General features: G+C 39.3%; 1 long non-coding RNA gene across 4 annotated transcripts; it reads left to right on the top strand.

Annotated features, from left to right (window-relative positions):
* The first annotated feature begins 25,275 nt into the window (after positions 1 to 25,275).
* LOC119878565 lies at positions 25,276 to 53,207 on the top strand. 4 transcript variants are annotated; one of them, XR_005387003.1, is made up of 5 exons: positions 25,276 to 25,343; positions 25,463 to 25,551; positions 30,849 to 30,990; positions 34,388 to 34,594; positions 53,100 to 53,207. It is a non-coding gene; the product is annotated as an uncharacterized LOC119878565 (long non-coding RNA). The 4 variants fall into 4 exon arrangements; XR_005387001.1 differs by lacking the exon at positions 53,100 to 53,207 and adding an exon at positions 45,846 to 47,390; XR_005387002.1 differs by lacking the exon at positions 53,100 to 53,207 and adding an exon at positions 45,851 to 47,390.
* Positions 53,208 to 72,089: the final 18,882 nt, after the last annotated feature.

Below are 72,089 nucleotides of genomic sequence, written 5' to 3' on the forward strand. Positions count from 1 at the left end.
GTTCAGATTAGGCTTTCTTATCTGTCTGATTTAAGAACAATAACTTAACTCTCTGACCCTTAGTTTCCTTAACTGTACACATGGTCAATAATAACATATTTTTTTAAAGATTTTATTTATTCATGAGAGACCACAGAGAGAGAGAGAGAGAGAGAGAGAGAGAGGCAGAGACATAGGAAGAAGGTAAACAGGCTCCCTGCAGGGAGCTTGATGCTGGACTCGATCCCAGGACCTGGAATCATGACCTGAGCCAAAGGCAAATGTTCAACCACAGGGCAGGTGTCCCAATGTAGTTCTCTTTTTAAAAAGCCTTAGAGGAGAGCAGGGCACTGTGAGATCAGAGCTCCAGAGAGAGTAATGATATGGTTAGAGCAGATGAGAGAGGAGATTCCCGGGAGCCAGGCACATACATGTGGATTACATATTAGATATTAGCTTTCAGGGCTGAACGAGGATTTATTTAACATGATCCAAAATAAGCTGAGTCATCAAAAGTGGGACTAAGAAACAACCTGGGGCACCATAGCAGGACTCTTGGTAGGCTCTTTACAACTCATGTCAGCTTCAGAACTTTTGGTACTGCATTAGGCATGGATCTCGGCTGCATGGCCATTGTCTCTAGATAATACGGTCAGGACTCGGGGTTATTTTAACCTCAGGTTATTTATTCTTCATGTTTCATGTTGCTTTGATGATACAGTCTCTGGAATTCTAAAGGAGAGGGAAAATTCTCAAAAAAATGTTCTGGAGGAAAGAGCGTAAGGGACATAATCTCCTCAGAGTACATAAGATGTGACCACCTAGTTACCTCCTGGGTTTGGACTCCCTATCCTCTGGCTGTTTGGCTATTCCATCTGGTTTCAGGGGCCCATGCTCCTCATGCCCACACAAAGGATAGAATGGAGATATAGAGATAAAGAAAGAATTCAAAATGTGCCCAGCTTGCAATCCTGAGTATCTATTTTTACCATTTTAACCCTTCTTTTGAAGTCGGGCTCCCTTGAATGCACTCTCCTTGGAGGCTCTACAGAAATGACTGGGGCCAGGGGAAAGGAGTGCTTGCTAATCAGAGGGCCTCATTGCAGGTTGCTCTGGAACACGTGGGGCCTTCCTAGTGCCAGAGGGCACCCTAGTTTCCCTCTTGAACATGACTTTTCCCAGACATAGACAGAGCCACATTAGGGTGCTCTTTGGCCAAGGGTGTCATGAGGCTTTAGGCCTTCTTCACTTGGTCCAGAGGGATTCGACCCTCACCCTCATGGAAAATTCACCTTCCCTCAGGCTATCCTCATACTCTTTCCTCATAGAAACAGGAGACTCTCGTCTCCTTCTCCTCATGCACAGACAGAGCCTGTGCTATATCTGGTCCTACACCTGTGACTGGTATCTCAACCTCATCACTCCTTCCTAGTTCTGCTGCTTATGTCTCTAAAATAAACAGGTCTTCTCAAAAAGAGGAAACTATAGTGATAGAAAACAGATCAGTAGTTGCCAGGGGCTAGGAGTGTGTGTGTTTGGGAGGGGAAGGAGAGAAGGATGTGACTCTAAGAGATATTGTAATGGAATCTTTTGGTGATGGAACTATTTTGTATCATGATTGTGGTAGTAATTGAATGCATCTATAAATGTTTTAATAGAACTGTACAACTTCATCTTCCTCCAAAAAACATCAGATTTATTATATAGTTCTTTTTTTAAATATGAAGTGCTAAATGCTAACTAGACTTATTGTGCTATTTACATTATATACAAATATTGACTCATTACATTGTACAACTGAAACTGATGTTTTATGTCAGTTATACCCCAATAAAAAAAGAGTTAAATCCGTAAAAAAAAAAATAAATAAAATAAAATAAAATAAAATAAAATAAAATAAAATAAAATAAAATAAAATAAACAGGTCTTGATCACAAACACACACACACAGAGTTTAGGTGCATTGTTCAGTTTTTATCAAGAAAAAAATGTTCCATGATGTTAGAGCATTTCAATGCAAGATCAATTATTGGGGTTATTTTGGCATTATTAACTATGCTAGTAAAAGCTGTTTTGTTGTAGTGGTGGTAATCCTTTTAAAAGGCATTTGTACCAATTCACATTGTGGAGGTTCCTCAAAGAGTTAAAACTAGATCTGCCCTATGACCCAGCAATTGCACTGCTGGGGATTTACCCCAAAGATTCAGATGCAGTGAAACTCTGGGACACCTGCACCCCGATGTTTCTAGCAGCAATGTCCACAATAGCCAAACTGTGGAAGGAGCCTCAGTGTCCATCGAAAGATGAATGGATAAAGAAGATGCGGTTTATGTATACAGTGGAATATTCCTCAGCCATTAGAAATGACAAATACTCACCATTTGCTTCAACGTGGATGGAACTGGAGGGTATTATGCTGAGTGAAGTAAGTCAATCAGAGAAGGACAAACATTATATGGTCTCATTCATTCGGAGAATATAAAAAAATAGTGAAAGGAAATAAAGGGGAAAGGAGAAAAAATGAGTGGGAAATATCAGAAAGGGAGACAGAACATGAAAGACTTCTAACTCTGGGAAACGAAGTAGGGGTGGTAGAAGGGGAAGTGGGCAGGGGGTGGGGGTGACTGGGTAACGGGCACTGAGGTGGGCACTTGACTGGATGAGCACTGGGTGTTATTCTGTATGTTGGCAAATTGAACACCAATAAAAAATAAATTTATGAATAAGAAAATAAAATAAAAAGTATACACAAAAATAAAAAGTATACGTTTAAAAGTAAAAAATAAATAATTAATAAAAAAGGCATTGTGAGTGGCTCAGTATAAGCCCTGTGCATGTCTGAGTATTCCTTAGGGCTAGCTGCCATCTAATAATGGTTATGCAGGGGTGGGCAGACCTACCCTCTTACACTTAAAATCCTCCTTTGTTTTGCTACCCCAATATAAATAAATAATTTTGTGAATAGATAATTGCTCTTTTACTATGAGATAATTTTGCCTACAGAATGCCTTCCAGAAAATCATTTTACAAAGCAATTTTTTAATCTATTGAAACTAACCTTTTACAATAAAGAACTACTGTTTAGACATTTTTTTTTGTAGTTTGTTTTATCTAAGAATCTTGCCCAATTTTATTATTTCACAGGAAAGAAGAAAGAGATAAAAGTAAGTTTAACACTTCCTGGCTACTGGTAGATGATTTCTATTCAAATGGTACTTCTTATTCACAAGAGTACTAAATTTCAGAAAGACAGTTATGATATGAACATATGCCTGAGCTACTATACATAATTATAAAAGCAGATTTTGTAAATTCGAGTCTCATCGGTAGGAGTGAACATTTCATCAGAACTAAGTAAAATTTCCCTTGGTGAGTCATACTTCTTCACTCTTAGCCCACATGTTATGGTTAGATTTGACCTTACTATTGTGGGAATAGATACTGAATAGTATGACCTATTTCTCAAAGTGTGGACTATGAATCACATCAAAAGCATCACTGGACAAGCTATTAGAAGCTATTAGAAATGCAGCATCCTGGGCCCTGCCTCAGACCTCCTGAATCAGAATCTGTCTTTGGAAATATTTCCCAGATGAATTCTATAAACATGAATCACTGTAGTCCAGGTCTAAATCAGTGATTCTTAAGTCTGGGTAGACATTGAAATGACAAGGGAGCTTCAAAGCATTTAATGCCTGATTCCCACTCACAGATGTACAGGCTTAATTAGCCTAAGGTGGGCTTCAACATAAGTATTTTTTAAAATCTCTGCAGGTGATTCTAAGGTACAGACACTAATTTTCAACCATGGGAGAGCTTATCTCCCTACCTGTAGTGGTTACTTCAGATGTAAGAATTCGATCTAATTCAACCAATGAGAGTCTCACCTTGGACATTTGTCAGATTCTGAAGTAAAGACAAGCTCTCCCTTTCTACTTGAAGGTGAAGTTAAAAATATATAAAATTGGCACTTGGTGGAATGAGCACCAGGTGTTATATTCATTTGATGAGTCACTAAATTCTACCTCTGAAACTAATAAAAAAAAAGAAACTAGAAAAAAAGGATAAATTAAACCCAAAGAATTCAGAAGAAAGCAAATAACAAAGATTATACCAAAAAAAAAATCATTGAAATGGAAACAGAAAAAATCAAGAAAAAGCAATACAAATATAGACATATATATTCACAAATATATATATATATATATATAGTATTCAGAGCAGATACATACACAGGCAAAGATCATAGCTGCCTGGTAGCAAAGTCAACACATGGAGGAAAACATTGCTGAGCAGAGGGGCTGGAGTGAAGTGGGTCCTGGTGATAGTTTCAAGTCCTGCTGTAGGTCATTCCTGAAGTATTTAAGCTTTGCCTTTATAGTCATGTCAGCTGGTAAATTCCTTTTCAGCTTATAATCATTTGGTTGGTTTTTCTGTTTCGTGCATCATACAGTGTTTTAGTTAATAAACTGAGATTCAGGACTCTCTTGCTAGACTTGATCTTTATAGTAAAATACATTAATCCATTATAAAGTTATAGAATTTTAAAGCTTGAGGGATCCCTGGGTGGCGTAGCAGTTTAGCGCCTGCCTTTGGCCCAGGGCGCGATCCTGGAGACCCAGGATCGAATCCCACGTCGGGCTCCTGGTGCATGGAGCCTGCTTCTCCCTCTGCCTGTGTCTCTGCCCCTCTCTCTCTCACTGTGTGCCTATCATAAGTAAATAAAAATTTAAAAAAAAAAGAATTTTAAAGCTTGAAAGGAAACTCTTGAGTGCTGAATCAGTACACATACTTTATAATTGAGAAGAAAAGGTTCAGGACAAGTGAGAAATGAGGCTGGCCAGTAGGAGCTGGATGCAGAACAGCAAGGGAAGAACCCGATGCCTTCGGGAGACTTGCACTTTCCTGTGTGCAATACTCTCTCTACCTCGCTGACAGTTGTCCTTCCCATTCATTGCTTGGACTTTTTACATATTCATATTCTGAAAATCTAATTATCATTTACTAAACTGTGCTCTAAAAATGACCAGCAACCTGGCAGATGAATACACAACCGAAGGATTCTTTGACAAGTCAATTTGGAAAGTACTTTTTAATAATTTCTACCTCCCCTGAGAGCATCTCAATTCACTTAAGTTTCTAATAAATGCTTCTGTAAAGGAAAACTGCTTGAATCCTCCTTCTCCCTAAAAATACTTATTAATGTAACAACTTCCTGAACTGAAGTTTTAGAACATAATTGGTGAGTAGTAATATGGCCCTAGAAGAGTCTGAGTTCATAAGAGAAATGCCTAGGTTCATTTTCTCCCAAAATAAACCCTAACAAAAAGATTTGGATAAGATGACTTATTTAGAAGGTAATCTCAGAGGGCACTTGAGTGGGTCAGTCATTGAGATGTCCAGATTTTGAATTTGTCTCATGTCACGATCTCAGGGTCTTGATACAGAGCCCTTGTATCAGGTTCCATGTTCAGCGAGGAGCCTGCTTGGGATTCTGTCTCTCCCTCCCTCTCTGCCCCACCCCCTTCTCTCTCCCACACTCTCTCTAAAATAAATAAACAAAATATTAAAAAAAAAACAAAACAAAAACATTGGTGATCTCAGGGAGAACAGAAGTGAAGGAGTAGATGGAGAGATGGGAGAAAAAAACCCCAAAGATCTGTCCCCATTTGATGGGGTTCAGAATTCTGATATGATAAATAGGTAACAAAATGCTGCTTCCAGAGAAGTCCTCAGTGGTTCAGGTTTAGAGATGATCATATAGCTGGACAACTGCATGGATGAGAAGATTTGTCTTCCCCTCCTATTCACAGTAATCCTGGGACATAGTTTTCAGGCCTCTCCCCTCCTGTCTCAACAACAGTGAAGTCATCTCTGGACTTGAAATTCTCCTGAGCTTCCTAATCAGAGAATTTCAAGGCAAAAGAAGAAGAGTGGTTTTTATCTCCCTCTGATATGGTCAAATTTCATTTGTATTGATGGCTTGGACACCAGTATCCTGGATCTCAGCAGAAGATAGAAATCTGAAATTGGGACTCTGAAGTCACCAGGATGATTTTAAATTCAAATAAGCTTCGTAGACAAAAATGAGACATGCTGGTGGTACAGCCATCAAGAGAAATGAAGACTGACAGTTTAATTTCTCAAAATACTATAAGCAAAATGATGACAGCTCCATTGGCTGGCATGGAGCAGGGCAGGTGGTTGCCTCCATTGAGTATAATAGCCTATGGCAGAGAAATATAATATTAAAACATATCTATAAAATTCTACATGGAGAAACTGGGAGGGAATCTTCTGGGTAAGGATTTCAGGTTATATTTTGCCTCTTACTCTGGTCCCAGACTTCTACAGCCAGCCAAAATGTGTTGATTTATTTACTACTGCCTAAAGCCATAAAATGACCCTTTCTGTTTATCAAAATTTATCAAAATGCCCCCGTGTCTTCTGTATATCACTGTTCATACCATCTTTAAGAATGATTGTGTCAAGTGACAGTCGCATATAAAAAGGCTCATATTTCCTCCATTTGGAAGCATCTCAATTTACAATCTATCAAATGCTTTGGGTGCAAGAGACCTCACATTGTTGAAATAGACAGAAGATACATGCCACGTCTAAGTTTTCTTTACAAGGCAAGGATTGATATCTAAGAATTAATTTTATAGGCCAAATTTTCTCAACACGAAAAGCAAGACCAGTTCTGCAGACAGGACACTGGAATCCACATGGTGGGAAAAATGACAATGTAATGAAAGTCAAATATTTTAAGCTTGTATTTAAATAATGTTGAGGAAAATGAGAAGAATGTCAGGTTGTGAATGAAATAATTTGGTGGGGGGAGACAGAATCACCTACAAAATAATAAAAAAATATTTCTTCCTTATTTTATTTTAGGACATCTACTTTAAAGTACATACAACTGTCCTTCACTCCAAATATACTGAATTCTCTGATGATGATAATTACAGCCACATTTTATAAAGTTTTTATATCAGAGGCTGAGCTACAGGGCTTACCTCTGTTAACTTTAATATTTGCACGGCAGTTAAACTATCATACTGCATAAGTAATGATGGTGAAGAGAAATAAAGTCATTTCTAATACAAGAGAAAACATATGTTTATACCATTAACTATGGCATTGGTATGGTTGAAATGAATTTCCAGGCCCAGGAAGGAGCTGCTCTTCCCTAGGGTGCCACATCAGCAACCTGAAACTTAGATTAACTTTTGTGCATCTATAAAGGCTCTGCACTGAGCCTCCCACATATAGGACAGCTATTCAATGATGCAAGAAGCTTTCTTTAAGTTTCTTAGTCTTTCTCACCCCTGTCTCCCTCTCTTCTCTCCCCCTCTCTCTCCCCCATCTTCCTTTCCTTATTTATCTTCTTTTCTCTCTCTCCTCCTCTCCTTCTCTCTCTCTCTCCGTTTTCCTCTCTATATATATGTATCTCTATCTCTTCCCTCTCCCTCTTTTCCACTCTATCTGATCCATTAGTCTCTTCACAGAAAGAGTTTTCCCTAATCACTCCAAAAAAAGAAGCTGAAAGAGGAAAAACAAAATAAAACAAAAACAAACAAAAAACTTTTCCAAAGGATGAATTGTAAAATGGATTTTAAAACTTCTAGTATAAGGAGAATGCTTGCAGTTTTGCCATCTGGAATGGCAGAGCTGTGACAATATGGAAATAGGCTGTGTGTGTGTAGGAGTTGGGGTAAAGATGGGAGGGGCTGTTTTCCATCTGAGCTGCAGTGGGTGAAGTTAGAGATTTGCTTCATTCAGCTTCTTATTCTGGACTTGTTTATTCATTCTTGAGAGCCTAACCTTGGTGGGGCTGAAATCAGGACTTCCCAGGTGATTGCTGCAGCCACAAATTGGAATCTCTGGCTAGTTGAGTCTAGGACATTTGGGAGGAAAAGGGTACTTTTGCAAATGTGAACATCTCAGAAAATTAGAACACTCTTTACCCAACAGACACCTTCTTCATTACATGGAACTTGTGCCTTTGTTTTTGGCTTGAACAGGAAAAGAGAGAACATTAGAGTGGAAGAAAAGGAGTAGAAACACAAAGAAAACAGTTTCATCCTGTGATAACATTGCCTTCTCTGAAGTCTGACTGTAAATTCTAGTTCTGTTCTTTTGTAATCTGAATTTCACTATTTGTCCCTAAAAAATGGGTGATGATGTCCTGAGAAGTCTGGGGACTTATTTCCCTTTTCTTAGGAAAATTGGTTCCTAATTAGAATCTCTTTTCATTTGCATGGGGATGCTGGTGGTCATGTTTGACTCTGACTCTCCATCACCTACCATGATGCTTAGCATGTAGTGGTTTACCCATAAAAGTTTATTAAATCACTAAATGAATGTATTAACCATTTATTTAATGGTTTGTTAGTGTCCCATGCTGTGTAATGAATTACCACAATCAGTGACTTAAATAACACCCATTTAACATCTTCTGATTCTTTGGATTAGGAGTTTAGGGGCAGGTTAGCTGGTTACTCGCTCAGGGCATCACCAAACTGAAATCAAGATGTTGGTCAGGGATTGAATTCTCACCTGAGACTCAGGGTCATTTTCCAGGCTCACAGATTATTGACAAAATTCATTGTATTGTGGCTGTATTCCTGAGATCCCATTTTCTTGCTAGCTATCAGCCAGGAATGGCCCTCAGCTCTGAGAAGATGATCTCAATCTGTCTCATGGCTCCAAAGGCCCTTCACACCAAAGCTATCTGCTTTTTTCCTGGCATCAGGATTATATCTCTGACTTTTTAGTTCCTCTTCAGTCTGCAGTGAAGTGGTATTTTATAACATAACATAATAATTGGGTAACTATCCTGTAATCATTTGCAATGTATAACATAACCTCATCAAGGAAGTAACCCTCTCATTGTATTCACAGTCTCTGCCTCAGAAGGGAAGAGGGCTATACAAAAGATTGGGAAATGTGGCCATCTAAGAATTTTGCCTACCACGAATGGCAAGTATTCATCCTCTCTCATGATGAGGAAATTCATACATGAAAATCATGTGTCTTATTTAAGACATTGTTGAGTTAGCCATCATGGTTAGCCCATTTCCTATACTTTAAAAAAATCTATCTTTGTCATTAGTATGACAGGTAAAAATTATCACTTCACCTTAAGGCATAGGAAATGCAGGCCAAACTTACCAAATTTGCACAGGTGGTTTGGTTTCCCACATAGTCCCATTCTTGGTCAGAAAGAAGGCCCCTTTACTCAAATGGGTCCACTCTTATTATTGCTAAATGTTGGTTATCCCTTGATAGAGAACCAGGGGATAGTGAACCATGTGTTCACATGACACACACACAGGCAAACATGCACAAAATTGGTTTTGCCATCTATAGTTTGCCTGTGTGACCACAAACCCTTGTCACTATTCACTAGACAATGAACAGTCACCAGAACCAAGGTGAGCCAACAAGGTTCATTTGGAAATTGAACATAGTAACTGCACTTTGTAGAAAGGTCACCATATACTCAGGTATGTATCAGCCACCATGAAAAACACACACTTACATAAACATAGTCCTTCCTACAGAGACAGGTGTAAAATACCTTACTTCCTAGGGAGAGATACACAGACCTTCATCAGTAGTAAGCTGTAATTGCCATTCTCAGAACCTTATTCAGTATAGATTTTGATCATAACAAGGAGTTATTGTCCTATTACAGAAAGTAAGGGTCACTGGAAAATAAAACATAAACTGGAAAGAACATTTTCTGTCACAGTAACATAACACTTAGCCCAGACCTCCACAGTTGTGATTTCCTGGAGCTACTGAGGCTAGGCTGTGCCTTTCCTCCAGTTTCTTTTCCCCCTTCTCACTGGTGTGAGGTGGTATCTCATTGTGGTTTTGATTTGTATTTCCCTGATGGCCAATGTTGCAGAGAATTTTCTCATGTGCTTGTTGGCCATGTGTATGTCTTCCTCTGTGAAATTTTTGTTCATGTCTTTTGCCCATTTCATGATTGGATTGTTTCTTTGCTATTGACTTTAATAAATTCTTTATAGATCTTGGATACTAGCCCTTTATCTGATAGGTCATTTGCAAATATGTAGGTTGTCTTTTAGTTTGGTTGACTGTTTCTTTTGCTGTGCAGAAGGTTGTTATCTTGATGAAGTCCCAATAATTCATTTTCACTTTTGGTTCTCTTGCCTTCATGGATGTATCTTGCAAGAAGTTGCTGTGGCCAACTTCAAAACGGTGTTGCCTGTGTTCTCCTCTAGAATTTTAAGGGAATCTTGTCTTCTCAAATTTAGATCTTTCATCCATTTTGAGTTTATCTTTGTGTATGGTGCAAGAGAGTGGTCTAGTTTCATTCTTCTGCATGTGGAAGTCCAATTTTCCCAGCACCATTTATTGAAGAGACTGTCTTTCTTCCAGTGGATAGTCTTCCTGCTTTGTCGAATATTAGTTGACCATAAAGTTGAGGGTCCACTTCTGGATTCTCTATTCTGTTCTATTGATCTATGTGTCTGTTTTTGTGCCAGTACCACACTGTCTTGTTTATCATAGCTTTGTAGTACAACCTGAAATCTGGCATTGTGATGCCCCCAGCTATGGTTTCTTTTTTTAATATTCCCCTGGCTATTCGGGGTGTTTTCTGATTCCACACAAATTTTAAGATGATTCGTTCCAACTCTCTGAAGAAGCCCATGGTATTTTCATGGGGACTGCATTAAATGTATACATTGCCCTGGGTAACATTGACATTTTCACAATATTAATTCTTCCAGTTTATGAGCATGGAATATTTTTCCATCTCATTGTGTCTTCCTCCATTTCTTTGAGAAATGTTCTGTAGTTTTTAGGGTATAGATCCTTTACCTCTTTGGTTAGGTTTATTCCTAGGTATCTTATGCTTTTGGGTGCAATTGTAAATGGGATTGACTCCTTAAGTTCTCTTTCTTCAGTCTCATTGTTAGTGTATAGAAATGCCACTGACTTCTGGGCCTAATTGCTGTATGAGTTCTAGCAATCTTGGGGTAGAGTCTTTTGGGTTTTCTATGTAGAGTATCATGTCATCTGCGAAGAGGGAGAGTTTGACTTTTTCTCTGCCAATTTGAATGTCTTTTGTTTCTTTATGTTGCCTGATTGCTGAGGCTAGGACTTCTAGTACTATGTTAAATAGCAGTGGTGAGAGTGGACACCCCTGTCTTGTTCCTGATCTTAGAGGAAGGGTTCCCAGTGTTTCCACATTGAGAATGATATTTGCTGTGGGCTTTTCGTACATGGCTTTTAAGATGCTGAGGAATGTTCCCTTTATCCCTACACTCTGAAGAGTTTTGATCAGGAATGTATTTTGTCAAATACTTTCTCTGCATCTCATGAGAGGATCATATGGTTCTTGGTTTTTCTCTTGATGATATGATCAATCACATTGATTGCTTTACGAGTGTTGAACCAGCCTTGCATCCCAGGGATAAATCCCACTTGGTCATGGTGAATAATCTTCTTAATGTACTGCTAGATCCTATTGGCTAGTATCTTGTTGAGAATTTTTGCATCCGTGTTCATCAGGGATATGGGCCTATAATTCACCTTTTTGGTGGGGTCTTTGTCTGGTTTCGGAATTTGGGTGATGCTGGCCTCATAGAACGAGATTGGAAGTATTCCATCTCTTTCTATCTTTCTGAACAGCTTTAGTAGAATAGGCATTGTTTCTGCTTTAAACATTTGATAGAATTTCCCTGGGAAGCATTCTGGCCCTGGACTTTTGAGTCTTGGGAGGTTTTTGATGACTGCTTCAATTTCCTCCCTGGTTATTGGCCTGTTCAGGTTTTCTATTTCTTCCTGTTCCAGTTTTGGTAGTTTGTGGTTTTCCAGAAATGCGTCCATTTCTTCTAGATTGCCTAATTTATTGGAATAAAGCTGCTCATAATAAGTCTTTAAGATTGTTTGTATTTCCCTGGTATTGGTAGTGATCTCTCCTTTCTCATTCATGATTTTCTCTCTTCTTTTCAATAAGGCTGGCTAATGGTTTATCTATCTTATTAATTCTTTCAGAGAACCAACTCCTGGTTTTGTTGATCTATTCCACAGTTCTTCAGGTCTCTATTTCATTGAGTTCTGCTCAAATATTTATTAACTCTCTTCTTCTGCTGGGTGTAGGATCTATTTTTTTTTCTCCAGCTCCTTTAGGTGCAAGGTTAGCTTTTGTATTTGAGTTCTTTCCAGTTTTTGGATGGATGCTTGTATTCCGATGTACCTCCCCCTCAGGACGGCTTTTGCTGTATCCCAAAGATTTTGAACAGTTGTATCTTCATTCTCATTAGTTTCCATGAATCATTTTAATTCTTCTCTAATTTCCTGGTTGACCCTTTCATCATTTGCAGGATGGTCCTTAACCTCCATGTGTTTGAAATCCTTCCAAACTTCTTCTTGTGATTTAGTTCTAATTTCAAGACATTATGGTCTGAGAATATGCAGGGGACGATCCCAATCTTTGGGTATCAGTTAAGACCTGATTTGTGACCCAGGATGTGGTCTATTCTGGAGAAAGTTCCATGTGCATTTGAGAAATATGTGTATTCAGTTGCGTTTGGATGTAAAGTTCTGTAAATATCTGTGAAATCCATCTGGTCCAGTGTATCATTTAAAGCTCTTGTTTCTGTGGAGATGTTGTGCTTAGAATATCTGTCGATTGTAGAAAGCGCTACATTCAAGTCACCAATTGTTAAGCGTATTATTATCTAAGTATGTCTTAACTTTGGTTATTAATTGATTGATACACTTGGCAGCTCCCATATTCAGGGCATAAATATTCATGATTGTTAAGTCCTCTTGTTGGATAGTCCTTTAAGTATGATATAGTGTCCCTCTTCATCTCTTACTACAGTCTTTGTGATAAACTTTAATTTATCTGATATAAGGATGGGTACCCCTGCTTTCTTTTGAGGACCATTTGAATGGTAAATGGTTCTCCAACCTTTTATTTTCAGGATGTAGGTGTCCGTATGTCTAAAATGAGTCACCTCTTGTAGACAGCAAATAGATGTGTCTTGCTTTTTTATCCAGTCTTAAACCCTGAGCCTTTTGGTGGGGTCATTAAGCCCATTCATGTTCAGAGTTACTATTGAAAGATATGAATTTAGTGTCATCATGATACCTATTCAGTCCCTGTTTTTGTGGATTGTTTCCTTGGACTTCCTCTTCCTTTTACAGAGTCCCTTTTAACATTTCTTGGAAAGCCGGTTTTGTGGTCACATGTTCTTTCAGTTTCTGCCTATCTTGGAAGCTCTTTATCTCTCCTTCTATTCTGAATGAGAGCCTTGCTGGATAAAGTATTCTGGCTGCAGGTTCTTCTCATTTAGGACCCTGAATTTATCCTGCCAGCCCTTTCTGGCCTGCCAGGTCTGTGGAGAGGTCTGCTGTATCCTAATGCTTCTCCCCATAAAGATTAGGGATTTCTTGTCTCTTGCTGCTTTCAGGATTTTCTCTTTACCTTTGGAATTTGCAAGTTTCACTATTAAATATTGTGGTGTTGAACGTTTTTTATTGATTTTAGCGGGGGGATCTATTTCCTGGGTCTGAATGCCTGTTTCCCTTCCCAAGTTAGGGAAGTTCTCAGCTATGATTTGTTCAAATACAGTTTCTGGACCTCTGTCCCTTTTGGCGTTCTCAGGAACCCCAATTAAATGTAGATTTTTCCTTCTGAGGCTGTCATTTATTTCCCGTAACCTATCCTCATGATCTTTAATTGTTTTTCTCTTTTTTCCTCAGTTTCCCTCCTTGCCATCAACTCATCTTGTATGTCACTCACTCTTTCTTCTACCTCATTAACCCTCATCGTTAGGACCTCCAGTTTGGGTTGCATCTCATTTAATTGATTTTAATTTCGGCCTGATTAGATTTAAATTCTCCAGTCATGAAGTCTCTTGAAACCCTTATGCTTTTTTCTAGAGCCACCAGTAGCTTTATAATTGTGCCTCTGAATTGGCTTTCTGACATTGAATTGTAATCCAAATTCTGTAACTATGTGGGAGAGAGGACTGTTTCTGATTCTTTCTTTTTATGTGAGTTTTTCCTTCTAGCCAGTTTGCTCAGTGCAGAGTGGCCAAAAACAAGTTGTAATGTAAATAGGAGAAAAAGAGAGGAAAAAAAAAAAAAAGAAAAAAAGGGGGGGGGGGGAAGGGGGAACAAAAAGAAAACAAAAAACAAGGGGGAGTATCTTCTGATTCTATACACTGTAAATCCCTCGACTTCCTCTGGAACTTTCCAGTGATGCTTGGTCAATAACTTGCTTTTCCCCCCGTCCTTCTAAGTGGTCTTCTGGGGGAGGGGCTTGCTGTGCTGATTCTCAGGTGTGTGCACCTGGGGGAGCTGCCCAGCCCCTGTCTGGTGCATGGCTCAGTGGGAGGTGTTTATCCTGTGATGCCCTGGCTCGGACCCAGGTACAAGGTGACGCCAGGAGGAACAAAAACAGTGGCGGCCAGCTCTCCAGCCCTAGAGTCAGGTCTCGCAATAACTACCACAGCTCCCAGTCCGCAGGGGCCTGGATGCTCCAGGGACAGGGGGCGACGATCTACACAGCTCCGGGGGCACCGGGGCAGGAGCGTCCTCGCTGTCCTGGGCCCTCCCCGCCTCCACCTGTCCCGGGAGAGTGCAGGGTCCTGGGCTGTGTCCCCCAGTGCCCTGGGCTCCGGGGCCTGTGCTGCTGGAATCGCACTCCTGGGGCATGCAGCCCCCTCCGCCCGGAGCCACCACCCACCACCCGAGCCGCAGCGGAGCTGCTCCGGAGGTCCAGGGCTGCAGCCCTTTAGGGAGCTCGGCCGCGGGGTGTGGCGCGCTCTCCCCGGGGTGCAGGTGCTCCGTTAGTGCCCCTGGGAGCCTGAGGGCATCCCCGCCCCTCCTGGGATCCTGCCCAAGCTCCCTGCCAGGGCCTTTCCCTCGGGGAAGATTGGTGAAGCTCCTGCTTCTCCGGGGCGGGGCTCTCCTGTCCTGGGGGCACTCACCCCGCAGCCTTAGCCTGGCTCCTTGCTGGGACCCCTCCCCCTTGGATGCTTTTTTATTTCTTTATTATTATTATTATTATTTTCATCTTCCTACCTTGATAGAAGCACAAACTCTTCTCACTGTAGCATTCCAGCTGTTCTCTCTAAATCTCAGACTGAATTCATAGGTTTCCAGAATGATTTGAAAGTTATCTAGGTAAGTTGGTGGGGACAGGTGACTTGGGGACCCTACTCTTCTGCCATCTTGCCCCACCCTCCATCTTTTACTCTTAACTAAAGGAAATCTCACAAAGAGAGGCACAAAGTTTTATGTTCCAACCACATTTGCAATAGGGATTGAGAGAAAGGAGCGGTAGACCGTAAAGGTTAAGGTGAGTCTTATGTTGGTCCTGAAAGAATGAGTAGTAATTGAGAAGCCAAAGAGATAAATGATAGTACAGGTAGTGTGAATACTATGGCCAAAGGTAGAGACAGCAATGCACATGTTGCATATGGAGATCATGAACCATTTTGGTTTCCACAGAGGGTTCATAACATATATTTGTGACACACTTAGGAAGGAGTATCAGAAATATTCATTTTATGGAAGATCATCATGTTTGCCTCTTTTATGTAACTTTAAACTGTTAGGTTTGCAATAACAAATCCTCATTTGAAATCAATGGTCAGTTACCTATGCATTTAATTTAACCCCTTTTGCAAAAATATTGTGGCAAACTGAGGAACTCTTCTATGGTTATAAATCATACGTAGTAGACCAGGACTCTACACCAAGCTCCATCACTTATCAGTTATATGATGCTGAGTAAGTTAGTCTTTCTGAGGTTCATTTTTCTCATTTATGTGCTAGGGATAATAATACCTAGTATATAGAATGAAATAAAACTATGCATATACAATGATATTAGGGTCACTAAGATATAAGATGTGACTTCCTTCCTTACTCATTCATTGTACATCTGCACTGTTACCAACTTAGGCCTAATCAAAGGTGATGATGACAGTGATTTTCATGACCGATCAAAGTAAAATATGACCCAAGAGTTTTGTTAAATGCCTTATGTGGCTCATGCCCTTTAATTCTCACAACCTCAAAAAAAAAAAAAAAAACCCTCCAGTACAGAGTTCTTGTTACAAAAAATTTTCTATTGTACTCTGGAATTATTTCCAGCTTGCTATCAATTCTGGGTAAGTGAGTATGTCTCTGGACTCTAAAATCGAGTTGTTCTGTCAGGAAAAGAGTGTCCCTCCAATGTAGGCCATCAGGGTGGGCTAATGAAAATCAAACATCACCTTCAGAACATGTATTTATTCTCAGGGCAAGTCTTGTGTGCATCTTACCAGAGAGCATTCACGAAACACGAGTGAGGATGTTTGTACTTGATGAAAAGAAAGAAAGAAAGAAAGAGAAAGAAAGAAGAAAGAAAGAAAGAAAGAAGAAAGAAAGAAAGAAAGAAGAAAGAAAGAAAGAAAGAAAGAAAAGAAAGAAAGAAAGAAAGAAAGAAGAAAGAAAGAAAGAAAAGAAGAAGAAGAAAGAAGAAAGAAAGAGAAAGGAAGGAAGGAAGGAAGGAAGGAAGGAAGGAAGGAAGGAAGGAAGGAAGGAAGGAAGGAAGAAGGGAAAGGAAAGAAGAGCAAGGAGGGAGGGAGGAAGGAGGGAGGGAGGATAGAGTTGGCCTCAGAGTAGAGATTTATAACAATTAGATTTATCTGTGACTCTTGGGCAAGTCACTTGACCTTTCTGAATTAGACTTCCTTTATTTGTAATAGATATTAAGTTTCATAATGTGCAATATAATGAAATTCATTGGTTTTAAACCATGGTTTCAGTGTCCAGGTCCCACCTCAGATCAATTAAATCTGAATTTCTGGAGAGCAGAGCCCACATATAGATATTCTAACAATATGCAAGTGACTTAAATGTGCAACCTGACTTGAAATCACTTAAATAGATGATATTTAATATATAGTTTATATCTAAAATTCTGGGTACCAGATAGTAGTTACATCCTAGAAACAATGTATCTGGGCAGTATTATTGGAAATTGAAAGGGTAAATGAAAATGGTATTTTCTGAATAGAAGTTAGTTTGGGGAACTATTTGTATGACCGAGTCTAACCTAGTGAAAATAATTTTGAGATACAAGCTGTTCTCTCCATGCTGTTCTCCTTTCTCATTCTGTAGCCTCCTTCAGAAGGCTGGACTCTTAGGATCTTTACAGTTATATCTATTTCCTAAAAAACTCTTCCTTGTGGCTTACTCTTTCCCATTATTCTCTTTTTAAAAATATTATTGTTGCCTGTTCTCCAACTTTTTTGAGGTATGATTGACAAATAATGATACATATTTAGGTTATACAATGTGATTTTTTAAAGTTGTACAATATGAAGATATAATTTACAAATACATTCCAGAATTTGCACCATAATCAAGCTAGTTAACACATTCATCACGTCACACCGTCACCATTTCCTTTGAGTGTGGTGAGAACACTTGAGATCTACTCATGTAACAAATTTCCAGTATATAATATATTATTAACTATAATCACCTTGCAGAACATTAGATCCCCAGAATTTATTCATCTTATAACTGAAAGTTTGTATCCTTTGACCAACATCTCCCCACTTTCCCCACTCTCTTGCCAGTTTTGTAAATAATATATAATAAATAATAAATAAATCTAATAAATAAATAGTATATATAATAATAATAATAATAAAATAGTTTTGCTTGTTTTTTGAACGCTTCTTTTTAAAAATGAAATAGATTTGGGGGACATTTGGGTCACTCAGTCAGTTAAGCATCTGACTTTGGCTCAGGTCACGATCCCAGGGTCCTAGAATTGAGCCCCATGTTGGGACTCTGCTTGTGCCTATCCATTTCCCTCTGCTCCTCCCCTGCTCATGCTCTCTCTTTCTTTCTCTTTCTCTCTCTCTTTCTTTCTCTCTCTCTCAAATAAATAAATAACTAAAATCTTTAAACAAATGAAATAGATTTTTGAGAATCTGGGTTTGGCATCTTTGGTTTTTTTTTTTTTTTTTTTTTTTTTTTTTTATTTATGATAGTCACAGAGAGAGAGAGAGAGAGAGAGAGGCAGAGACACAGGCAGAGGGAGAAGCAGGCTCCATGCACCGGGAGCCCGACGTGGGATTCGATCCCGGGTCTCCAGGATCGCGCCCTGGGCCAAAGGCAGGCGCCAAACCGCTGCACCACCCAGGGATCCCATCTTTGGTTTTTTAATGCATATCTGCATCTGTGATATCCAGGGATTGAATAATAGCATCTGGTTAAAAATAGAGATGAGGTGAGAAGGGGGAGTAGGTATGACTGATAACTTTTAGAATTCCCTCCCATCATTGACAGCACCATGGAATTTTTTCAGTCAGGGTTCATAGTACATTGTTTTAGAATATCTTTTAAAGTTACCATTGTGGATTGTCTGGGTGGCTCAGTCAGTTAAGCATCCAACTCCTGGCTTCAGCTCAGGTGATAATCTTAGGATCCTAGGATCAAGCCCCGTGGCGGACTCCATGCTTAACAGGGAGTCTGCTTGAGGATTCTCTCTCTCCCTCTCCTTCTGCTTCTCTCCTTTCCCACCACACAGTCTCCTCTCTGTCAAATAAATGAATAAATCTTTTATAAATAAAATTAATAAAATAAAACCATTATTGTATCCTGTGTTTCCAGAGTATTTGAAAATCTTCAATGATATTTAAATATTAATATTTCTGAGTCTACACACATTCTGTAGGATTGTAGGGCAGTCACTTTAGGTGCAAGACAATGAGGTTAAGAGAAAATAACAACTTGCCAAAGGTCACCTTGGAAATAAATGGATAGAAACAGAAATTCATATTTCATTCAGATAGTATTCCCCTTAGATAATTCTGTAGAACTGCATCCCATCAATGTTAAAAATCACCCATACCAGTCATTCATTTACACGGTCCTATGAAATGTGTAATACATTCCATATAACACAACTAATGTAGAGCAGACTTAGGACTTTGAAAAAGGACTAGACCGAAAAGCAGAAAATCTTCATTCATTATGCTGAATTGCCATTGCAAAATTACTCCATATCATTACAAAAGGTTTTAAAAATTAAACTCACTGCTGATGCCGCCTTTAAAATCTGGCATTTGTCCATGAGCAGACTTTCTATTAGCTCAGCTCTGGCTCATTAAACATCCTGAATTTGAAGCAAATTGTTTAAGATGCAACATGTGTGAAACTAGTATATTGATTAAGCATGACTCATGACATAATCAAAACACAATCTTATTTTATCTCTCATTGTTCTTTACAATATTTAGGAGCAGATCTTTTTCTGGCCCTGAGTAAAAATCCTCCATGTTATGCTAAGCAAAATAAGTCAATCAGAGAAAAATAATTATCATATGATCTCACTCATATGTGGAATGTAAGAAGCAAAACAGGATCATAGGGCAAGAGAGGAAAAAATAAAACAAGACAAAACCAGGGAGGAAGACAGACCATAAGAGACTCTTAATCACAGGAAACAAACTGAGGGTCGCTGGAGGGGAGGGAGGTCGGAGGATGTGATAAGTAGGTGATGGGCATTAAGGAGGGCACATGATGTAGTGAGCTCTGGGTATTATATGAGACTGATGAATCACTGATCTCTACCTCTGAAACCAATAATACATTATATGTTAATTAATTGAATTTAAATTTTAAAAATCTTCCAGGTTCAGACTTTTATGTTCGCTTTTTAGTAAGAGAAAAACTCACTTTAAGTCCCAAAGCAATCTCTAATCAGAAATCAGAATATCTAATACAAGTCTAACAAAAAATTTAAACTTAAAAAAATAAAAAATAATTTTGAACTTAATTTAGCATTGACTGTTCCCCGGTTGTAGACTATATCAACTCAAAAGCTACTGTGAGAAAGAGACTTCTCAATTTCTCTGCCACTGCAATGGCCACTATTCAATGTTTACAAATATATTCTGTTGGAACAGTAGACCCCCAAATCTACTGAATTGGCTTCAATTAACCTCATTCATCTTTGGATAAGCTCTTTAAAACTTCTCCTGACATGGGATTCCACTATTCCACTTTCCACTATTTGGAAAGATGTCTACTTCTCTTGATGCCCTTTTTCTGGCTGGTGAGCCCAAAGAAATTATAACAAACATTTATAATTAATTCACTTTCCATTAGTTCTTTCTGTTTATGCCTTACAGAGTTGGCTTTGTGAATTTGATACATATTCTTCTTAATTTGGACCAGTATGTTAGAGAACTGTAGAGGTTGGTTGAGGATGATTCTTTTCAAGGCTAATGTATCCAAAGGATACGAAAGTACAGATTCAAAGGGGCACATGCACCCCAGTGTTTATAGCAACATTATCAATAATCACCAAACTATGAAAAGGGCCCAAATCCATCAACTGATGAATGGATAAAGAAGATGTAGTATATAATATATATGTACTGGAGATGAGAAGTACAACATAGGGAAATGTAGTCAATAATACGGTGATAGCATTGTTTGGTGACAGATGGTGACTATATTTATTGTGATGAGCACTGGGTAATGCATAGAATTCTTGAATCAATATGTTATACACCTGAAACTAATACAATATTATATTAATTATACTTCAATTAAAATAAATCTGACACCTGAATGTTCTCACAGGCACTTTCCATAATCTTTTTTTTTTTTTTCTGGTGTATGGGTCACACCTTTCCAGTATCTGTCTCCAGTGTTTGTGTCTCTGTGTGTGTATATTCCTGTGACTGTGACATTTCAAATTATATATTATAGCAATTCTAGGCACTTTCTTTCTCTTCCCGGGGCTTAGTATTATTTTCTTGTGGTTTTGTTGTTGTTGTTGTTGTTTGTTTGTTTGTTTACTGATTCAGTCTGGATTATTTTAGTGAAGCCTATCCTTTCCCCAACCTCAGCACCCCATCACACACCCAGTGTGAAGCCTCTGATTTTGGTCTTCAGGGGACATAGACTTGAATATGTCCACAGTTACCCTAGGGTGACAGTGATTATAGTAGAACTCTGTTTCTTTTCCTGATCACACTCAGCTGTTAGCTCCATTAATTGCTAACTAATTGCTTTGTTGTTTTCAACAATGCCTTAAGACATAAATTCCTTTACAGAGGAATTCAATCAAATTTAGACTCCTTTCAAGGGACAGTTCTTGAGGTCCTTGGCTATTTGTCTGACTCAAGAGGATTCTTTCCAGCTGTCACTGTCCTCATTTCTCTCCACTGAAATGAGGGCAACCTCCCGGGTAGCCTTTATAACCAATGAATCCATAGATCTCCTGTCAGTTACCTTTCACCATAACTTTTACTGCTTTTCGGAGTGTCCTGAGCTTGAGCTTCTCTGTACTTCATTACAATTGAAATCAGTTCCTTGGGGGTCGGAGATGAGATTAGAGCTCTGTTTTTTGGCCTGTCTCTCCCTATGGGCAAAATATCTGACCCACAGGTCTGGTCTTGGAGATGGGGACGATGGTCAGCTTCTTTGTGGGTGAAACTCCACATTGAGTTGTTGAATGTTCAGCTGATGCAAGATGGCAACAGTCCTGGGTCTCCTTAGTTTGCCACTCTCAATGAGGAATGCCCAGTCTTTGAGTATCCTCATAATTCTTCTGTAAATCTACAAGTGTTCTGCAAAATACAGTTTTATTTTTAAATACACTCTTAAAAATTGCCCATCCTCACTAAACTCCTATAAATGAATCTTTCCGACCACCTCTTTAAGTGAATGATCAATCAAAGTGTATTTGGGAGGCTGGGGAAAGCAACATTTATATTGAGGTAAACAAAAACAAAAACAAATCAAGGCATTTGAATCTTTACCAAATTTCTCTGGGAACTATTTAGTGTGAGTATTCATTCTTGTTTTTACATTAGGCAGATAATCAATAATCTAGGACTAGAATATTAAAAACATTATTTCAAAATCAACATTAGTCCTTACCCTTCCAATTTATTCTTTTTCCTTTTTTCCTTTGCTTTGCCCAGTTCCACATTTGTATAGTGACCTACTTGTACTTTGACGTTTTAATCCTGTTTCCCAGCTACGAAATAATTTCCACACATTTATCATGGCTAGAAAGAGGTAGGAAGGCTTTTCGACAAGACTTTAAACAAATGCATCTGCAAATTTTGAAATCATTATGAGAGAAGAGAGATGAGAGAAGAGAAACAGGTTTGCTGGGTTTTAACAAATAGCAAGTGGGGCTCAGGGATGGAGGAGAATAGCAGGTCCTTTTCTCTCCTATGTAAAAACCACAACTGGCAGATACTTTGTTTTACTTTCAGGGTACAGGTCTGTTTTCCAAGGATAAGCCCTTATTCGTGAATAGTAGAGATATTTTTTTGGAAGAATATTCCAGGCTCCTTTAAGGACTGAACTAATCTTATTTAGGGCACTCTCTTGTTCATGGAAACACTGAAATTTAATGGCTGCGCTGGCTGCTTTGTTTGCATCTGCTCATGTTAGATTGGTCTAAAGAGTAACTCAGCAGATTCTTCCAAAACGCATCCTACAGAAGTCAAGTCACAAAGGGTTTAATTATTAATGAGGAACAATTACTCTGTTATCTTTAAGGTGATTCCTTCATGGGTCTAGAAATTTTACTGCTCAATGAAGTTACCACAAGGCAAACAAAATATATATTTAGAAGAATATATACTTCTTTAGTATATAGTGAATTCTTTAGAAGAACTTTTACTCTTATCATTATAGCCATTATATTTCTGGCATTCATTTATTAAACATTGGGTGCCTACATGTGCTTACAGGAGTGTTATTAGTTTTGTAAGGGCTGTGAAGACATCTGAAGGCATTTCACCCTTCTAAAAATAAGAAATAACAAAAAAAATAAAAATAAAAATAAAAATAAAAAAAATAAAAATAAGAAATAACAAACTGTCTATGTGAAAAGTTTTGGAATTTAAGAAATATTTTGCAATTTCCAAAGTCATTTTTCCTTCCTAAAATCTCCATTTGAACTTTATAACAACTGCAGCAGGAGAGGTGGCTTGGAAGATATTATATAATACAGTGGAAGAAGTCTAGGCTCAGAGAAGTCTTAAAGGTCATTTAATCCAATCCTTTCATTATATTTTTTTCATGCCAATTTTCTCTTTCATTTCACTTGAAAATAGTACCAGACTACAAAATGTTGCCAAAATGAAATTCATATATACCTTTTATTCAGTTTCCACAAATACAATCATCTTCTACAACCACAGTACAATTTCAAAATTGGGAAATTAAATCTGATATAATACTGTCAACTGATTTATAGACCTTATTCAAATCTTGTTCATTTATTCAGTCGTGTCCTTTTCCTGGTCTAGGAATCAATCCAGGATCACACACACCATTTGTTTTCTTATCTCCTAAATTTCCTAAAACTGGGAACAGTTTTTCAGTTTCTTTGTCCTTCACAATGTTGACATTTTTAAAAACTGTACTAGTTGTTTTGTAGAATGCTCTTCATTTGCAACCCTTCCATTTTCAAGTTTAGGTAGTCAAGCACGGTGATTCCCTGAGAACTCACAGCAAATTTGTGGCCGACTTAAACACAAATAGAAGGCTGAAAGTTGTGTGGAAGTTCATCCTAAGATTTCAAAAGGCCAGTCTCCTTCCAGAAGGGTAAGGACTGACAAGGAAACAGTGAATTTATACAACAGTTTTAATAGATGCACTCAACACACGCCTCTAGTATATTACTGATTACCTATGAAATCTTGAATTTTGTGCTAAACCATGAGATGTGTAACAGTGAGCAAAAACCAAAATGGTCCCACGCCCACAGTTTGAGCTCCTTTTTTTGTTTCACCCCGGACTTTGTCTTGTTCTGGAAGTTGTGAAAGGATATGTCCACAAAACACTTAGCACATGGCTAGTAGCAAAGTGCTCTTTCAAACGAGTTATGCCAAAAAAAAAAAAAAAAAAAGCAAACAAACAAAAAAACCAAAACAAAACAAAACAAAAAACAAACAAACAAAAAACTGGCTTGAGAATGAAAGTTACAGAAGATCCGGGAAAGGGAGCAAAGCATGGCCACTGCTGGGAGAAACGTCTAAATACACATACCATCATCATCATTGCAGAGGTAGATGATAGATCGATCTTAGATAGATAGAATATATTTCTATTTACCTCTATAAAAGGTCCACAAAAGATAGAACTATGTTCTATCTAAGATGGGTCTATCTGGGATCTTACACAGGACCTCACACCCTTCCCTCGGCTGCCCTTCCGCGTCCCTCCAGAGCCCAGACGCGCGGCTGGCGCTCTAGCTTAGATCAAAGTGCCAATTCACGGAGACTAAGAGGAAGGGGAGGAATCCTTCAGTCCCTTCCTCCCAAAGACGCTGGCAAGAGCCCTGGCTGCAAAGGAGATCCAGGCAGTGGACGGAGGGGAACAAAGCGAGAGGACAGCAGGAGCGGGAGGGTCCCCGGCGCTCACAGCCCCTTCCCGGCAGGCAGCCGAGCCCCGGGGACCCCGGAGAGCCCGGCACTCCCCGCCCCGCGGGGGCTCTGCATGCAGCGGCCCGGGGTCCAGAGACCCGCCGCAGCCCACGTGGCTGCGCCTGGCCCCGCGCGCCCCGCCTCCGCCCGCGCCCCGCGCGCCCCCAACTTGGACCGAGTTGGGTCCTGAGCGCCCGCCCCAGCCGCCCGGCGCTCCAGGCTCCCGAAGGGAAAGCGGGGCGCGGGGCTCCCCGGGGCTGAGCGCCGCTCCTCGGGGCGGGGGGGGGCGGCTCCCCGGGGGCTGAGCGCGGTCCTCGGGGCGGGGGGAGGCTCCCCAGGGGCTGAGCGCGCTCCTCGGGGGCGGGGGGCTCCCTAGGGGCTGAGCGCGGTCCTCGGGGAGGGGGGAAGGCTCCCCGAGGGCCTGAGCGCGGTCCTCGGGGGGGGGCTCCAGGGGGGTCGGGGGCTCCCGAGGGGCTGAGCGCGCTCCTCGGGGCGGGGGGCTCCCCCGGGGCTGAGCGCGCTCCCTCGGGGCGGGAGGGCTCCCCAGGGGGCCGACGGGTCCTCCGCGTCCCCGGGCGCTCGGCGGCGGCCCCCTCCACACCCGCGGGCCCACGGACCCCGCCGGGCTGCTGCACCCCCTCCCATTCGGGGGCGCCTCTGGCGCCGAGCGGGGAACCGGAGGCCCGCAGAAGTGGACCGCCCCGGAGAGACTTTAAGCAGCGGGACCCCGGGGACTCCTCCGCAAGAGAGACACAAAGCTTCGGGGCTGGAGGAGCTGAGCTGAGGATCAGCACGTTGGAGGGGACCGGGAACTCCGCACACAAAGGATCGCTCCACTTGGCTGGCAGCCACGGTGTCACGAGTGGAGAAGGGGCAGGATGGGGGGTGATGAAAGAGGTGAGGGGGTGAGGAGGGTAAGCGCTAAAGTGTGTTGGAGAGGCAGGTGGACAGGGGTGTTTGAAGCTTCTTACTCGGGAACTGCGCGAAGCGAAGCCACTGCCCAACTACTTCCCCAGGAACAGTGTCACCTCCAGAATGCTTCCATCCCTCCGGGACATCTATCTTCTCCAAGCCCCAACCATGAAAGAAACTTCCAAATTAGCAGGTAAATCCTACCCCCTGTCACAATGGTCTGTGGGGTTGAAGAGCAGGTAAAGAGGGGGTTTGTAAGGAAGTATCTGGAATGCGGGGATGAGAGGGTTAACTTGTAGGGCCGCCTGATACTCGGTGGAATGAGTTCCCCTTTCCGGGCTGCAGACTTTGCAGACTTACTGATGGCTTGAGTAAGTCCAAGATGACATATTAGTAAAGTAACTTAACGTGGATGAGAACTGCAGTGGGATGGTCATTGTCTTTTGGGTGTAGTCCCTCTCTCTGGGCACTGGAGATGCAAGTTACAGAGAGAGCCCGTTGCCCGTTCAGCCTTTTGAGGGCGTGTGTGTGCTTTTCCAGTGTGATCCATTCCTAGAAACATCAATACCCCAGTGACAGCAACCCCTTGTTGTCCTCCAGTATTTGACCTCCTCCAGTGAAGAACACAAATAAAGGCTTGACCCTCCCTCATGAGGTGAAGAGATTGCTAGATTACAGGAGGCTGACACGGAGGACAGTAGGTTTGTGGGTGGGGTTTGCTGCCCACAGAGTGGCTTGTAGAGGTGAACATCAGTGATTTGGGCCATGCCAGAGGAAGTTTTAGAATTTGGGGAATATATCTGCAGTTCTTCAGCTGTCAGTTTAAAGTGAACCTGGAAACTCTCTTTGGCAGACTGGTGATGAACAACAGCTTTGGTGGTTATGATTAAAACCATTCAAAAAGTGCATGAAAGTTCTCTAGGCTACCATAAAGCAGACATTGAGAACATTATGAACAAGGGCAGGCAAAAAATAAACATAAATGAGTGGTAGATTCAATCAGGAAATTGAGAGTTTATTCTTTGAAATACGCGCAGATTATTCAGGTTAGCGCCTTCTACCATGACTTCATTTGTAATATTATTGCTAGAAACCTTCCCACCATAGTTATGCTCATACTGAGCTTTTGAAATAGAAATTTTTAGTATTTTAAGGTGAAAATCTGTTCAATAGGAATGAATATAGGTTTAGAATATATTGATGCAAATCACAATAACAAGAGTTAATATTCCTAGCCCTGTCCCTGAGAGCATCCAGAATGCTCTAATATCTACCCTTGAGGATACAGATGCTGGTCCATATGTTGTTCTCACACACATTTACTTAAACCATTGAAGCGGAGGTTATTTCCATGGAGCTCCTGGAGATCTTTGCTCTACTCCCTACTTTAATAATCACATCTTTAATATCATCACTGCTAAATTATTCACTCCATTTAAGTTTGAAATTTTTAGAACTTTTCCACTTCTTCGAATAGTTAGCTCACAATTTCTGACTGTAAAGGGAAGTTTTGGACACATCAAATACGTAGGTGCTGTGAAGCAAAAGGACTTTGGACTAGAAATGCATGCTGTTTTCCAAGCTGTTAAATTATCCCTCAACCTAATCTTGAAAGAGAATGAGAGAGGGGAAGATGCATCCTTGGCAAACCAGATACTTGTTCACTTAAGTAATTACTAAACTGTAGTGTGTGTGTGTGTGTGTGTGTGTGTGTGTGTGTGTGTGCATGCGGGGGGTGTTGCCAGCATGGTCATGTAATTGTGCTTACAAATTATATAGGGACAGCGTGGGTCAAATTTTGGATGGCGACATGCAGTAGGTCTACTAGGGGTTACTTATTGTTGTCAGTAATAAGGGTAGTGACTGATGCTTGAGCACTCAAAGTCTGCTAACTAGTGACCTTTCTCTCTTGCCTGAAGTCCTTTGTTTTTTATTTAACCCTCACACACACCTACCCATAACCTTCTCTTTCGATCTCTGTCCTCAAAAGTAGAGCTAATCAATTTCGTCTATCCAGATATATCTGTTTCAGCATTACGAAGAAAGTAATTATTTTTGTAAATTGGATAGTATAGAAGCAGAGGAAACCTCCCAGATGGAGGCAACTTAATGTAATGAAAAAGACTGGAAATTTGAGTTCTAGCCCTCTTTATTTGTCAAGTACCTTTGGCAAGTTGAGGCAATAATCTGAATTTAGATTTCTTCATCTGTAAAGTGAGGGTCAGTGCTAATCAGAATTAATTGGCAGAATGATAGATCTGATACACATGAAAGGACACTGTTGTGATAAGTTCCCTACATATTTGTGTCACTGTCATTTCCAATACCTTTCTTTCTCTCAGATCAGTAAAGGGAATAGTTCATCAACCCCAAACATGAAGACAAAAATCAGAAATTCATGATTTGCCACCTCAATTTTCTTCCTCAGAATGAAGTGGGGCAGGGGCACTTGGGTGGCTCAGTCAGTTAAATGCCTGCCTTCAGCTCACGTCATGTTCCCAGAATCCTGGGATCTAGCCAGAGTCAAGCTTTCTACTCAGTGGGGAGTCTGCTTCTCCCTCTCCCTCTCCCCCTGTTCTCCCTCTCTTTCTCCCTCTCTCTCAAATAAATAAATAAAATCAGAAGAAAGAAGAAAGAAAGAAAGAAAGAAAGAAAAGAAGAAAGAAAGAAAGAAGAAAGAAAGAAAGAAAGAAAGAAGAAAGAAAAAGAAAGAAAGAAAGAAGAAAGAAAGAAAGAAAAGAAAAGAAAGAAAAGAAGAAAGAAAGAAAAAAACAAAAAAGAAAGAAAGAAAGAAGAAAGAAAGAAAGAAAGAAAAGAAAGAAAGAAAGAAGAAGAAAAGAAAGAAAAAAAAGAAAAGAACGAAAGAAAGAAAGGAGGGAGGGAGGGAGGGAGGGAGAAGAAAGAAAAGAAAAGAAAAAAAGAAAAGAAAAGAAAGAAAAGAAAAAGAGAAGAGGCCCAGGTGTCACACATCTTTTAAAACTGTCTGATCTTTAGTTTAGTTTAGTTAAAACCCATAAAAAGACTAATGATTATGCTAAATTAAAGTGGGGTGATTATAGACGGCCCATATAACATTTCAGGAATTCTGAATGTTTTTTTTTTTTTTTTTTCCTGAATGGTTATGGTTTCATTGACTACTTTCCCTCTTCTTGCCTCCTTCCTGTGCATGTTGCTGATGCTCTTGGGGCAGCCATTTGGGGGCATAACTTTTGCCTTGCACATGACTAAACCTTTCTTTATTGTGTGTGTGTGTGTGTGTGTGTGTGTGTGTGTGTGTGTATAAGAGAGAAAGAATGAGAGAAAGTTCAGAGGAATTTTGAAGATTTTGAGCCATTATTTAAATTCAGGTATTGACATTTGTAGCCCTGTCATACAGGGCAGACTTTCTTGATGGGGACCTTAGCAAGATTTGGACCAAATGAGGGAATGCTGTGGCATTCAGGATCCTAAGTACAGACAATTTGTCAGGAGCAAGAACATATTGCTTCTACACAGCTCATTTTATACATGATCTAACTTCATATGATTATAGTCACTGCCTTGTGGGGTGTGTTGTGTGTATTATTCTTTCCTCCACTGGGTTTCAAAATGCTAACCAGCACTAGCTCATTAGTGCCTATGAAATTCTTGTTAGGTAGATAGTATAAGCATTAATATTGTCTCCTCACATTTTTATGCTGAATGTGATTTAAAATGCTTCAGTTTCTTACTCTCTATTTCTCACTGGCAACATTGCTCATAGACAATCATCTGCATACATATGTCCTTATGATGATATTAATATCGCGTTTATCAAATTGTAGGACTATCTGGTTATTTGACATGCGCATCTTCTCCTTCAGGTATTTTTAAACCTGAGATGTATCAATGCAAACTTGACAATAAAACCAGGCCGGTATTTTTTGTTGTTGTTGTAAAATGTCTTATATTCATCATTTAAAAAAATATCATAATAATCTTGTGAGGATTGAATGATCGCTTCCATTACACCAAACAGAAAACTAAGGTTCAGAAAGAATAAGTCAGATGTTCAGGCTCTTATGAGAGTGTCAGGGACAGAGCACAATTTGTAAACTTTTTTGATCTGCCTCCAGAATCTATGCTTGCCTGATACATTTTAATATAGGACATAGAAATCAGAGCCAGTTGAGATCTGTTTGTAAAATTATTCATCGTGAATGGATTTCAGAGGAGGTTGGGAGAAGGCACATCAGTTATGGATGCTCTATCTCCTTGAGAAAAAGGAATGCTCCTAATACATACCTGTCAGATTTCATTCCTGAGCTGCAGTAGTGATTGCATTGTTCTCACACTCTCCTCTTCATCTTTAGAGAGCCTGAAAATCAACTCTTGAGTGATTCACTGAGCATAAATTGATGGGAAAATTTTAAGACCTAGTCTTACTTTATACATTTATGAGTCAACAAAAAAATCTGATTTTCGTTTGATATCAGCTGTGATCATTTATATACGATTTTCTTCACCTGACCTTTTAAATTTTAATAGAATTAGCTTTCTTTAACAAACTTACAGTTTTCTTTTCCTGATCAGGGTTCTGATCCTAATTATGAAGGCAAATGCATTGGACATGGAAAGTGAGATGCTATAGAGGAGAAAAGCATAAGATGTGAGGCAAGAGGGACCAGTTTGAATCCCCCTACTAGCGATCTTAAAAGTAGGGAGACTACATGCTTTCTGCTTTCTGATGACACATAGTTCTTTCTCTGAAGCTCCACCCAGGTCAGACACAATATGTTAGTGTTTTCAGTTTGAGAGTGTTGCACTCGTAGCTTATAAGTTAAGTTTTGGGGGAACAAAGATGAAACATTGATCTATGTCCTTGACTTTGGAGTAAGCAAGCCTTCTATTTCACATGATTAGGTATTTTCCTATTGTTCACATACATATGTGTTTACATAAATTCCTGAAGTTTGAAACCCACTATTTAAATAAGGTACTGGTATTTGTAGTAAGAAAGATGTAGTAGTTTATTTTATATCACCTTTGTGTTGGCAAACACGCAATCTTTAGCTGAAAAATGCATAATCTAAGAATAGAAATTATACTTCTTTTTGGAATTTGCTGATACCTTCTATCAAAGATAATTAAATATTGACTTTGGGGGTGGGGTGGGAGATGGGTTAAATAAGTGATGGGGATTAAGGAAGGCACTTGTTCTGATGAGCACCAGGTATTGTATAGAAGTGATGAATCACTATATTGTACACTTGAAATCAATATTATACTGTAAGTTAACTAACTGGAATTTAAATAAAAACTTTTTTAAAAGACTCAGGAAGATTCATATCTTTTAAAGAAAAAGGATATGAATAGAATAGAATTAGACATGAAACCATAGATTTGGGCACAAAAATGCGTGGAGTGTTTTCTTATTTATATGAATAATTGCTAACATTTAAGTAGTACTATGTGCCAGGGACAACACTAACAGCTTTATGCAAATAATCTTATTAACTTTTCATTCTACAGATATCGCTGAGAACCTAAGTTGTTCCAGGCACTGATAGAGAGGTGTGAGTAGCATGGTATAAAAAGTCATGAACGAATTCACATGAGGCAGTAGAAGATGCACGTCTTCTCATGGGAGAACTTCTAGAGGACTAAAGATGAGGTGGGAACCTTCTGGTAGGGATGGTTAAGAAGGCTTTTTGACAAGGGTGGTGCTTAATTTGAACAAGGAATAGTAGTAGTGAGAACTTTAAAAGGGGAATTTTGAGGTGGCCACAGTTCATGTTAGGCAAAAGAACTGCAAGAGCACGTTGTAGAGAGGAAATCCCTTAATATATGACATCAGGTTTGAACGATTAAGGATATATTGCATGCCCAATGAGAAATTGAAAATTCATGCCCCCTGAAAACAAAAACAAACAAACAAAAAAACCCCACGCCATCCCTTAAAGATATCATTGCCCTTATTTGCACATTTAAATCTCATCTTGGATGTCATAGCTTCTTTTTATCCTGACTTGTTTTCAAAACAAAGATTGTCTTTTATTTAGTAAACTCTATCAGAGACATCCTGAGCCAGGCTCCCCAAAATGCCACTTTGCCTTATGTCTTTAAATTTATATACAAATACTATGGCTTTTCTTTATGTGTATCTTGATCATTGTCGCATACCTCTTGAAAGTGTGAAGGATGCATCTGTGTCTCCAAAGGCATACTGGCCAGACATCATCCCTGCAGCAGCCAAAAGTGATAGCCTGGAAGAGCTTTGGAGGAGCAATGTGAGGAGGAACCAGACTCCTCAGAATGTGCCAGCCACTGCAGAGTGTAGATTCTGCTTACATCAGATACATGTCTAGGAGAGGAAGAAGTTTCCTTGTTTCTTCTAAGCTCCTTCCAGTTGGTTTGGGAATTAAATTGACATGAGACAGATGAAAAACAAAAACAAACAAACAAACAAAAAAACAAACTAAAGTGCACACAGAGGCACAATAATGAAATTAAGACTTCAAGAAATGACCAGCTCAGGAGGTTTTTACACTTTTTTCGACAAAGAGACAATAAATCTATGAGGAATTGACAGGATGAGAAAATGTAACTTTGGGAGCTACAATTGGTAAGGAATTCTAAACAGAATTTGGGCTGGGAAAATAAAAGAATAAAAAAGTAACAAGGGTTGTTTATATAGTCTCCCTGGCTCAGATTTCTTACAGAGCAAAGATTCTCTTTACCCGTATTACAGGGAAGGAACTTTTCACTTGGGAGATTGATTTCTTGCTTTCTGGAGTCTAAGACAGGTTGAGAGGCAGGGGCGATCAGAGCGTTATTTTTGCAATGGCTGTCTCGTAAGTGACATTTATTTAAAATCATCAATAGGCCAAAGTAGCACATTTGGGGGTAGCCTGCTCTTGGCCCCTATAGATGCAATGGTTAAAAGCTTGGCAAGAAACAAAAGTGAAATCTTACTATTCAAGGTTCATACTGAAAGAACAGGCATTATTCTAAAATTCTGATAGAGATAAAAGGACCTGGATGCTCTTATAGGAAACTCTACGTAGTTTTTACATATACATCAAAGCTGTCTTGTCTCTGCTTCTGCTGAGATCTACTGAATATTTTTCTACTACCTTAGATCAGTAATATGCCTTTTTACTATTCAAAATGCTTCACTTTGAAGAATTTTGTCATGTTTCTTCAGTTTTATTATCATCATAGTCCTAAGAGATAAGAAGGACAGATATGATTACCGACATTTTGTGGGAGATGAAGCTGAGAGATGGCTGGTCTAGCAGTGTGGTTTACATGTAAGGTGTTGGAAGAAGGGGAGACTAAAATTTAGGATGCAGAATTCCACTGATATCTGGACTTGCTCAGGCCTTTTTGCCATGGGCTGGGGACAGAGTTATGTTTTGGCTGAAGCCAGCATTCCTGCACATCAGGGAGTACCATTGGGATTGGGCACAGGGCTCCTGGGGTCCAGGAGAACTGATACAGGTGATATGTGCTGGGCTTCAGAACAAATTGTCTGATTCAGGGTGATTGAGGGGTCATTACTGGCCTTATGAAGTGGCCATTGAGGGAACTATTAAGATTTACTTCAAGTCAGATGTCATTGCCTCATGATAGAAGTGTTATGTTTTATGCTGACAATTATAAATCAGTCATCAATGGCTCCCTTTGCTCTTCTTGTATCTGATTGAGGCTGGGGGTTGGAGACAAGGCAGAGGGGAGTTTGCTGAACACTAGAGTAATGATTCTACTCCACCCTGATACGCTCTATAGTATGATATTTCAGAAGCTGACCTTTAACAACAGTAATAAAAGTCACCATATCTAAAAAAAAAAGTCACCATATCTTTTGAGCAACCCTCTATAAGAATATTTGCAAAATATCATCACTATGTTATTTAATTTAATCCTTACAACAACCCTCTGAAGTAGGAATTATCCCCATTCTAACACTGTGGAAACTGAGTGGAGTATTAATGACTGGGGTCCTTGAGCAGAAATTTACTAGAGGACAAATGGGAGTTCCAGGCAAGGCTTTTGGGGCTTATGCTCAAGCACATGTGAGAAAAACAAAGGAAAGGATCCTTCAGGCTGGCTCTCAGAACAGAAGGTGAGGCATGTTTCTTTTTTTAAAGATTTTATTTATTCAAGAGAGACACACAGAGGGAGGCAGAGATATAGGCAGAGGGAGAAGCAGGCTCCATGCAGGGAGCCCGATGTGGGACTCAATCCCAGGACTCCAGGATCACGACCTGAGCCAAAGGCAGAAGCTTAACCACTGAGCCACCAGGCATCCCAAAATCTGGTCAAGGATTTTTTTTTTTAAATTTATTTATGAGAGGCGCAGAGAGAGGCAGAGACATAGGCAGAGGGAGAAGCAGGCTCCTCACAGGGAGCCCAATTTGAGGCATGTTTCTAAAGAGCCTGAGGTGGCAAAGGAGTGATGTCTAAGTATGTAGGGGTGGGAGATACAGGAAATGAGGCATGCAGGCACAGTGGGTGGAACATGCTTCATCATGCACTGCATGTCTCATGAGCACGTCAAATCTCCACCCTTTGGTGTGATTTTTTTAGTGTTACAGTGAGGAAAAAAGTTAGTGAAAGGTCAGGTCAGCACTGTGGTCCACCTTGGCATAGACTGGTTTGGTTCAGTCTTCACCAGTCTTCCTGGTTGAGTCTCTCTTTTGGTAAATGTGTTTCTTCCACATGTCTGTAAGATCTACTACTCAAGAGGCATAGGGGTCCAGCTACCAAGAAATGCTGAGTTTTGAGGTCAGAGTTGAGGGACCCAAGTCCAGCCCCAGCTCTGCCTCCAGAGAGGTTAAGAAAGCCGCCACAAATTATCTAGCCAAAAGGCGACAGATCAGCAATTTGAGTTTTGCTTTGACTTTGACTCCAAAGCTCTTTCTACTGTCACACTGCCCTTGTGTATTGGGTTCATGCTGAAGTTTCTTAAAGAGGAATTCCTAAGCCAGTTCAAGTGATGGTAGGGGAGCCCTTGGCATGAACAGAAGATTCTAATTGTGCCCCTTTCCATGTTACTCTGTTCTCAGGTTACTGGCCTCTTTTATTCTTTTCATGATGCCCACCCATTCCTGTGAATGACTCCTGTAGCATCACTAAAATGTCATCTCCAGCTTGTTCTCCAGGAAGAATGAACGTGTGGAAGCTGGCATTTGATTTCTTCCTGCTGGCTACTGACCTTAGAGAGACAGCATGGACAGTGTGGATACTCACTCTAACATCAGGCATGCTATCAGGTAATTGTCTGATCATACTGTACTCATGAGCCAAAGGCTTGACGGCTCTAGTCATTTTCTCTAATTAGAATGAGAGAGGAGATGGGAACCCAAACTTATTAGTCATCTGATCCAGGGCTTGCCTGTTTGGAAAGTCAAAGGTCTTTTGCTTATTTCTTCACTTCTTTCTCTCGATTAGAATCAAGGGAAGGGTTTTTGTCACTCAGGTTTGGAAATGCTGCCTCTAATCTCTACCTGACTAGCTCTGGGTAGATAGAGGGATTTTGAACTGAGCAGCCTTGGGTTCTCCAACTGGCAACTGAAACTACATTCAGAGATGGTCCTCTGGCCCCCCACATTTAAAATAACCTGGGGTGTTTTAAGTAAATGTAGCCTCTGGAATTAGTATTTATTCTGTTGATGGGGGCAGAAGAGTGAGCAGGGTTATTGATGTTTTAATAATCCCCTAGGTGATTCTTAGTAACACTAAAGTTTGAAAAATATTTCCCTAGGGAATTCTTCTGTAAGGCTTCAGAGCCCATGAACTTTCTGAGATTGCCTACACATTGCGTGTATATGAGCATTTTTTTTTTTTTTGGAAAAAGTTGAAGTCCACAGCTATCTATAACTTCTCAAAAGAATCTGAATATATTGGGGTACAACCCTCTGAAGCAGGCTGGAGGAGAGGTGATGATGCATGTATAAGATGTCAGAAAGAGGAAATACAATACCTTTCTCTGGAAATAAACACTTTGTAGTTTGTAAAATGGAAATGAGTTTTTGGTACCATCTTTCTTGTTTATCCACATAAATAAGATTTGTGTTCTGAAGATAAAATATGGTGCAATTTTTTAACTCTAATAATAGTGATTAGTAGCAAAGACTCTGGAAACAGACTTCTTGGGTTTGAAATACTGCTTCATCATTAATTAGCTCTGTGACTTCATGAAAATAACTGACTCTATGCCTCTATTTCCTTATATGTAAAAATATTCTTAAAGGGTTCGTACAATCTTAAATGGCTTGGTAGCCCTTAATGCAGTACCTGGCACATAGTAATAAATATTAGCTGCATTAGTAGTAGTAGTAGTAGTAGTAGTAGTAGTAGTAGTTGCTGTTGCTGTCATCACTGAATTAATAACATGTTAAAGTAAGCACATCTAATGCCCCCTTAGCAGATGTGTAATGCATATTATCTTTCTTCTATAATTATACTCTCTTCCTTGTCCATTTTCATGTTTTAGAGGGCTGAGACCCTCATTCATCTTTTAAAAATGTTTTTTTTTTTTTGTCCTTTTTTCTATATATCCCTCACAGCATTTATAAATAAATACTCAGGGGCATCTGGGTGGCTCAGTGGTTGAGCATCTGCCTTTGGCTCAGGTCGTGATCCTAGGGTCCTGGGATCAAGTCCTGCATCAGGATCCCTTCAGGGGTCCTGCTTCTCCCTTTGCCTATGTCTCTGCCTTTCTCTCTATGTCTCTCATGAGACACAGAGAGAGACATGAGTTTACTCTCATGAGTAAATAAGTAAAGTTTTTAAAATAAATAAATATTCTCTCAGAGTAAATACTAAATTCTTGTGTGATTTTTGGGTTTGTTTTTATTTTTTTGGACTTTTCTTGGTCCACAAAAGCAAACAATACCCATGTTCTTGTGCATTAGTGTGATAAAATATTATATACCCATTAAACATATTATATAGATCTGTATTTAATGATTTTAAAATTTTACACAGCAAAGCAATATATAAATATGTATAAATATACATATATTTTTAAAATAGTAAGATTTTAAGTTCCATGAGGGTAAAAATTTTTGTCTGTTGTGTTCTCTGGTGTATTCTAAATATCTAACAGGGCATCTGGTACATAATAGGGGCTCAGTAAACTTTTTTGTAAACGGAAAGAAAGAAAATGTGAAAAGAATTTGGAAAGATAAAACTCAAATATTATCATTGATTGTGACTATCTTAAGTATCATTTAGATTGAGTTTTTTGATGTTTCTTATATGAATATATGCTAATTTTATTACTTAAAAATATTTTAAACCAAACATAAAAAGATCATTAACCTTATAAGCTTCATTATACTTAATTCTAGGCACCTAGATTTCACCAAAAAAACTCAAATCTCTAATTACTAGTGTTGGTAGATATTTTTGATGACAAAGGTGGTAAGGAGATCACTTTGTATTTTTTTTTTTCTGATTGTGTGATAGTCGATGCATCTAGGCCTTTCCTCATCAGTTGTTTTTGTTTTTGTTTTTGTTTTAGAAAAGAGACAGATATGGAGGTTCTTGTACCAACAAGACTGTATACTATATACTAGACATTCTGGTGACCTGTAAGTCCAACAAAGAAAACATATATCTCAATTTAAATCTCAGACATTACTTGATACTCATCTATGTATTTATCTACATGTACATATTCATATTGCACACACACACACACACACACACACACACACACATGCATGCACCCTTAGCCATATGAATACTGTGAGTAAAGCACTCATATTTTACCTGTAACTCCTCACCCAGGAATATGAATAATTAGAAGGTCTTGCATGGCAATGGAAAAGAACCTTGCTGATTGAAGTGCTTAAATGAAAGGCAACCAGACAAAAGGAGAAAGAGAAGACAGAATAGACAGCAATTGAGGTACAGAGAGACAGACAAAGAGAAAAGATCCCAAAGACTATGATAGAACCAGAGTGAGAGGGAGAGAGCAGGAGGAAGGGAGAGAGAGGGAGAGGGAACAGGACTATGTCGAAACATGGAGACCCAGAGATCCAAGGAGAGAATCACAGGCAGAGTGAGAAACTGAGGGAAACCAGTGACAGTGGAGAACTTGTAACTCATCAGAGTTTTCAAAAGTTCTAGAGTGGGACTTGATCTTACATCCACTAGAACCTTTCTTACTAATAAGTTGGGTGTTTTTCATTTTGTTTTATGTTTTTTTTTAAAGTTTTGGTATAATTTCTATTTTTTTCCCCATAGATACCATGTCTTACTACTAAAGGACCTGAAATATATGCCCCGTTGCAGGGCACAAGGGTAACCAGTACACCACCACAGTCCCCGTTTGAAAGAATGTGCTGGTGGTTTCTGATGTTACAAAGAAAGGGTATTTCAATTTTTTTCCCGTTGGCTTGCAATTTTTTTTTAAGATTTTATTTATTTATTCATGAGAGATTCAGAGAAAGAGGCAGAGACACAGGCAGAGGGAGAAGCAGGGAGCTTGATGTGGGATTTGATCCCGGGACTCCGCTATCACACCCTGTGCCAAAGGCAGACACTCAACCATTGAGCCACCCAAGTGTCCCTTGCAATGGGTTTTACTTTTGAAATAGTACTCATCCTTGTGGTTAGATTTCTAGGCAGCCCACAAAAGCTTCAAGTCCTAGCATTAGAGCTTATGTTATAATTTAGATATTGAAAGGGTTAGATAATTTTATAGGCTCATCTGAGCATAAAACTAGAATTAGTAATTTCATTTCTGGTGAAAACTGTGCATTTGAGGAGATATGGGGGTCCCAAAGACTTAAATACCTTTGCTTTATTTTTTGACTCTTCAGACATTCCACAAAGGTAGTTGGTAGCTACCTAACCACATATACCTGTTCTTTGTGGTGGTAGGGGGGAGTGATTTAGGAATTTTTTTCTCTTTGAAGACCAAGTCAATTATTGTGTATTTTTGGTGTCTTTTTTAAAAGATTTTATTTATTTACTCATGAGAGACACACAGAGAAAGAGAGGCAGAGACACAGACAGAGGGAGAAGCAGGCTCCACGCAGGTAACCTGACGTGGGACTCGATCCCGGGACTCCAGGATCACGCCGTGAGCCGAAGGCAGATGCTCAACCACTGAGCTACCCAGGGATCCTCTATTTTTGCAGTCTTTAAAAGCTTCATTTTGGTTAGTGGGACTGCTTAAAGGATATATTCAACTAACAGTCTGTACATTTTATAAGAAACTTTAACAGTCATTAATTTGGGACACGAGCTCATCACTGAGCATAGGGATGGGCAAACTATGTTCCCTGTGACAAATTTGGTTTTCTACTTGCTCTTCAAAGTAAAATTTTATTGGAACACAATCTCGTTCATCTGTTTTTACACATCATCTATAGCTGTTTTTGCACCAGCAGAGTTGAATAGCTCTAACAGTGACCGTAGGTCCTACTGCACCTAAAATACTTCCTATCTGGACCTTTACAAGAAAAGCTTGCTAACCGATGACCTAGATCATGGGGAAGAAACGTTTATCCATCCCTTTCATATTCGTCTATGTTGTTTTGAAATTTTTTTGCCATGTGTATGTATTCCTTTTGTAATAAAACTATTAAAACATCTTGGATGACTGTGCTACCTGCTAAGATGCTTTGCCCCGGAGGTTACATTACATATTGTGGAGGCTGTAGCTGCTATACAGGCATAAAAAAATACAATTTAGAGTGATAAGTACATAGTAATTATAATCAAGATTTGTGCTAAGTCCTGTGAGGACAAAAATGTCTCCGGGAGAGGGAAGTAGTGACTTTATAAGGAGCTGATATTTGAGCTGGCCTTTAAACAAGATTAGGGATTTGCCAACCAGGGACTGTTGGGAGGGAAAAGGTTATGTATAGCCATTTTGCCCTCCCTTTTATGAGAACTAGGTCTACCTTGTGGTTCTTAGTACTTTTAGCGGATGTGATTAGTCGTTCTTCCTTTTTGGTCTCCTCTGTGTCCTTGCCATTTGGGACTCAGTCTAATGGTCCTTAAATACCGTGTGTTTGATTTCCTTCTTCCCTTTGAGCATCATCTCTTTGACTGAACCAAAGAATCTGAGCTCCCAAACAGATTTCTTTCTCATCTCTTTACAGTAGAATTTTACTAGCATGGTTGTGATGAAGCTTCTTTCTCCTTGATATTTGTTATGTGGCTTCTTTTACACAAGAGAGGAATGAGTGACTCTGTCATATTTTGGGCATGGGGCCTGAACCAGAGCAGCTGTTGGGGTGCATTATTCTTGTCATTTTCTGCTAGTGCAGTATTGTTACCCTGGGGAGTGTGATGGTATGCAAGAGGGAATGACATCATAATTATCTATAGTCAAGCTGTTACACATACGGATGTGAGGAGGGCTTGTGTACCTAAAGTAGGTATTCTTACCTCTTGATTTTAACCTTGCCAGCTTTCTCAGAGCTGTTCCTAAAGAAGAAAGTTAACTCTTAATCAGACTTTGTAAAAATTATTTTTTCTCCAGTAATTCTCATCCATCTCTTCTTCACCGTGGATTTTTTTTAAAAGTAAGTATACATTAAAAAGTGTCCACATCATTCCTGCACTGCTTGTAGGATTTTCATAAATGAAAACACCTGTGTAGGGAGCACTACGATCAATAGGAGAGCATTAGCAGCTCCCCGAAGGCCTGACTCATACTCCCTTATAGTCAGTTCTTCCACTAGGATAACCTGTTTTGACTACATAGCATTGATTGGTTTTACTTGGTTTTATACTTCATATGAAGTTTATATAAATGGAATCCAATTCTGTGTCCTTTTTTTATGCCTATCTTTTTTTGTTCAATATTATGTTTTCAAATTTCTCCCATAATATACTTACTTTTCAATTATTTAAACTATATAATTTGATATTAATATGAGTCCTTCTTCTATAAACATTCTTTTCTGTGTTTTTTAGTGAGCATACAGACCCATCTCCAGTTCTGAGGACAGCAAAGTTTAGCTTTAATAGATACTGCCAAATTTTTTTACATAGTAATTGTATCAATTGATACTTCTATCAGCAGTGAAAAAGAGTTTTGGTTACTACACATACACCGACACTTAATATTTTACATCTTTTTAATTTTATATATCCATTGATTATGGAATATTATTTTAATAAGTATTTCCCTGATTACTGTTAAAGTTACTTGTTCATTTGGATATCAGTATCTCTTTTTGCAAATTATTTGTTCAAATCTTTTGAATTCTATTCTGTTTCCTGTCTTTTTCATATTGATGTTTGGGAGTTTTTAGTTTAGTTTTAGTTTTTTGTTATATATCTAATCTTGCTGAGACATGTGTCACATATATGTATATTTTCCTATATGTGATTTTACTCTTTACTATCCTAGTGATATGTCTCTCAATGTACAGAGGTTCTTGATTGTAATTTATTCCTGCATAATAATAGCTGCTCAGAAATTTTGAGGGATTGGTTTAAGAAAACCAGTCTGCGGGATGCCTGGGTGGCTCAGATCTGCCTTCGACTCAGGGTGTGATCTCAGAGTCCCGAGATGAAGTCCCACATTGGGCTCCCTGCATGGAGCCTGCTTCTCCCTATGCCTGTGTCTCTGCCTCTCTCTCTCTCTCTCTCTCTCTGTGTGTCTCTCATGAATAAATAAAATCTTTAAAGGAAACAGTCTGCATCAGTCATCAAAAATGTTTTCCTATATTTTCTTACAAACTATTTAATAATTCATCTGCCACATTTTGATGTGTAATTCATCTTGAATAGATTTTTGAGTATGGTATAATATAAAAGTAAAGATACATACAATCATGATTCTTCTCTACAGCTATGCAGTTGACAAAGGATTACTCATTGATAAGATCATTGTTTACTCATTCTCTGCTGAGTGCCCTTTGCCACAGATTTGCTGACTATATTTGTCAGTGTGTTTCTGGACTCTCCACTCTAATCTATTTGTTGGTTTTTCCTTGTGTTAATGTTATATTATTTTAATTATATGGCTTCATCATAGGTCTGTGTGCCAACCATCTTCACATGTTCAACAATCTTCTATTGTATGCTAAATGGCATAGAAGATAATTGAGGAAATACAAATGGTTCCGGTTCCAAAAGAGAAATTTCCCTTTTCCTCTGTTAGGATCATCAGTAGAGAACAGACCACCTCAGTCTTACCAAGGGCTGACATGGGTTTTGCCTGTGTTTCAGATGTGGTAAGATTCAGTCTTTTTTGGCTAGCCCCTGCTACCATGGTGTGATTCTCCATGACTTTCAATTGAGATTCTGGTATCTCTGGTGTCTTCACCTCCAGAAAACAGCTAGAAATTCAGGGTTTTTGTTTGTTTGTTTGTTTGTTTGTTTGTTTTCACAAATATTTAGCTTAGCATTGGTCTTCTACCCCATCTAATACTCTTCTCTGCCTTTCTTTTTAAATTTATTTTCTAAAATATTTTATTTATTTATTTGACAAAGAGCAAGAGAGATCCAGAAAGCACAAACAGGGGGAATGACAGAGGGAGGAGAAACAGGCTCCCTGCTTCCTGATGCGGGGCTCAATCTCAGGACCCTGGAATCATGACCTGAGTTGAAGGCAGATGCTTAACCGACTGAGCAACCCCAGCACCACCTTTTTTATTGGAGAATGGCTATGGTTTGAAGTCCACCAAACCCTCCACCTTGTCACTAAGCAGAAATGGCTGCTAATTTATGTCAGCTAAGGAATCATAGCTTTCTGCCAACAGTCCATGCTGGGCCTCAGACTTAGCTTTTACTATATTGAGATGTGCCACCAGATGAAATGCGATTTAGATTCTCAGTATCAATTCACCATGCCTCCTAAGGTTTTCATGAGTTCCCCGCATTGGACCTCTGCCTCTTTCTAGTAGGTTGTTTACTAAGCATGGCAAAACTGCAGGTTTGCCTCTTTGTGTTCCTGTACATCCTCAGAATTCAGCAAATATGTTGTGGAGCAAACTAGACATACAAATCTCTTAGAATGGAGGTAAGGAGAACAGTTAGAAGGCTAATCCAGGCAGGAAGTTATGGTGGTCAGAATCAGCAGGTCACTTATAAAGACGAATGGACGTAGGATAAAGTGGAAACATTTGATACAGATTTTAGGCTATATAACCAGTAACCATGGGGAATCTAGGAAGGAAGGTGGGAAATGAAAGAGACAAGGAAGGTAACTCACAGGTTTCCAGATATGGCCACTGAGTGCCTGATGGCAATATGTGTTATGATAGGGGACAAGTTAGGGGTACTGGATTTGGAGTTGCCAGTAAGGAGGAAGAAAGGTTAATCTAGTCTGCTGAGCTCTGCCTCTGTACCTTGCTAGGTGGGGGAAGCCCAGTACCACTGAGGATAACTGTGTGTGTGTGTGTGTGTGTGTGTGTGTGTGTGTGTGTGTATTTATGTATGTGCATGTGCACATATGACTTCACCTGGTCTGACTTGCTCACAAGAGTGCAGTCTCCTCTGGCTCTTTCCGCACTGCAGGATTTTAAGTCAATGGTGACTATACAGAACCTTCCGATATGGGGGATTTTCTGTTGTTCGATTGAGTCTGTGTGCTGAATAAACATATCATGTGGTTACCTACAAAATCCATCCTGGACACCAAATACAAATCACAGGTGTTTTTCTACAAGTCCATTGTGAACAAAATTAAGGACTTGTGCTATGACCTTTCCCTGAGGGAGAAGGTGTGGCTCAGAGACAACCAGCATTATCATAAGGAAAGCAATCCCCAAGGTTAGTGACCCCACTGTGGTTCTTTGTAAACTCATTAACTTTTCATGGTAACACAGAGGTGAGCTGCCACTCTTGAATCTGTATCATCTGACTATCCTTTTGAAGCTTCCTGAATGAGGTATACATTATTTGTTCCAGTGGTCAAGGAAAATATATGAATCTAGGCCTCTGTGACCTTTAAATGAGTTATGTCAAGAGAATTGGTAAATAATCTGACCTCCAGCCATGATTGCTAAGCCAGTTATATCTTGGGTCTACTACCAGTGGAATCAGTTTTGTGCTTTTCCGCCCTTTCTTGAAATATACTAATGTGAATCAGTTCTCATTAAAGACTATAAGATGTCAGAGAGCTTTTTATGTTAAAAAGGTAAATGTTGGGCATCATTCAAAATCTTCTGTCCCGCCCCAATAAACTTTGAGTCAATCCCCTATACTGTTAACAAGCGTTAGTGTATATGATGTCTTATGATGTAAAAGGTTCATTTATTCAATCTGTAATGAATTAGTAAATGCACGAAAAATGAAGACTGCCACTTCATTGCTGATTTTCTCCTCTCACATCTTGCTTCCTCCGAGTTATCCTTTATTTAAGCATCCATCTCGGGAAAGAACCAAAGATTAGGATTGAGTCTTGATGTGGGAGACTAAGAGGGTGCAAAGTCACGTGTAGAGAGCATAGAGAATATGTGACTGATCGTCAGTGATTTGGCCAGTGCTTCGTAACAATGAACTTTAATGCTCCACTCCCCCTGAATGTTATGAACGTGGCTGATGGAAACCTAATTAGGAAAGACGCTAAACCGACTCTGTAGAAAGCATGACTTTTGATTGAATTGGTGAGTTTCTATTAATAGTAATAGACAATTGAAATTACAGGGTTTTTTAAAGTAATGGCAGGGACTTTCTCTTACTGATGATCTTCAACATAATCCCAAGAGGTATTATTTTTGATTTCAGAATGTATGGTGAGGTCATCCCAAGAGTTGGCACCTCTGTATCCCCAGAGTGTCTGCTAGTGAATCTCTTGCCATGCTAGCATGAATAGTTGGCTTCCAGTTCCAGTCCAATTCTTCTGAAAAGACTGCTGTTTTACACTGTCTTGGCATTATAGAATTCCTTGTACTGCTGAATTCAGAACTTTACTTAAACCATCCCCATGAAATTGGTAATTCATTAAGGGTCAAGGGCTGGCTGAGTCATTCCTAATCATATTGGCTATTTGATACATATTAATTCTCTCTCTCTCTCTCTCTCTCTCTCTCTGTTTCTCTCAATCGATTAAATCTCCAGAGGCTCATTTTGATAATATATATATCTGTTCTAATTCCTTGTGGAAAGGCTTCCCTCCACCAATTTCACTTAGTCTGTGGGTTTGGAGTTCCTCAGAGTCTATGAGAAGGTAACATGGAAGCCAAACCTTAGAGAAGCCAACTTGCTTCCTTAAGAAGGACGTTATTTTCATGAAAAGTGACTGCAAACATCAGTAAAATTATATGAGGGAGCGTAAAACATCTCATTACTCTAGAGCCAGCCTTATCCCCTTTATGAGCTCCATTTAATTAATTATTAAAGGCTAGGACATTTCAAAAAATTTTATCAGCCTCTGTTAAGGTCAAAGTGATAAGATTCACATTTAAATGTTTTAGAAGTTGTGTTATTTCAAGAACTCTCTCTTGCATTGGAGGGGGTAAACTGAAATGTGGAGTGGAGGGGTCAGGGCTGAGTCAGGACACCTGCTGCTTCTTTGTCCACTGTTAGCTGGTGACCTCAAATATGGTGCTTAGTTTCCATAGGTAAGGAGGTAAAAATACTGTTTACAAAGTTGGTTGTGAGGGATCTGTAACTTAGGAGAATGGCTGGCCTAGTTAGGGCCTGCCTCGCTGTAGATGTCCACTGAACGTTTGGCTCAACATATATATCAATCTTTTCTTTAAAAAAAAAAAGATTTTATTTATTCATGAGAGACACACAGAGATAGAGAGGCAGAGACACAGGCAATGGGAGAAGCAGACTCCATGCAGAGAGCCTGATGTGGGACTTGATCCTGGGACTCCAGGATCATGCCATGGGCTGAAGGGAGGCGTTCAACCACTGAGCCACCCAGGCATCTCTACACCAATCTTTTCTAAGGCATTTGTTCAGGAAGTTTCATGAAATGCCAGTGGTCGTGACTTGTGAGCACTGGTCCAGGATATTCTTAGGCTAGGGGATGATCATCTGACCTCATCCTGGAATATTAAAGGTTTAGTGCTGATTTGTCCCTCATTTGTGAGTGATTTTTGAATAAGTCACATAACCTTTCCTGAGTATTTCATTCCCTCATTTGAGCTAGGATCGCCGCAGACCAGTGTAATTTTGGCTCTGAGTGAGACTGCTCAAGTTTCAGTCTCATCTCTATTATTTAATAAATAGCAAATTTAGTCCAAAGCCTTGAACAGATTGTAGAAGCTTCTCTGTGCCTCTTTCCTTATCTGTTAAATAAGCACTTCATACAATCTTCAGGAAGCTGATGTGAACCAACACATGGAAAATGTTCTAGAGAGTACCTGTCACATCATACATGCTCAATAAATGTTAATTGATATTTTTTCCTTCCTAGTCCTCACTTGAATGCAATAACCCATCATGGAAATCAGAATGCTGAGTATACTGCTAATACTGTAATAATGCCACGGTAGTTCTCTGAAGAAAAAGAAAACCTGTCTAATGCTCCCAGTTTTATTTTATCTAATTTTTTTTCTCTCCTCCAACCCTGATTTCTCTTTGTGGCAGAGCAGCAACAAAAACAACAATGACAACAACTCTTGTCAGAGACCAAACTGCCAGAAACTAAGGATGAAAAGATCACCCCTCCTCCCTAGTCTTCTTCTGTGTCCCTGGGGTTTCTTTGGCAGGAATGTTTTATATATTACCTCAGGAGACCTGTAGCTGTGAGTAGCAGTTTTTCCTGGAAACAGAGGCAGAAGGTTCCTGCTTCCTTTATGGCAGGCTCATGTTCTCACTCAGGGAATCAAGCATTTCTTCATACAAGTGGAAGTACATGGTCTTTCCTTTCCTGGCTCAGCAGTTCCTACCCCCAGCATCAGGCCAAGTCAAGACAAGTAGGGCTGTGACCTGGAGGAGTCTCCGTGAGCCCCACGAGAGAGTTTGGAGTGTCTCTCAGACAACAAAACTTTGATGGACTTTGACTTCAGCAATGACTCTTCTTCCTGGCAAACTACATGTTGGATGACCAAAGAAGATGCTCTCTGCAGAGTGTAATCCAGTCACCAAAGCCAGAGGTTAAGGGGAAGTTGCCATTTTCCCTTGTTGTTTACCTGTCAAGGGTCTGTTGTCCGAATCTTTCAGTTATTGGTATCCTGGCTTAGTACCTCTGCCCTGGTATTTGAGTGTGTATATCAGCAGTGCTCGTGGCACTGCTTTGAAGTTTGTGGTCCTGCCACTCTAACTGTATGACTTCGGGCCTTCAGTTAATCTAAGTTTCAAATTTCTTCTCTGTATGATGGGAGTAGTTATGCCTGTCCTGCTTGCTTGATCAGATACAACCCCAATTTTGTAAATCTGAGAACTTAGGGTCCCAGATCTGGGTAGGAAGCTTATGTGCTAACCCACACAGCCTTTGTCTGCTTGAAGCAGCCACCCCTCACTGGCATCCTGGATAAATGATCCTCCAGCTTCAAACTGAGCTCTGGCTGGGGATCTGCCCACTCAGGAGCTGATTGTTAGAAAATTCTTCCATGGGCTGAGTTGAAATCTGAACCCTCCAGTAACTTTTACCTGCTGGTTTCTATTTTCTATCTCACCTGGACTCAACGATACACTTTTGTCACAAAAGTATTCTGTATATTGAAGACTACTGCAAAAAGTCCCACCATAGTTTTTTTTTTTTTTTTTTTAATTAGTTATCAAGTCATCTCTTCAGCTCCTTTGCTTTGCCTTAGGGGGTTCTGATCTAGGTTGACCGCATAGAACAGGATATGGTGCAGTGTTCTGAACATTATCAGGGATCCTTGTGGCATCAGTTATAAAACTTTGCCTGGAGTTCTCTGGGGGAAGGTGTTATTAATTATTATTAATGGCAGATGTCACCACCCATAGTGTGAATGCACAAATCCTAGAGCCATAATTGGAAACACATGCTTCTTAACAGGTTTTAAATTATTCTACTTCACTTGTAAAAAAAAAGTATTTACTCTTATACCACCTTGCATTATTTTTCATTCTGAAGAGTAATAGAGATATATGAAATTTTGGTAAAAAAAAAAAAAAAGAAAGAAAGACCTAGAGAAGAATATAAGGAATAAAATTAAAGTAATTTTTAACGCATCTATTTTAAAAAATAAAATTATATTTTTATACCTTATCCTTTGGTTGTGTTTCTACATATATATCTGTTTATGTGTAATTGTTGAAATTATGCAACATATGGTCCTGTGGTTCTATGTTTTGCTCTCTTACTGAATATTATGTTGTCTTTTCCGTGCCATTACCACTTATTTATAAGTGTTATCATTATAATGATTGCATCACAATTTCTTATTGAATGAATACACAATAATTTACTTAATGAATTACATCCTAATCCCTGATTTTCAATCTCCTAGTTTTTAGGAGCTTCAGGGCTGTTACCTCTAGATTCCTGTGTAAGTATTATTCCCAGTAATCCCTTCACCCCATTCTTCTTTTCCTAAATGAGAATTAAAAGACATATAGATCAGATCTTTTTAGAGCTGGAAAGCTGAACACAATGAGTTGTGGGGTGTGTGTGTGTGTGTGTGTGTGTTTGTATGTGTGTCGTCAACTCACAAATTCAAATTTAAAATGCTATTCTGGTGATTTATCTGAATAACAAAGGGTTCAGGTTTGTTTTATTTGCTTATACAAATTGGACTCACCAAGAGCTTGAGTGGTCTCTCCCTTGATCAAGGAAATCGAGGAAATTCAAGGATCAAGAAGTTGTTGTCCTTTGATGTCATGAAGAAAACTCAATGCACTTGAACTCCCAGCTGGAAATCAAAGAAACCCAGATTTTTTTTCCATTACCATAATCTAGGGCTCCCTTGCTTCTTAGAACATAGCCCTGGCAGCACAAAGGCTCCACTCCCATATAATGAGGTCAGTCATCTGGTGTAATTATTAAGGGTCAATACCCCACTTCTCTACAGACATAAACCAGTCATCAAAATGGGGAACTAGAAATCTGTGTCTTTTTTTTTTTTTTTTTTTTAGAAATCTGTGTCTTTTGCAAAAATCTCCAGGTGAATTTTGTTAGGTAAATTTAAGAAATGGATCATGACCCATACAATAAAATATTTCTAGGCCATCAACAGCCTGAGAAACAATTGCCCCACACCTGTATTTCCAAGGAGTATTAATGTATTAGATATGAGACTTTACTTGATGTATTGTTTCATCTTTAGTGACTATCAAAATCATATGATTGGAAAGGAGTAGCTTCATAAACCTGTAGCCAGGCTGATGAAAGGGATTTTCTCCAATATAGAAGTGATCATTTTTGAAAGAAGCATCCTACTTCTCCCCAAGAGCATTGCCACTAATAAAGAACCAGCTGCTCCTTCCATCATGGGCCAATGTCACCCTTGTGGAATGGATAAAAACTGTTATCACCTATGGGGACTGGCTGATTTGAGGCAGTAGCATATGGTTGACTGTTAAATCAAAATAAAACCAAACAGAAACTTGTGGTTGCTTAGCCTCAGTAGAATTCTCAAAAGCCAATACAAATGACTAAGCCCAGATACAGCCTCACTCCATCTGTGTTTTATCTCCAGCCTAGAGGAACAACCTTATTGGGCTTCGTGTGCTGGGATGCTTTCAAAGCACTGTCCAGACATTTCTGAGGGCTCAGGTTTCTGTTTCTGCAGATGAGAAACTACTGATCATGTATCTCATGTGCCTATTAGGAAGTTGAAAAATTATCTCCTGACATGACCCCGTCCAATAGTGAGGGTGTCCATACACCGGGAACAGGTCCTCATAGTGGTAGGCAGTGGTAAAGAGGAGTCAAAGTTCTAGGTTCTTCTCTTTCCCTTGGTATAATCGCCAACAACCAGGAAACCAGATCTTTAAACCTCTAACTTTGTTCTTTGCACAGACAAAATAATTAGATAAGAATTACCTTATGAAAAAGCAAGAAAGGGAGAAAGTATGGGAAGGAAGAGTGGGAGAGAGGTATGACCAGTCTTCTCTACTCTCCACATTTAAAAACATTCAGAAGTGTGAATTGCTTGAAAATAAGAATAGCTTCTCTTTTCTTTGTTGGGCCACCTGCAATAAGCCTGCCTGTTTTTTGTTCCCTCAGTATTGTGGAGTTGTTAAATTTTGTGGATAGGAGCTATAGGACCTTGGCTTCCAGTAGAACAGGAACCACAGCAGAGTGGGGCACCCCGCCCTTGAAGTGTTGTCCTGTACAAGAAATGCAGATGAGCCTTAGGGCCATTTGTATATTTCCTGCATTTCCTGGAGCATTCAGGAAATAAGAGGCAGGTTCCATGAATATGTGCCCACTTCTTACAAGGAGGAGAGAGGCAGAGATGGCTCTAGCCATGCTGGATCTGTGAGACCCTTCACAAAAGCAACTGGTCACTCTGAGTCTGGACATCAGTTCAGCCCAGAATCTTTTAGGTCTTGAAACCCTTTCAGTACAGGGTGTAAGGGCTGAAGAGAAAAGTTTGGTGCCCAGGATCAGGGCCTGAGGGAACACATACATGTTTTATTAAGAGCAGAGCCATGGATCACAACCACTGCAGGTACATACAGCAGACAAACTGGGCCCAACAGGAAGATTCCAGAGGCATTCCACCTGCCCCAACTTGAGAAAATTCAGGCATCTCCTCAAACTGCCTGATTTATTTGATTTTTAAAACTTGTTTTCTTTTCCTTCATTCCGCTTTTTTTTCTGACAATAAAAGCAACAAACACTTGATACAAGCATCTAGTGATGTAAATGATAAAATCTAATGTGGCAATCACCCATTATTAAGTTACCACCTATAGATAACCACCATTAACTAGTATATATTCTTCTAATTTTCTTTCAATGCTTTCAGGAACATATAAAATGATTGTGTGTATATTTATAGAACAATGTTTCAATACACAGACACCCACACAGAAACATCATTTCATATAATGCATATTATGCAATTTGCCTTTTTTTCCCCTGAAAATAGATTTCATTTTTTCCCCTTTGGAGTCATGCAAGTCTACCTCATTCTTTTTTTAAGTAATAGACTTTAATTTTTTTAGAACCGTTGTAGAGTCAAAGAAAAATTGAGCAAAGCCCACATACCCTCTCCTTATCACACATGCAGCCCCCTCATGTTTGACATCCCACAATATCATGTACATTTATTACAATCCATGAACCAATATTAGCACATGATTATCAATCATAGTTTACATTAGGAATCACCCATAATGGTGTACACGTTAGGGAGTTGATAAATGTATAGTGTTGTACTCACTATTACAGAATCAGGAGTAGTTTCTCTGTCCTAATGATCCTCTTTATTCAACCTACACATTCCTTCTTCCCATGAACTCCTGACCACCACCGATTATTTTATCATCTGCATAGTTTTGTCCTTTCTAGAATATCATAAAGTTGGAATCACAGTTTGTAACCTTCTCACAATGACCTCTTTCACTTTGCGATATGCATTTAAGGATTCTCCATGCCTTAATGTGGTTTGGTAGCTCATTTCCTTTTAGAGTTAAATAGTATTCTATTGTATGAATGTAACAGTTTTTCCACCTGTTGAAGGAAATCCAAGTTGCTTCCAAGTTTTGACAATTATGACTAGGTGGCTATAAACATTTGTGTGCAATTTTTTCTGTGGACCTAAGTTTTCAACTCATTTGGGTTGATGCCAATGAATGTTATGGCTGCATTGCATGAAAAGAATATGTTTATTTTTATGAAAAACAACCTGCCATACTGTCTTTCAATGTGGATTGTGCCTTTCATGAGTCATGCCTTTGCTGTTGTATTTAAAAAGTCATTGGCAAACTTAGTCTTTTATATTTTCATTTATTATCTTCCAGGGATTTTGTAGTTTTGTATTTTAAATTTGGATGTATGATCTATTTTGAGTTAATGTTTGTAAAAGGTATATTTGTGTGGGTCTATTTCTAGGCTCTCTATTCTTTTCCATTGATCTCTGTTTATTCCTTTGTCAATACCACACTGCCTTGATTATAGTAGGTTTGTATTAAGTCTTAAAGTCAGGTAGTGCCAATCCTGCAACTTTGTTCTTCTTCAATACTGTGTCAGCTATTCTAGGTCTCTTGCCTCTCCATGTAAGCTTTCAGATCAATTTGTTGATATCCACAAAATAACTTGCTGGGATTTTTGACAGGGATTACATTGAATCTATAGATCAAGTTGAAAAGAAACATCTTAACACTATTGACTTACTACTCATGAGCACGAAATATCTCTCAATGTATTTAGTTTTTCTTTGATTTCTATCAACAGAGTTTTGTAATTTTCTTCATGTAGCTCTTTTGAATGTTTTGTTGGATTTATACCTAAGGATTTTATTTCTGATGCTAATGTTACATCATCTTATTTAATGGCTGCAAAACAGTCTACTAAATGAATGTATTTAAGGACGCTCAGTAAGTCTTCAGTGCATATTTATTTTGGATAACTTTAAAAGTGAACGAACAAAAGCATACCTTTGGCCATTCACCAAAGCAGAGATGGTGATACATTACTTGGTCAAGCTGGAGGTCCAGAAAACAAATGATGCCAGTCTCTATTTATCACCCAGAGCTACAGTTGTCAAATATACCAGCATAGGGCAGCCCCAGTGGTTTAGCGGTTTAGTGGTTTAGCGCTGCCTTCAGCCCAGGATGTGTTCTTGGAGTCCCAGGATCAAGTCCCACACTGGGCTCCCTGCGTGGAGCCTATTGCTCCCTCTGCCTGTGTCTCTGCTTCTCTCTCTCTCTCTCTGTGTCTCTCATGAATAAATAAATAAAATATTAAAAATATATATACCAGCATAAATAGCAAACTAGATTATGCTAATAAGGTGAATCTACTAAAAAATAAGTACCTAAAAACAACTTAGTCTGATAGATAGACAGTTTTTATTCTTGTGTGTTTCCAAGAACCACTGATTCAAAATAGTATAGCTGAACCTTAACACATTTCTAGTGCTCAGGTTACATGAGTAACCAAGCCAGGGAAGCTTAAAGTGATGTTTCATAACTGTAGTCTAAATTGTGATCCATTAGAGATCATTTTGGGATACCTTTGATATGTATGTGCTCACATCTCTGATGTACTCCATAAGATAAGACTATAAAGGGGGTTTCTGTTTGAACATTTAGGGAAAGTTTCAATTTGTTACTTGTTTAAAAATCCCCTTTAAAAATCTGAAAACCTCCTCAGAATTTAGTCCGTTGTTTCTTCGATATCCCAATGCTTTGTCCATCCTACCTGCTCAGGAAATGTGTGTCCTGAATTGTAGCTGATTTGAAATTTAAGCGGACTTTACCTCAAGTGTAAACCCCACTGCTCATTGCCCAGGCTATTAAGCCTGCCATTTCCTACAGCAGCCTACAGAATAAAATTCTATTTAATTGTTCAAGCACAAGGGGTAAAAATATTTAGATGCCCTGCTTCTCTGAGGCTTCTTTCATGGACCTTGCCATCAGTTAGCAGTTAAGTTAGAAAAAAATAAATGTCATGAGATGGCCTGATGGAGATTCAACACCACAATAAAAGTGTAATACACATATCTCAAAAGGATGATTTGAGGATAAGCATGTAATATGAAAGAACTATTCTTCCTCACTTTTATCTAAATGTATTAAAAATATTTGAAGAGAATGGTCATTAAGCTAAAATTACAAAATAAATCCAGAGGAGCAGACCCTATTTCTTTGACTCACTATATTATCCATTACTTAAAGTTTTATCTGTAAGACCAGTAATCAGTATAAGCCTAGCACTCACATTACTGGTTTCCAACAATTATCAATTGTTCTCCTCAGACTGATTCAGAGTGAGAAGTTTCAACAGGCTGGTTTAAAAGGAATTGCAACTGTGATCACCAATCTTGAGCAAGATTTTGACCTTGGTATTCATCAACAATTGGTGAGTTTGGAGTTCATCAGGAGAGATGTAATGGAATTCCACCCCACCCCCAAGGATTCTATATGAGGGCCCTTTTTTTTTTTTTTCTATATGAGGGACTTTGATACACTTTTAAGCAATAGCTCTAGCACTTTTGACTTTGTGGAGGACGGATTGGTTTAAAAGGATGATGTATTTGCAGATTTTTAAGGCCCTACTGTAGTTTCTTTTCTTTTTCTTTTCGTTTTTTTTTTTTTTTTTTAAGATTTTATTTATTCATGAGAGACGCAGAGAGACAGAGGCGGAAAAGCAGGCTCCCTGCAGGGAGCCCGACGTGGGACTCAATCCCGGGGCTCCAGGATCAAGCCCTGGGCTGAAGGTGGCGCTAGACCGCTGAGCCACCCGGGCCACCCCCTATTGTAGTTCTTAATTGCAATGTTAGCTAAAGGGATAGATGTTAGGAATTAACTAATATGCATGGTCTATAAAGCCATAGATATATCAGGTGGATAAGGCTCATGAGTTAGGCAAATCAAGAGATGATAGACTGAAAAGTGATCTCTAACCCTAAAGGGGGCAGCAGATGTCCATCTCCAGGTAAATGCTACACAATGCCAGAGAACTCAGAGGAGGAGCTGAAAATCCTCAAGTTTGTTTTAAGGCTCACTCTGGGATTAGGCAAATAAATAACTTGCTTTGTCCCATAAAATGTTATTCATGCAGAAGTTTGAAAAACTGCTTGCATGAGTCCTTCTCTTCTCTTGGAGTCCCCCTACCGTAAGTATAAGCCTAGGCTTATTTGCCTGAGAGTGAAAGACCAAAGGAGGAACGAAATGTATCCCAAATAACCAGCCTAGACAGCTAACTTCCAAATATGAGGGAGCTCAATCAAGATCAGCAGAAACACTCACGCAGCTGTAGCCAACTGCAGACACAGTGAGTCCAGCTGGGTTTGGTGTAGATCAGCAGAACTGCTCAATCACCCACCCCACAGATTCATGAGAAATAATACATGCTGACTGCTGTATAACATTGAGGTTTTATGGTTGTTGGTTAGACAGCACTAATGTGGTCCTAGATAATTGGTACATCAGACTATGGAAAGTGATCAATAAATATTAACTATATATACTCTCATTTCATTGATTCTAAGGTGCTTTGATAATGATGCCACCTTTTTTTTAATTTAAATTTTTATTAATTCCAGTATAGCTAATATACAGGGTTATATTAGTTTCAGGTGTACAATATAGTGATTCAACAATTTTATACATTACTTAGTGCTCATTATGATAAATGTACTCTTTATTTTTTTTGTATATGTTTTTATTGGAGTTCGACTTGCCAACATGTATAACACCCAGTGCTCATCCCATCAAGTGCCCCCCTCAGTGCCCATCACCCAGTCACCCCAACCCCCTGCCCACCTCCCCTTCCACTACCCCTTGTTCATTTCCCTGAATTAGGAGTCTCTCATGTTCTGTCACCCTCACTGATAATGGTGGCTTCTTGATATTTCCAGAAGCTATCTACAGAAGGTTTTTGTTCCATGGCACCATAACTGTCCCCTACATGACATTGAATATTATATTTCATTGATTCTAAGATGCATCCAGAAATTTGAAGATGTTAAAATGCAAAAATCCTGCTTATTGTAGAAAACTTCACCAAGACTCCTCAGGATAGTGGTGATTTGTGAATATAGATAAAGCCCAGCTCCTCAGATCCAGAGTATCTGTGGGAATAGAGGTTGTCAGCATGATAGAAGAGAGTCAGAACTTCAGTTTAGTAAAGAACAGGGGGACCTGGAGAATGTGTGGCAAATGGTCCCTTCCATTAAAGTTTGTCAATGCTATCTTCTTTCATGTCATAGGTGACCAAACGTTTTTGGTGACTCCTAAATGTTCTCTAAGTTGCCTAAAAATCATAAAAACAAAAACTTCAAAAAAAAAAAAAACAAAAAGAAACTAAAGCATTATTTTACTCTTATAGTTTGAAGGTATAATACATGTCCCCTAGGGTCTCCTTACGCTGAAATAGGATAGTGTTTAATTAAGCTGCCCATAAACAGTATTGGGAAAGCCAGGGAGAGTTTAAATACTATAATTAAAAGCACTCATTGTATGTTTTGTCTTTTATGTTTCTTAAAGGTTTGTAAGCTACCCAGAAACAAATTAATATTTTATTCTGTTACCTCAGTCATTCCTAGTCTTTAATGGAGTGTAGTAAATAGGGTTAACATTGGGCATCTAGTGGATGTTTACAAGTATGACAAGAAAATCAATACTGTCATTTCATTGTTTGTATGATTTTGGACTAAAAACATTCCCCAGGTTAAATCCCACCTCTGGCTCCAAATAATCTTCCCTGCTGGGGAAAAAAAAAATCATGCTCTTAAAACAAAAAGCTTCTCAGAGCACCTTCTCCAGACTCTGAGGGTCACTGGAAAATAGGCATCCCTAGACTGTTTGAAAAAATGACATTGCAGAGATCCTGGCTGCCCTTTTCATGGCAAAATCAGTCAAGAGGAGTCAAGCTGAGTGCTAAGCTGATTCAAGATACCCTTTCTGCCAAAGGATTCTTAATACTCCCTTGTCTGTATATCTAAGAAAGTGCCCTTGGCATTATTCATTATCAAGTTGGGAATTGAGCTACTGAATATCCTCCTTGTCTAGGATACAGCTTTGGTTTCCTGCCCAGAACCATTGTAGTCTCTGGGAGGGTAAAGGTACTGTCAAGGTGGTATGAAGAGGGGTCTAATTCTGGTTATACCATATAGTAGCTGTGAAAAATTACCTAAGTTCTCTGGTTCTGAACTTCAGTTCCCTCCTTTCTTAAAAGGAATGCTGGTGATTAATAATACTGCCTTGTAAGGTATGGTGAAAACTAGAAATGATAAAATATAGCAAGTGCCTGTGTATAGAAGGCTTGTTCTCATTCTCCCATTTCCCGCCACTCCCCCAACCCCAATCCTGAGCCTCACTCTCTGGGCCTGGCTACAGGTGCTACATCTTGATGCCAACTATTCGCATGAAGGTCCAGATTTCTCACTCTCAAATGGTAAAAGTTCATGTTCCTCCCATTTGGCAAGGCACTCTCTTTTTGACTGATTTATCTGAAGTGACCACCAGCCTAAAATACCAGCATTCAACTTACTGTTCAACATAACTTCTCTGCTTCTGAATGTTTGTATTGCTAACCATCCTAGTGTGCAGGGTAGTCATGAGACACAAGGCCTACCCCTTTGTCCTGGGCATACCAGCAATCAGGCAAGGGAGAGCAAGGATGAAGCAGTGCAGCCCATTACTATCCCTGGGAACCTCATACAAAGAGAATTTGGTATAGAAGTTGAGCCACCTTGTCACCTTCATATAACAACAACAACAAAAAAGACACTGCTAGGATGAGGGGCTTTGGGTCATTGGGATCACTATAAGCATTGACATCAAGGTTTCTAGAAAGTTCGTTGTTAAGACAGAACAAAAATGAGCATTTATTGAGCACTTTCTACATGTGCCAGGCTCTCTTCTAATGGCTACATATTTATCATTTTGTTTAATACTCACAGCAGACTGACAATGTGGGCAGTATAATAGCTCTATTGTACTTAAGTGGAAATTGAAGCTTAGAGGAACCAGGCATCTTGCAGAGGCTGTATAGCTCTGAGGGGCAGTGTGATTCCACAGCTCTCTCTGCTTCCCTTCAGCTGAAGCCATCCTCACTTGGGTACTGGGCCATTTTCAGATTCAAACAGATTACTAAGGGGACTGGATGTGTTGGGGAAGTTCTGGGGACTGGGATGAAAGGGACATCCATACTTCTGTTATGATAGGAATTCCATCTGTAGTCACAAGTGGTCAAATTCAGGACCCCATAAAGCTTTCTCAGGGGTCAAGGAATAGCAGTTTCGATGCACTGTGTCAGGTGTCCAATGGCAGGGAAGGGATTAATCTCCTAAGGTCAAATCTTTAGGCATCAGTAAATGAGATGTCTTGTGAGTATAAAGAGAAAGACAGGTCCACATGCCCTTCCCTTCTTGGGACTCCACCCTCTGCTTCCTGTTATATGTAATTAGAAGGCATGTGTATATGAGCCAGATCTGATGCCAATTAGAAGAAATGTTCCCTAGGGTTTAGGGTTCTGGTTGGCTCAGTCCATAGGAGCATGCAATTCTTGATCTTCAGGGTCCCGAGTTTTAAAGGCCCCTTATTGGACATGGAGCCTAACAGAGAAGAAGTGTGGAGACGGAGAAGGAAGTAGAGGCAGAGGCAGAGGCTGGAGAAATAGAGAAAAAAGAGAAGAAGAAGAAGAAGAAGAAGAAGAAGAAGAAGAAGAAGAAGACCAGAAGAAGAAGAAGAAGAAGGAAGAAGAAGAAGAGAGAAAGGAGAATGGAGAAAAGAACAAAAGCAGAAAGAAAGAAAGAAAGAAAGAAAGAAAGAAAGAAAGAAGAAGAAAGAAAGAAAGAAAGAAAGAAGAAAGAACAAAAAACTTCCTCTCAATGCATGTGAGCAATGTTCATTAATTAAGAGGCAATTCTCTTACTAACTGTAAAAATTAAAAAAGGCATCAGGAATAGTATATCTTGAAGCAGAAACACAGCATATTTATTTCTATTCTTGTGCTTATAATCAAAACTGTATAATTTGAAAACTATACACTCTCTAGAGGATTTTTAAGATGCTTCTATTGCCTATCTCAGGAAACGTCATACATAAGCCTTGTATTCTTGGGCTGTGAGGTCACTAATAATTTTCCTGCCATTTGGCAAATGTCAGGAAGTAAAAACTAATTGTCAAACATCTGCTTTATCCCGTGACAAAATGAGGTATGTGAAAGAAAAACATGTTCTTCACTTTTGAAAATTAAAATGTATTAGGGTGTGTGTGGTCATAAGCTTATGCCTCAAAAGCTGTCTTGTTGAAAGCCACAAAGTAAATTTTACTATCTTATCAAAAACAAAAAATAAGTCAAATGAATAAGTAAATATTGAGGCACCTGTGTGGCTCAGTCCATTCAGCATCTGCCTTCAGCTCAGGGGAACCTGCCTTTCATTCTCCTTCTGCCCCTGTGCTCTCTCTCTCTCTCTCCCTCTCTCTCTTTCTCTAATGAATAAAAAAATCTTTAAAAATAAGTAAAACTTTTTGAAGTGGGAGAGAGATTCATTTTTAAAAAAGATTTTATTTATTTATTCATGAAAGAGAGAGAGGGAGAGAAGCAGAGACACAGGCAGAGGGAGAAGCAGGCTCCATGCAGGGAGCCCGATGTGGGACTCGATCCTGGGACTCCAGGATCACACCCTGGGCAGAAGGCAGGCACCAAACAGCTGAGCCACCCAGGCATCCCCCACCCCCCATTTTTTTTAAAGATTTTATTTACTTATTGGGAGAGATTTATTGGAAAAATATCATTAGCCCTGGGAATAGGTAGGGTAGCAGGAACTACAAGTAAGATTCTATTAAAGGGCAGTATGGTTCATGTACCACTGAACTTCAGATATTCCCTTATTGTAAGTACCATTTGATCAAGATTCAGAGTCCTAGAGAAGATAATCCAACTGACTGAGACTAGGTCAACAACCTACATCTAGGCTTTTCCAGGAGATGGAAAGAGAAGTGGCCTCCTTGGCTCTCTCATTAGGAGGAGGTGGCAGAGGAAGGTTGGGCTTTCCTCTGCCACCTCTGACAACATCGATAATTCAACAGAGTAGAGGTGGAATGCTACAGAAACAGAGACAGGAAAGGGTTGAATGCTAGCCAGCAAGTAACAAATTATTATTTTTATATATAGTGCTGTGTGTATGTGTGTATGTGTTTCTTGCCTTATATAACCTACAGGTTTCTAAACACTGTATTTAAAATATCTCTTATTTCAGTTGTAAAAGTTAACCAACTAGTTGTAATAATTTGGATGCTGCATCTTTTCATTGTTAGTAATGCAAATGCAAAACAAGCCTCAAATTGATTTCATTTAAAAGTAGAATTATCCCACAATGGTGTGCTTTAAGGGACAGAAACTGAATTTGTAATCGAGTTCCCTTAAGGAAAGAAATTCTGAATTTTGCCTTCAGGAAGATTCTTTTTTGAATAGATCTTGTTGGAGGGTTCCATCACAGATCCTATTACTTTAGCCAATATCCCTCAAGAACCAAATGTACTGAGATCCCTTTCTTTTCCTTCCTTTGTGTGAGCATGTATATGATTCTTGTAGCAATCATGCATGCTATTTCAGCTCTGACTTATATGATTGATTTTATTCTCCTTTTCCAGGCAATTAAATAAGTCATTTTTGTTAATTGAGTGCATGCTAGGAGGTCCTAGATTTCTTTAGAGTCTGCTTCTGGTGATGACACTTTCCTTAAGGACCACCAGGCCAGGGTACATTTTCCTTTTCTAAAAGTTCACTAGGGCACAAAAATCTCATGCCTATTATCTTTGTCCTTTTCTTTACTTGCATATGGAGCACTTATTCCCTCCTAGTCCAGACTCTCTGGCAATTCTTAAGGGCTTCTGATAAAACTCAATCTGACCTCATACTTGGGGAAAGTGACATTGTTATTTGTTACTTATAATTGTGAATGACAAGTGTGAAAAAAACAAAACAAAAACTTTCTCCTGTTTTTGTCCCTGTCAAAATACATCAATAATTGGTAACTGTGGTTTTGGGGGGCACCGCTGAGAATCTGCCCACAGGAATTGGCCATCAAAGCTAGCTATAACCAAAGCCCAGAGCCTCTAGCTGGCCTATAAATCACAGAGCCAAGAAACGTAAGGGCTTCTAGCCTCATGGAACCCAAGCTTAGGGATTTCAAGCCCGATCAAAAATGTTAGTATGACATACCTTGGGGCTGAATTTGATAAGTTGTCACATTAAAATAAAAAGAAGGGACACCTGGGTAGCTCAGTGGTTGAGCATCTGCCATTGGCTCAGGGAGTGATTCCAGAGTCCTGGGATCGAGTCCCACATCAGGCTCCCTGCATGGAGCCTGCTTCTCCCTCTCCCTCTGCCTATGTCTCTGCCTCTCTCTCTCTCTCTGTTCTCAAATAAATAAATAAATAAAATCTTTTAGAAAATGAAAAGAAAACTAAAAATAAATAAAGCACCAAAACTAAACTTCCACCAGTTAACAAAAGATTTCCAGAAAGAAAGATGATTTTTGTCACCAAAAAGATGAAAGCATATAATCTCAAATGAAATGACAGTCATATTTTGAATACATTTAGCTTTATGAAAAACATACTTTATTTCTTTTTCTTATATTTAAAACATGCATCACTAAACCCTTCAACATTACATTCTAAAATAAAAATAAATCTCCCATATTTAATGGTGAAAGAAGCCAGATACGGAAAAGCTCATACTGTATAGTACGCTGATATAAACAGGCGAAGCTGATCTCTGCTGACGGGAGTCAGGGCAGTGGGCCATCATCAAGAGGGAGATGGGGATGGTCTGGGAGAGTCTGGAGAGAGTGAGGGTGGGCACATTTCTAGGGTGATAGTCATGTTTTGTTTCTTTGTTCAGGTGATGTTACACTTCTCTATTCATCTCGTGAAAATTCAGCAAGCTATACACTGTTTTACATGAACTTTGTCATATGTTATGCTTCAGTTAAAATAAAAAATAAAGGATTTTGTCATCATCTTCCTTTATAGACCAACAGGCATTTGGAAATCACTGATCTGGTTTGGTTTCCCTTTGGCAGATGAAGAAACTGAGGACCTGAAGGAAAACCATCTTGTTTGAAGTCAGGAAACAAACCAGTGTTCCCACTGGGAACAGAGCTTTCTCAACTTAATCCAGCACCCTTGCCATGCTGCAGGGTCCTTCATCCTGAGATAATCATTATAACTTGAAAAGTCTCTACAAGGAAGGGCCAACTTACACTTTTGTGTTCATTCAGGTGCCAAGCACTCAGTAGACACCACATCTGTACATACTAAGTGCGGCCTGGAATGAATGTGGCTGTCACCTGTCTTCAACCAGGGAGCTGGGCACTTCCTGCTAGCTAGCGGACTCTTTCCCACTTGTCCCTCTTTTGGTCATCATATTATCTCTTTAAGAAAATAAATTTATTCTCTTTCCAAGATGACTTCTCTCCTTGAATACCTGAAGCTCTTCAACCATTCTTGTTTTATTTTCTCCTCTTCCATTTGCACTTTTTTCCTTCTTTTTATTGGGTCCTCGCTCTCTGCCTATAGACATGCTCAATATTCCTCTTAGAGAATAAATATGATATACAAAAGCAAAGAAAAATGAACAAAAGTAGGCCCTTTCTTTGTCTCTGATCATGAGTCATCAGACAAATATTGGGTGCCCATCCTGTGTCCACATGCCAGCCCAGCCCACTTTCAGCCTTTCTCTTTGGTTCCTTTTATAACTTCACATTTCTTGAAGAAGATATGTAATAATTATTCCTGTTCCTCCTCTCCAATTTTCTTCTCAGTCCATGACTCTCTGGCTTCCACTTTCACAGGTCTGCAGACACTGTTCTTTTAAAGGATGCCCATGGGGACACTGGGTGACTTAGCAGTTGAGCATCTGCCTTCAGCTCGGGACATGATCTTGGTCTGGGATAGAGTCCCACATTAGGCTCCCTGTGAGGAGGAGCCTGCTTCTCCCTCTGCCTATGTCTCTGTCTCTCTCTGTGTCTCTCAGGAAAAAATAAATAAAATCTTTAAAAATAAATAAATAAAAATAAAGGATGCCCACGGTCTCTTGGTAGGGTGTCCCTGCATCCTAATTTTTCTGGGATAGCTGCAGTATATACCTGTGGTCCTGGAACTCATATTAATGAATCTCTGCTTTTAAATTCATAAAAATCTCACAGATTGGAGAATCATTTATGGTCATTACTACATCTTAGTCACCATATAAATGGCCATTACTGAGTTCTCATTCTCATTGTCAACATTGGGCACATGTGTGCTAAGGTTATGACTATAAGCTTTAACATGGTACCCTGGGTTCAATTTCTAGCAATCATATGTGGTCTTACACAAGTTACTTAACTATTCTGATCCTCAGTTTCTCCATTTATAGAAAGTAAATAGTAGCAACAATGCCTACTTCATAATGTAGTTACATACATTCAACAGGAAAAGTATCTAAAGTATGTTGTGCAGCCTGGGGCAGTTAGCATTCAATACATGGGACTGTATCCTCCTGGTTGAATCTATCCCATGTTCCCAACAGTGGTGTTGCTTTTCTTTTCTTTTCTTTTCTTTCTTTTCTTTTCTTTTCTTTTCTTTTCTTTTCTTGTCTTGTCTTGTCTTGTCTTGTTCTTTTCTTTTCTTTTCTTTTCTTTTCTTTTTTTTGTCTCAGATGATGTTTCTTGGAATCCTTCTGTCTAATCATCTTTACCACTGTGATTTCTATGTTTGACACTCCCTTTGTATCTTTTAGTTAAGCCCCTGGGCTGAGCAGCCTGATTCATGGTTAATCTGAACTCTATCACTTAATAGCTGAGTGTACTTGGATAGGTTGTTTTACCTGTTGTTGCTTTGATTGCTATAATTACAAAATAAGATTTACAACAGTATCTAACTTCATAGCCGCTACCTACTTCAAAGCAGTTATTATAAAGATTAAATGAGCTAAGGCATGTAACAGGCGCATAGCATGATTCATGAAATGGAAGATGTGACCACAAAATGTTAGCCATTATTATTTTCAGTTACCAGATTAGGTATTTGGCCTTGCATTCATTCCTCCCTCTCTCCTGCCCTCATATAGGCCTCTATGCTTAGTCCTGTGCATTCCTCCTCTATGGAATCCTCTCCTCTGTCTACAAACCACTCTTACTCTAGTTCAGACCATTGTTCCTTCTTTCTGACGTACTAGAATAACTTTATAACTTTTTTCCTGCCTACAGTGAATTCAATCTAGTTTTTATGGTAAAGGAGTTGAATTTTCCAGAACCACATTTCTGATCATGCCACTCTTTGGCACTGAGAAATCCTGTGGTTCCTCCTTGTCTCCTGATTAGATTTCAAGTTCTAGCGTGAACACAAGCTCTCCTGCATCTAGATCCCACTCACGTTTCAAACATTATTTCTCCTTTGCACACATTGCTGCATCTAGTGACCCATCTAGATGGACCTGTGTCCTCTTCTTCAAGTCTGACTGCAGTTACCCCATTGAAGGCACTGCTTCCATTTTTCCTCATTTTCAGTACCCTCCCTCTCTAAATGCCCAATTACTACCATTTTTAAAGTTCAATTCAGATGTTATCTTCCCTTTGACTTCCCCAATATGTCCCCTGCTGCTAAAATGGAAGATTTCTCTCTAACCAATGCAACCTTCTGAGATAGTGTCTAACTCCTCCCAAGAGATGTAACATTTTCTGGAATGTGTTCTATCTGAAGATAGTTCCCCCTCCACCACAAAAAACACCACCTGTGAATACTCTCCTTGTCTCCCTGTCCTCTGTCTTTTATCATACAGTTTACATCAGTCTATCCAGGGAAAGAAGGAGAGTTGCTTGATTTCACTAACCTTACTGTATGCAAGTATTGAAACAGTTCTGTGAAGGCCACTATAAAAACCATAAGGGGGTCTACTTCTGCCTTGTAGGTACATAAAGCTGAATGGTGGAGAAAGAGTGCATACTCATGAGAATGACTTAGGGATATTTTTAGAGCAGGATATAAACAGGTGCAGATTAATGAAGTGCCCAGGGAATTGGTAAGTGCTAAAAAGATGTGGGATAGGGAGAGCCTATCTGCTTTGTGGTATAATGGGTGAAGGCACAGCAGAGACAGGAAGTTTGCAGAAGGAATAGAGAGGGAAACAATACTATTGCTGGCAAAGGGAGAGAAGGTTATCCTGGTGTGTAGGAGCAGATGGGCAAGAAGTGGCAATATCTATTTCCTCAATTGCCTGAGGGGCAAGGCTGGCTCTATCCTGAAGAATTTTAGGCCCAAATCAAGTTATTCTCCATCCTTAGTTGAAACATTGAGGAAATCAATCCTTTATCTTTAATGATAAGAACATGCACTTTGCAGTGAAACATGCTGGGGTTACCTCTTCTTTTACTTATCAGGCATGTGATCCCAGGCCCATCACTTCACCTCTCTAAGGCTTCAGTTTGCCCAAAAATCTTTAGCACAGTATGGGGTTTAGAACATGGGATTTGGTGGTAAGTTAAATTCTACTATTCCTGCATTCTGGTTCTGTGATATTGGAAAAGTCTTGTAACTTCTCTGAGCTTCTTCATCTCAATATGTTGGACATGAGAGTGACTGCAATAGTGTACATAAGGGTCTTATATATAAAAAAAGCCAATGCATTTTAGAAAATTATAAAATGGTAAAACTAATGATTACTTGCTGAGAATGTTGTACAGTGAGCCATCATCCAAAGTGCTGGGCATAGAGTAGGCACCCAATAAATGAAAGATTAATACTACTCCAAGACAATATATGCCTGAGATTAACCAGAAAAAATGCATCATCACTGTACTTAATCAATTGTGTAACTTTGTTTGAATGTTTGTCTTCCATGCTTGAATGCAATGCCAAGCATTCAGAGCTTTGACTGTTCTCTACTACTGGATGCCTGGTACTAAATATAATTTCTAATATAAAGTCAGTGTGAACTAATGCCTAGACAAACAAGAGAGATTAGGGAAATAAAGTTTTAGTGGGAATTATGGGACATGCACAGTTTGAAAGATGGTAGATTTCTATGGACTAATGAATTGTGCAAATTATTTTCAGAGTTGTAGAATGAGGCCATTTGCCTTAAATATGAAGAGTATTAAATAAGGTTGTAGATTCTTTTTCCAGTCTATGTTCTTCTGTTTTATTTATTCCTTATTTGCAACAAATTTATGTTCTTGCCCCCATATTCTCTAACTTTGTCCTTTGTGGGTTTTGGGGATTGTTGTTGTAGTTTCCTTGCCCTTTAATTCTTCTATTTTTTTCTTATGGATTTTTATTACTTACTATATATATTGAAAGATCTTTGTGTGAAGAGTCACCTTGGTTTTAAGAAGGTGCCTGCTATTAGAATCTAAGACATGACCTGTCTTCTGGCAATTATTATAATTAATAGAAAACTTTAATTAGATTTGGAGGGGGGGAACATTTCCTTGGGATGAGTTACACAGAAAAAAAAGAGACAGGGGAAAAAAAGTCTAAAGAATGAAGGGAAGGTAAAGATGTTTAGTAATGGCAACTTAATCAGTTTAGTTAAACTTGATCCATTTTCATTTTTGGAAGTGGCTAATAACTTCATTTGCAAATGTTTATTAAGCACCTCCTACATGCAGTGTTGTGAAGTATTACACTAAGAAGGGTGGGAATTAGAAGAACGGGGCACAGCTTCTGATCTCCAGGATCTTCTATCTTAGTTGTGGAGGGAACTATAAATCAGTAAAACATGAGTAAGCCTCTTGACATCTTGATTTTAGTCTGTAGAAGACAGGCCAGGATGTTGGAGTTTGGAAACTAGTCATCTGAGAAATGATGAAAAGATGTCAATTATTGCCTTGGAGAAATGAAGTATGAACAGGAGTTTCAGACACTAAATCGAGGAGTGTCAATTTCATATGGCTCCAAGGGGCAGAATTAAGATTGATTAATTTATTATCTCATTCATTCATGTATTCATTAAATAAATAATTACAGAATATCAACTAAATACTAGCTATTGCTGTAAGTGTCAGAGAGAAAAAAATGCAAAAGAAAATCTGTGCCCTAATGATAGGAATGTCCCCCCTCTCCCAAAGGAAGATATTTGCTTTAGGAGATGGATTTCTTTAGAACTAGAGCTTTTCAGAGATGGGCCTCCTAGGAAGTAGGGTCAAAAATTTCTCACAGAGCTTTCAAATTATTCATACACAGAAAGCATTCAATATATTCATTTACTTATTTAGCAAATACCACTAATTATTGTAACCCATAAACTATGCTAAATTATCAAAATAGACGACACACAAAGGTCCCTGTCTTCACATAGCTTACATTCTAGATGGAAGGAGAGACAAAACAAACATTTGTAAATAAACATGATAGTTTCAGGTGATGATGCATATACAAATAAAAAGCATTCTTTATAATTGTGATGAGGAGAATCTGAATGGGATGTTTTAAATTGGATGGTCAGCTTGCATATGAGTTCCCCACTCCATGATTACCTTCTGCTGAGGAGAGCTGCCTTACCCACGACCATGCTCCCTTCCAGGGACATATGGAAGGAGTCCACATGCAGTGACTCACCAAGGAATCATGTAAAGACCTGGGTACCTTGCTCTAATAAAGGGCAACAATGCAGAGCCTTCTTCAGTCCCAAACTCCCCATGACGTTGACTGAGAATTTCATTGAATAGTCATCACATTTCAACTTCTCCTTCTGTCCTGACCCTGCTTTCTTCACCCCCCACCCCACTCAGTTTCATCCTGAAAACAATCCCCAGTAGGTTTCCTGGATGCAAATTTCTGTTGTAGAGTTGGCTTCCCATGGTCTGCTTTCACATGACTTATGACACATTATTGATAAGGAGTTGACCATGCAAAAATACACTGGGTATACTTAGCCATAATGAAACTGATGGCAATATGGTATCATTATTGATACAATTCCAGGAAGATAGAATATTTTCCTTATTCCCAAACATGATCCCAGCCAGCTGACCCCTCATGGATGTTCTTTTGGACCAACACTGCCTTAACAATCCCTCAGCTTGATTCAACGTCAGGCAAGTTTCTTCTTGATCATAGGCTCCTAATCTACGTTTTCATAGAGTATTTGTTTTAGAAAACTTGGAATTATAAATGATTTCTCTGTCCTTTAAGATGACACTTGCCAGTTTTATGACCCAGGAGTGTCTTTCTCAAGGACAGGAACTGGGTCCCTTTGAAATATAATCATCAAGGAAGGTAAGCATCTTACCTCCCAGTCTTTGTGGATGGGTGGGAGGCTAACTTTGATTAAGCACCAATTAGCAAATAGACATGGTGTAATTTCATTGACCAAACTCTTTCCTAATGCCCTCTAATAGTTTTCCACTAGCCCACCAGTTGCTTAAGAAAAAAAAAAATAGGGGCACCAGGGTGGTTCAGTCGGTTAGATGTCCGCCTTCAGCTCTGATCATGATCCCAGGATCCTGGGATCCAGCCCCATGTCAGGTTCTCTGCTCAGTGGGAAGTCTGCTTCTCCCTCTGCCCCTCCTTGTGCTCATGCTTTCTCTCTCCCTGTATCTCAAATAAATAAATAAAATCTTTTTAAAAATTCCTTGCCTATTGAACTGCTTCTGGTGCAATTTCTTTCTTTAACACTCCTTTCTCTGATGATCATTTTAGCAAGCAAGGAGACTGGCAAAGGAAAAGTGGCTGGCTCTTAGCAGAGCTTAATCCTGCTGGCAGTAAACTCATGTTCTGGATTATTATTTGAATTCCTCCTGGTCAGGTCCACAGGAGACAGCAAGAGTCCCCATAGTTAGACTTCAGTAGGGGCAGCAACAATACATCTGCTGATATCTCAGACCCAACTGGATAATGAAGTGGCAAGGAGCTGGCCTTTGAGAGCCAAGCATGGGCATGAAGCCTGGGCTCTGGCATGGCTGAACAGGAAGTTGAGATTTCAGGCCTCAGAATCTATATTAGCAAGCACCAAAACTGATACCGAGCATCCAAAAATGTGATGAACTTGGCTATTTCTAAAGGCTCTTCCTAATAATTTCACATCAACGTCTCTAAGCATCAACACGGACTTAAGAGAGTTCATCTGTTGTGATTACATGGTGGTCTATTGAGCTTGTCACATTGAAATCTACCTTACAAACTCCTATTGGAATCTGAGTTACCTATTTTTTGCTATTTTGTTTGTTTGTTTGCCAGCTTACTTGCTGTAAGGTTATTTTTCATTAGAATAAATTCCCAGTATTGGGATTACTGGGTCAAAGGGCATATCATTTTTATGGCTTTTGTTACTTGTTCTGATTGTCCTTTTAAAAAATGGAAAAATTTTCATTTGCTGCCAGCAATGAGTGTACCAGTATTCTACAATCTTCTCCAATTCCCTTTTAGTAATTTAAATGTGTTTCTTTTGCTATTTGTTTGATGGGACATGGTAATTATTTTAATATAATTTGAGTATATTTAATTACCGCTTCGTCTTTTTGTTCCCTCTGGACAGCATAACAAAGACTCTTGATATATGTTTCAGGATCTGTCCCTGGGCCAGCCTTCTGTTTTTTTCTTCTCATTGGCTAGGTTTAAAGGATACTTTCTGTGGTTATTTAATTACTGTGGTATGAACAATGGTAAAGGAGAGATCTCAGAAAAACAAGTGGCAAGCATGGAGATGTGTCTAAAGCAGGGCTCATTTCTTGGCTATGTGAGAGAGGATCCCTCTAGTTTTAGGGAGGTGCACATTGGGCCTACTTCCTGTATTCCTTTCCTCCTATCCCAACCAATTAGGAGATGTTTTATTAAAATCAAGTAAGAGCAGCTCAAAAATGTTAGAAGCCCTCTAGAGGTCACTTTAGCGTGAGGCAGCTACCCGGGAATGGAAAAGAATATTTTGATTGGTGGCTCACAGGCTAACTGTATGTGTGAGATATAGTTTCTTTATATTAAACCAAGAAGCAAAAAATATGTATAGAGTTCAACATTTTGCAAAAATATTACACATATTTTGAAACAATTGAAAAAAGACATAAGAGTATAAATTTCTAAATAATGCTGTCATTTTCCAGTTTTGCTTCTGGGATACATTCTGTGTTCAGGTTCTATGTACTTACAGAGATTTTTAAACATTACTTCAAATATTGTTATGAAAAATTATATGCATACAAGAAACAATAGAGAATGATATAATGAATATTTCTTTATCTGTTATTATCCAGCTTTATCAAATTTATCAAACTCCCATATTTCAGATTTTTCCATGTTTGGAATGTATATGCTCTGTAAAGGGCTTCCTTGGTGCTTCCTGCACATGGGGTTGGGTTCCTGTACTAAGTTACTTTTGCATGCCTTGTATCCTCTAATGCAGTTTGTACTATAGTCCCTTAAAGAAGTAGTTTTATACCTAATTATAGATGTGCAAAACTGAATCTCAGAGAGGAAAGGAAAGTAATTTAAGTTTTACAGATAATTCATGATGGACCTAGAATCTGAGGAGAGATCTGTCAGACTCAGAGCCAGCTCTCTTCAGTTTGGGGTGTCTGTGTGTGTGTGTCTGCTTGTGCATGCGCACACATGCACACACATGCATTAAGTACGTGTGTGACTGCATGTGTCTAAGTCCACATGTGATGTTCATACCTAGAATGTGTGCATGTGACTCCATACATATACATGAACAGGAGTCTTAGAACAAGGGAGAGAAGATCTTGTCATTTAAAGGGATGTGGCTCCTGGTAATAAAAGGAATTACCCTTTGAATAGTCTAAGCATTTCTCAACCCAAGTAGAGCAATGCCTATTCTCAGTCTTTTCCAGGGGAGGAATGGCCTCTCATTTCATTTTTTTATAGGAACATATCCCTAGCCGACAGTTTATGAGCAGCTTTCTGTCGTGGGCAGGAGCGTTGGCTCACTATAATTAATTCCTTTCTCACCCCCACACTTGAGAGTGAGAAATGAAAGGGCATTAAAGGGAATGCAGTTACAACCCACAAAGGAACTACATAAAATGTTACCTTTTGGCTCAACACACTGCTCCCTTCATGAGTCCTGTTCCTAAGTCCCCATCTCAGCCCTGAAGACCGGGTTTATTGCTGGCTGAGGCCCAATCGCAGATTCATTGTTAGTCACTCACCAAGATTTGGTAGGGGTATTCATTACAACTTTGCTGAAAGTAAAGATTTTGTGCCAAGGTTTTACCTTATTCCGTATATGTTACATGTAAGATAAATAAAGGTAAAGAACAGAGATAAATTACTGATAGAATTTAAACTTTGTAGTCAGAGAGTTGAGTGTGAGTCTACACTGTTGCCATGTAACAACCTAGGGTATGATTGAGTCACAGAGACTTTCTGGACCTGTTTCTCTATCTGTAGCATAAGGATTACAATATGTATGCCTTAAGGTTTGGGGGAAGGTTAGATGGGTGAAGTGTATATGCTGCCTAACATAGTACCTGGCATATAGTCAGCTCTCAGTGCTAATAAAGATGTAAATGGGAAACAAAGTACTCTTCCCATTTATCTTCCTACGTACAATTTACAAAGCACATTCACGTCATGTCACTTCATTCTCATAACAATCCATTAAGACAAGCATGCATTCTTTTCTCATTTGCACACGTCTCATAAGCTGAATGGATGGCTTGATCCATCCTGTCTCTCCATTGCGACAGATACCACCATGAGAGGAGAACAGTGGCCCGTCTAGCTCTGGAATGTGTTGGATGGCTCTGTGAGGAAAACCCTCAAAACACAGGCTCTGTTCCTATCCTATTGTATAGTACAGATGGTCTTAAAGAGCAAGGATCTTACAGACCAGAATCTTCACACTGACTGCTTCAGTCTATGGTAAATTCCTTGTGTGAAATCTCAATCTTGTTTCATTTAGTAGATGACATAATGTTAGTTCTATGGACATTGGTTTTATTTGGAGAAGCAAAAATACGTTCCCAGAAGAAGACCCATTGAAGTTGAGATGTGATGGATAAGTAGAGGGTTGGCTAGAGGACAGACACCGGGTAGCCTGAGGCACTTTGAAGGTGTGTATTCTCTAGGCAGATGGATCTTAGTTTAACTTTACAGTAAATCTGTGAGTTTCATTCCATCAAAAATAAAAGGCAAGAAAAATATTCACACAACTAATCACTGTGATTATTTTCATAGACATCTGTGATGGGTTGCCAGTGAGGAACTAGTGTCCTTAGTCAGACAGCCTGTGAGCAACTCAGTCCTGACAACAGCATGTGATGAGTGTGGAAGCAGAACTTCTCCAGGTGAATCCTGAGATAATGGTAGCCCAGTCACAGCTGGATCACAACCTTCTAAGAGACCTTGAACCAAAGGGTCCCAGATAAGCCACACCCATATTATAGTCTGAAAGAAACTTTGAGAAAGTTACTCTTGTTTAAATTGCTCAGGTTTGGAGTAATCTGTGACTTACTAGTAGATAATTCATACATTATTCCTTGCTGGGATCAAAACATGTTCAGCCTCATTTTCATATACTTTCTCCTTGAAACCTTTGTCCAAAGCCTTGAGAAAGAGGGTCATAAAATTCATTCTCATAATTGTTATTAGTGAAGACAGACATCAAACCAATCATTAACCACACAGCTAGACACTTTCCACCTTTTCCATAGTCATAAAAGTCTGAATCTGAGGTTGGTTTATATGGAAGGATCCAGTTTATTCAGAAACTATACCTTAATACTGATAATACCTCATGTCAAGATAAGCACCTTGGGGCTTCTCAGGCCTGTGGTGCACTACACCTTAGGATAAACAAGGTAATCAGAAGGTCAGAAGCTAACTTCAGGGAGGGAGTGGAAGCTGCTGTCATATCAATCTTCTCAACACAACCTTTTCTACTACACTAGCTCCAGATGGCCTCCTTGGATGCCACACATTATTTCTCAGTGAGTCAGTTTCCCTGGCTTCCTTTAGGTCAAAGATCCCAAAAGAACAGGAGAGGTAATTTGCAATCTCCTATAAGCCCATGAGTTTTATGTTAATATCTAGGGAGACCCTCCTTCCCTAGAGGGTTTGGAAGCCTTCTCTTGCCCTTTGCCTCCCTCTTATCTAAAGAGAAATATTACTGCCAAACGTATTCTCAGAGCTGCTCAAAAAACATACCCAGCAGCATGTCCTGGCAAAAATAAAGGCAAGAATGAGGATAGGCTATTTCTAGATAAAAACTTAAAAAAATATATGCAGAGAAAAAAAATTAAGCTCATGCAATTTTCTTGCTTCTCCCACAGTTGTAGGGGCCTACATACC

Source organism: Canis lupus, unplaced genomic scaffold (assembly GCF_011100685.1).
Source record: "Canis lupus familiaris isolate Mischka breed German Shepherd unplaced genomic scaffold, alternate assembly UU_Cfam_GSD_1.0 chrUn_S1731H1927, whole genome shotgun sequence".
Classification (NCBI taxonomy): domain Eukaryota; kingdom Metazoa; phylum Chordata; class Mammalia; order Carnivora; family Canidae; genus Canis; species Canis lupus.